The sequence below is a fragment of the Anomalospiza imberbis genome, chromosome 1 (assembly GCF_031753505.1).
Source record: "Anomalospiza imberbis isolate Cuckoo-Finch-1a 21T00152 chromosome 1, ASM3175350v1, whole genome shotgun sequence".
NCBI lineage: Eukaryota > Metazoa > Chordata > Aves > Passeriformes > Viduidae > Anomalospiza > Anomalospiza imberbis.
In genome coordinates this window covers 24774971-24847059 of record NC_089681.1, presented here as the reverse complement: position 1 = coordinate 24847059, position 72089 = coordinate 24774971, and the positions used below count along the sequence as shown (strand labels likewise).

General features: G+C 38.5%; 1 long non-coding RNA gene across 1 annotated transcript; it reads right to left on the bottom strand.

Annotated features, from left to right (window-relative positions):
- Positions 1-31124: 31124 nt before the first annotated feature.
- Positions 31125-45865, bottom strand: LOC137471094 (uncharacterized). The gene is made up of 3 exons (XR_010997403.1): positions 43344-45865; positions 33888-33947; positions 31125-31284 (listed from the first exon to the last, which is right to left on the bottom strand). It is a non-coding gene; the product is annotated as an uncharacterized lncRNA (long non-coding RNA).
- Positions 45866-72089: the final 26224 nt, after the last annotated feature.

Here is a 72089-nt window from a genome sequence, read left to right as displayed (position 1 = left end):
TAAATAAATATCCACTAAAGGAACCTGGTTCAGAAGAGTAAAATAATTAAGAAACATGGAAAACATTACTGTCCATATTCAATTAACAGCCAAAGTATTGTTAGAAAGATGGATCAATCTGGAGTGATCTGACTAAAAGCAAAAGTTTAGATAACTTGTCTGATAATGGCATGAGCATATCCCATAAATGCCCAGCAATTCCATATCATTAAGCCTTCAAGGACAAGCCTGATTGATGGCAATGTACCTGCAGGAAACAGCTCAGATGGAAAAACTCCAATGTGTGCCAGCAAAGTAATTACCTGGGATGGTGACTATGCTCTGTGGTCAGATAGGAACAGGACAGATAATGCAGTGCTCCGAGCATTGCCCTGGTTCCTTCTGCTGAGAGGCAGCTCCATGCACCAGCTACTGAGGCACAGGAGGTACCTTTCTCACTCCTTCTTTACTTATTCTACTGAGTCTTCAAGGTCACTGTGTCTGTCCCATTTCAGTATATTTGCAGTACCTTTATGTGGCAAGCAAACACTGTGCCCATCTTTATGTTTTGTGTAGCACAATATGAACTGTTCCAAATATAGGCAAATTTCAGATGGACCAGACATTTGAAGCTAAAGGGTTGCCATGTCCCATCTGTAGGAGCACATGAGTTGTTTAACAGTTAACAATCACCAGCAATGAATCTTTCATCCTTATTTTTTTAAATCTCTGTCTCCTGTTACCATTCAGCATAAGGACTAAAAATAAGTATGTCACAATCATGTAACCCAATCCAAGTAATCAAGCACTCCTATTTCAGTAATGCGCTTTATGTAAAAATATTTCAAGAATAAAGATTATTTTTGATCTCTCGAATGCTGAAATGTAATATTTACACTTACAAAAGTAATACGTGGGACAAGAATTCATCAAGTGAATCATCCTTCTCAGCTTCCTAACAAATGAAGGCAGTATCTTTGCCCTCATGAGAAGAATTCAGCTTATGGGGAGGAAGGTAAGGGTACAGAAATGTAAAAGACCAACAAATCTATGTCTTGGTGGTGTCCTGTTCCAAAGCACACAAGCTGAGCAGCCCTCACCAACAACCAACTCAGGTCAGCTTCATTTTCAATAAAGTACATAAAAACAAGGGAACAAAGTACAGAGACCTATACAGGATTTACACTGAACTTTTGACAGATTAGGGTTTTTTTCTTTAAATCTCACCTCTGTCCCTTGACTTACTAGAGTACTTCTGTATCCAAGGTTAGGTCTAAATTACACCCCAAGTCTGACAATGGGTTTGGAAATCCAGCAAGGCTTATCTAGAGGTTCCCAGTACCACTGAGACTTTTTTAGGCTAAAGAAAGAAGATACCTCTGTTACAGTCCTTTGTCAGAGGTGACTCCTGTTCCAGAAGCTTAAAAATTTGGCTTAAGTTAGTCTGAGCTTCAAGGCATAAGAAAGTCTTTTCCTATCATGTGCCTCATACATGCAGAATTTAAAATTAAAGGAAAGGGCCTGCTCTTGATCTAAACCATTTTACTTGTTTTTAATTTGACTACCTCTTAGTCTTCTCAAACACAATGTTTACATTTAAATTGTTGACAGAAGTCCCTTCCTGCTGGTTTTACTGGAAGTGGGATGTCTCCCAAGGAAGACATCAATACACCTTTACTTTATGGGCTACCTATCTGTCCCTTAAACTGTGACAGAAAGTAAAAGCTGGCCACATTCAAGATGTTGATTTTCTGTCTTGGATCCATACCTAAAAAATTAGCACACAGATTGAATAAACAAATTAAGAACCAGTAATTTTAATTGCTATTATTTACAGGATACAGAATATACTCATGTGAGTATTTTGCTTCAGAAGATTATTTTTTGGGAAGAATCAGTCATATATTTCTTAGCTATGTTCTTAGTTATGGCAAAAATAAAAAATTAGCAAAACAATTCTAAGCTTACTTAAGCAAATTCAGACAATGGTGACAATTTTGTCATGAATTCTACATTTACAGGTCACAGGTGACAATCAAGGACTGCCACACAAGGCTAACAAAAATAGCTAAGGCTCCATCTTGGACCTTGCTGATCCATGCAGTTACTACATGTGGTGACTTAACCAGAAATCTGGAATTTCAGGAATCCTTTCATGAAGAAAAAGAGAGGTAGTTACCTTTTGCTTCAAAAGCAGAGACAACACTGAAAGAGCCAGATGTCATGTGAAGAATTAGTTGGGAATGTGAAAGAGATGGTGAGTGGGGCAGAGTATTTTGAATCAGTTTTACAAAATTCAAGGTCAGTTCAACGCTCCAAGATAATTCAACAAATAAAGCATGCAGTAAAAGAAGTATAGATTATGTTCTGCCTCCTTTAAAAGCCATAGCAAAATGCCCACTGGGTTTATATGTCACTGAATTTGACATCCCTCATATTCACAGATACTTCATGTAAGACTCTTCATACAAGTACTGAGTTGATTTCTGCTATACTGTAGGTGCTGCCTGCTTCAGGAGAAGTCCAATCATTGTCTGAGTAAACATACAAAGTTTAGCCCATAACAGGCACAGTGCTTTCCACTGAGGTGTAGCAGGTTATCTTGAGCATTAATACCAGTATCTACTTAGTCACTCCAGGAAAAGTAAGCAATTGAAACACAAAGAGTGTTTTCGTGAGTGAATTTTAAGGGTAAAAATGTTGCAGAAAATTTTCATGTACCTGTTTCAATGTTTTCATCTGTCAGTGTTTGTCATCCTACTTCTTTGCCTTTCATTTTCAGTGGCAAAATAGAGTGTGTAAAAGAAAAGCCAGAATGTACTGTTCTTAAAGGTACAACATACAAATGAATTTACAGTGTTTTACTTTTCCTTTTAGAACCATCTATATTTCTCAGATTCCCCTTGATTGGCTTGCCATTTGGTAAAGCAATTATGCTACTGTTATTTATTGTTAAAAATAAAATAATTCCAACTCCAGAAGCCTTAAATTATTAGTGTACAGAGAAAGATTGAAGTTCAGTCTAGACCTCTATACAGAATTTTTGGGTTTTTTTACACTTAAAAAAAGCATGAAAACTGCTCAGAAAATCTGGAAACATGGAAAGGTGATGGTATCTTTTTTCTATGACTGAAGGGAAATTATACAGCTACATTTGATATTTTTCTGGTAAGATTTTTGATGATGACATTTGGTTCTTCATTCCTGTGAGTTTACATATTCCATGTTAAAGATCCTTAATCCTTCAAGGCAATCAAGATAATATTAAATTAAAATAATGAGTTTTTCATAATGGAAAAGAACATCCAAGGAAGCATTTCATTTGTAGTATTTGAAGGAGAGGAGCAATCTGTTTAATGCCTTGACACTGATAAAATGGGGACAAACAAATTCCATGGAACAGTTCACATGACTTGTTACTTACATCCTTAAAAGTTTTTGGGATGGGCCTCTAGAACGTGACTGGATTTCACTGCACTAAAATCATCAGGAACCATAAAATCATAAAATATTTCAGCAGTGATGTCAAGACAATGACCATTATACTGAAAGTTTTTTTCCATGTTATTCTCATTATTTTTCCTTGTGACAGATTTTTTTAAGGCTATTTATTGTTAACACATGGTTAAGTGTGAGTTATTAATATTGTGCATATATATGTATATGATTCCTGTGTTATTGCCCAACATAACTAAGATTTCAGTGGAAAGACAGACTTGGAATTTCAAATATTGAATTCCAGATGTCTTCTCAGTAGACCTTTTCTACACAAAGATGTATTATGCATTTATAGTTTACTACCTGGAGAGAAAAGAACTAATAGAGGGGTTGCACGTGTCCAGTTTCTATGTCAAGCTCAGCTGAGGAAATCAGTTCATACCACAGCTGGTCCAAAATCTATCACACTTTTACATTTTTGGCAGGATGTCACCTTAGGCACTGTAAATGGTGTATGTGTGCTATATAATTATATTGTCCATGGATTTAAGCACCTGTGTTGCATATTTCATTACATTTTCTTGGCCTGCTTATTAGGACTACATTTTACATTTCTAATAATACAATTCAAATTCTACCAAATATGAAACACTGACTTTCAAGCAGAGCTAAATGAAGCTTAAGTAATTTAACATGAACCAATGAAAGACAAAAGAATTACTTCACTCATAGGCAAGGTCATGAGGTTCCTCTTGCTGCTCTTTCACCTGCATTTTCTTTCTTTCTGTTTGTAGAAAAATTTGAAGCAGAGAGATGTAATTTCTATCCATTTATTTACTGACAATACAACAGAAAACTCATTCCTCTTTTTGGAAATAAAGTGTTAATGGGACATTTGCAGGAAATCACAATGAGCTTGGAATCTTTTGTGGAATCAAATCAGAGTTCATACAACAAATATCACGTGTATTTTGTTGTTTCTAAACATCAATTGGCCGTATAAAAAGTGTAATAGAAAAATTAAAAATTTGTGATTACAATGACACAGAGCGTGTGCCAACAACTCTGTGGATGGCTTTTTATCTCATTCCCTTAGTGAAAACAGTTAACTAGGCACTGGTGAGATATTCTGTAACTGCGCAACAAAAAGCTGGCACAACTGCCAAGTGTGGCATGCCAGATGTGTGAATACATTCTGGAGAGCAGTATCAGCAGCTCCAACAGAAAGCCATAGCCATTAATCTAGAGACCTCTGGGAGTTCAGGATCGTGCTGTAAAACCTAGACCCTGCCAAGACTGCATCAGATAAAGCCATCAATGCATTGTAAAAAAGACACAAAACCTATTTCATGGGCTGCACTGATCAAGCAATTACAATCATTGACTACATTAAGCAAAGAAACAGCGGGGTGCCCTATAAAATTGACTGCCAACTTGAATAATCAATAGACTCCATGTAGAGTAAATTAAATAACTGAAAAACTATTTGGAAAAGCTGAAGTTAAAAAGCCAATCTGTAATCCCTCATCCATGGAAAAACAATCTTGCATCCAAAAGATTCTTTTGCTTGCTTTCAATGTTGTCACTGGGAAATACAGCAACAGCAAATGAAGAAATTCTTTAACTCTCTCATTCACCAGTTAATAATTGTTCATTTAACCCAGGCATTCATAATCAATGTATGCATTAGTATCATACGTCCCACCCTGCCAGGCTTCAAACACAGTCCTAAATTGCAGGGCTAATACTCAGAACAAGGGAACCCACAGAAATTGTATGTACTCTGGGAGGCTTAAAATGATATACTTTCCCTATTACAAGGCACACTCAATTTGGGCTGACTTTCCTGATTATTTCCAATGTAAACCATTTATAGCAATAGCCATAATTTTGTAATTGATAGTAGAATAGGTTGGAAATGTTACAACAGAGATTTTTTTTTTCAAAGGTGATGATTCATCAGAAACAAAGGTCGTGGAAACAGAAAGCATTGACTCAACAGCTTTTTTCATCCAGGAGGGTGGTTAAGAGAGAACTTCCCCTCCCTTCTCACTGCAAACATGTGCAGGTGGAAATGATGTGCTCCTTCACCAAAGCTGCCCATCAAGTCAGCAGCTGGAGCCTCTGCTGGCCTTACAGCACATCTCCAGGAGAGAAATCTGAATCCAGCTGCTGAGCACTATCCTGGATTTTCTCCCTTCTGGACCTCAAATGCTTTTCTGAGAAATATTAACAGCTTTTGAGTTTTAAATGTAAAGAAGTCTAACAGATTCTGGTTTGCTTTATTTTTCCAAAATTTTTCAAAATTCTAAGAAGTTTTCAGGTTTGCCTAAATGTCTGTACAGGAGCAGCCTGCAATGGTGCTGTGGAGCAGTTCCTGTAGATCTGCAGCCCCCTGCAAACTGCTGGATAGGATCTGTCTTTTGCTGCCTGCACTGCAATGGAGCTAATCCAGGCAAGGCTTTGGACAAAGGACTGCTGACTGCAGGATCATGGGTGTTTCTTTTGAGGCTGATACTTGCACCGTAGCACTGGGACAGCCAGGGACGTATTGCAAAACCCAAATTACCATGCTCTAGCAGATACCATTCACATTGTTAGGACTTCCAGGGCACATATGCCTGCAGGGAGAGGAGCCAAATATTGGCACCTGAAGACTACCAGTATCTAAGGGTGCTCATTACTTTGTGCCTCATTACTAAGTGGAGCACCAACCTGAGCAAAAGCTGAGTGTGAGATTTTAACTGCTGTCCAAAATGGCCCAAGGACAATTTCACATGTCCACAGGTTTGATTGTATTACCTGAATTAGGTTCAACACTTGGCAAGAAATATATATTGCAGACAAGACATACCCCCAAAAGAACAGTTCAATGGTATTAGGCCACTCCATATATCAAGAAAAAGGGACACATGTAAGACCACATTTATTTGTTAGTGGCAAACAATCTGCTTTTATATCTAAGAGAAAAAGAGTACTTTTCAATTATTAAAGCAAAACAAAAAATACCTCTTTTAAAAAAATGTGCCTTTTCATGCCTATGCAAATTTTCGCAGTTTTCATTCCCTTGTTTTGAAAGAAAAGTCCCTTTCTCCAGTGAAAATATATTCTTTCTTGGGAAAAAAAAAGCCTTCTGTTTTCAGTCTACCAAACTAGGAAATATCAAAGGCAAAGCTGCAACATATTTTGCTTTTCAGAGAATCTGAAGAAATGTGATTTAGCAGTTTTTCCAGTGGTGCAAATATTTTTTACTCACCTCACACTAACATGTTTTTTTTGTATGTGGATAAATTAACACGTAAGCAAGGGTGTTAGGCTCTTTACCTATGTTAATAGAATGAGCTGGGTTCTCCACTGGCAAATGTTTTCTTATTTTTTTAGCTGAAATGTAATGTAGAATTTAGGATTCTTTCAGTCTGGTCTGCAGATTAAAGAAAAACAGAAGAAAAATTGAAATTAACTCTTCACTGTACACAGTTTGTGCATTGGTTGAAAAAGTACTAGAATTTATGCAGTACATAATCAGAATACATCTTGGAGCTGTCATCATTACTGAAAAAGAGGTTTATAAATTAAAGCACCTGGGAAATCTATAGGGCATTAATTTATTATTTGTGGGAGTTTTATACAAGCATTTTTCTTTCTTGGTACAGAATAAATGAGTTGACGATAAACAGACCGGGATAACATTACGCTCTTTTTCACCTGCTTAAAAAAGCTGGAGACAAAACCCCTGAAAATGTGCGTTATAAGTGAACTCACAGCCACTACATAGCAAACAAAATGAAATATGATGAACTAAAAGTGATCATCTGTCACAATAACATTTTCCAACTTGTCTGCTGATTAGATGGTAATGCTGCCCATAAAAGCGAAGGAGGGGGGGAACCACTGCTGAGAACCTGATAAAACATCCTACTGAACCCTATTGTATTTACTACTTATTAGATTCTGAACTCAAATAGATCTTGATTGTTGAGAGCTTGGGTATTTAAAAGCCTTAAGATCATCAATTACATTACTCATAATTTCCACATCTGCCTGTTCCTCAGCAATTCAGAAGGAGAGAGAGATAGCTGTTAAAAGAGTATTTCTGCAACTTGATTACTATGAGTCTGTTACAATGTGCACTTGAAATGCCTTTAAGGATTTGAACTGAACTGTAATTTGCAGATTTCTGGAACTCCTACGTGGATCACTTTTTGGTGATAGTGAAAATCAAATGAGTGGAGATGGTCCAAATTACCTGGAAAAAAACCAGGTTCTTATCCACTCAAAGGAACCCCTACAAGCCTGCCAAAAGCACAATAAATGCACTCTTCTTTCCTGTGTTGTCTAGAAAGGGAAAATGTATTTCAAATTAAACAGAAGCCCTGATTAGCGTGGTTATTATGAAGCTAAACAGCAAGAAGATTACGTTTGCAGAAACCATTTACAGGCTACAGGGAATGTCACTTCCCTGTTGTGGCATGCTTCTTAAAATGAATATTTTTAACAAAACTTTTGTTTTTTTTCGAAGCACTGACAATCTGATCCTACTTTCCATTAAAGTTAAAGAAGAACTGCCCATCATCTCTTGTGGGAGCTGGATTACACTAATGGAGTGTACTTTTCTCATTCACAAGCATCCAAATCCATGCCAAGCAAAGACAGTACAAGGTGTTCTTACTCTGAGATCAACCTGACTCTAGGAACAGAAATATGCTCTTGAGTAACTCTACCAGCTGCTCCTTCATGTGCTGTGGAAGGAGGCAGGCATGTGCAAAATGGATCAATCAAATAAAGCACTGCCATGGCAATAATGTGCAGGCACTCTTAGAGATTGCACAGAAATAAATACATAAAGGCATTTTCAGAAATTATTCTTTCAAAGGGCAAATGTAGAATATGCAGCTTCCTTAGCTGCCAGAGTTTCAACATAACTTGCTTCTCACAGAGAGAAAAATGCTCTCATTGCTGCTTCACAGAAGGTGTCTTTAGGGAAGTCCATAAAACTCTAGTTAATATAACTTTTTTAGAATTTACTTTGTTTATAGAACCTGGTTGTTACTAACTCCTAATGTTATCTTCTGGAAAGAGGGGAGTCTTGTTTTAAAGTTTCCCCTCCGTACTTATCCTTCATTAAACAGACTCTAGAGGATTTACATACAAAAGGCTAAATGTTGGAATTAAGGCTCCAAACATCCAGAGATGGGCAACTTGGAATCAGAAATGGGTTTCCCAAGGAAGAAAAGATGAAAAAAAGCTAAGGAGAAGGAAGGGCAAAGGAAAGAATGGGCATAATAGTGGAAGCTATAAAGTCACAAAGACAGAGTATAAAGATGATGGAAGGGGCCGTAGCAGGAGAGAGATGACAAGGAAATGCACACATTGCTAAAGTAACAGAAGATATGACCAGGAAGAACAGCAGTTCTCAGGAAACACTTTCACAGTCCTTTGATAAATGTAAGCAAGGATGTTGGGGCAAAAAGAAAGATAACCATCAGACTCTATTTTGAATTATTGTTCAAAAATCTATTTTGCAAAACCCTGAAAACAAGTATGCTGGTGACATGAAGACTTAGGACTGCCTTATCCAAGGCACCTGCAGGAATATACAATAGGGAAATGTCACTTCTGTCGAGGTGGTAGGGCAGATTCTGCTTTCACCTCATTGCAGTAGGCAGATGTACGACTTACACTGGTGGATGTGAAAGGTGAGGCAAGCTTTTCGTTCTTCCTCCTGAAGAAACATGCCAGTTCAAACAAAATGCAGCGCTGCTTGTCCTGCCCTACATCAAAGAAAGGCTTTGTGCTGCAATGCATTCTCTAAAAGTGACCCACAGAACTCTTACCCCAGAACACGGTTTTGTTATACTAATTTGGGGTTTAATTATACTCCCTTATGATTATACAAAAAGACTGAGCCCTCCAATTTCATACAGTACAAAAAGGCAGCATTTTGTATCTTTCAATGGCTTAATTGAGGTTGCTTCTTTGGGTCATCTATGTGTGTGTGATGTTCTACCTCTCAGTGATTCCCCATTGATTTGTGTACATTGGATTAAATGGTTAGTATTAGCACCAGTGCAACAACTTAGGTTTTCTCAGGCAAAGTGGAGCTGATGGTGAATGTTTTCTACTGGATACATCACTACTACAGCACTTCTGTGGATTTTTCCAAGTGCTATTTATAAATAACTGTATTTACATTCTGCTTCTTTCTGTGCACAGCTCTTGCTACAGATTTAGTTATCAACTTTCTGGGAAGCCTAAAAGCATGGAAACGTGTTTCCCTTCTAACTATAGAAATTTTGGGAAAATGGAAAATAACAGCACTGAACTGTACACTGAAGCTAAGTAATAATTTCTCATATAACTTAAAAAAACCCACTATCAAATGCATTTACTAAGTAAATATGAAATGAGTATATTGCCAAAAATACTTTGGATTAGAGGTGAAGCTGTTCTATGCATAAATGTAGCTACATTACAAAATGTAAGATATCTTAAAGTGCTGAAAATGGATGTAATTAATACTTTTCTCTTAAAAACTGAAATAGATGTAAAGAGATACTTAGAATGAGACTTACCTTTCTTCATCTCCCTACTCTAAACATTAAGACAGAAATTTAGGTTAATTGTCTGGGGTGTCTGTACTTCATAGACAAAAAGGATCCACCAGAAGCTGGATCATCTTATGCCCAAAACCCATCTCAGATCAATGAAATGAATCACCTTTCAGAGGTCTTATTCTTTCCATCAACCATAGCAAATGCCCTGGACCACGCAATCCAATGTTCCAATGCCTGCAGTTAGGTGTAGTTCTTGCTACACAGAAGGGAATTGCATTCCTCAGTCTAGAGAAAAAAAAAATTAAAATAAGCTGGATAATTCCTATATATAGCTAAGATACTATAGTTCAGTCTACTCAACATGGGATTAAAGACCAATAATAAACATGGCCTATAATGTACAGATCCACGCAGAATGAGCCCCCACAACTATTCTAAATATACCCCATCTAAAATATTTTGAAAAATACAGTTTCAGACTTTAAGATTTGTCTTCCCACTCTAAGAGAAAACACCAAATTAAAATGTTAATTTAATTATTGTATATTTATATCATTGTGTTAGAACTTAGATTTTATCTAGTGTGATTTTTGTCGTGAATTTAAAATGTATGGTGAGCTGTTTTCCTGAACTTTTTCATAAACTCATATCTTCTCAGATTCTTTATTATTTACACAAACTTTTTAACAGTTCTCTCTATTCTTGCATATTTTATGCCATTTGTTGTTGTGATTTCTTAACAATGAGGACAGAATCTTCACAGTCACTCCATTTACATACTATAAATCCTTTTGTACTGCAAAGAATATGTAGATGCATACAGACCATAGGATTTCCTTAAATCAACTCAGATTAGAAAGAAAATATATCTGCTGAACAAGTATAACAAACTTCTTGCAGATCCACAAATTCCCTATCTCTCTTGCAACAGCAGTGCAAGAAAAAGTTTCTGAGAAAGTGATTGATACAGGTCTCAACAATAAAATAAAATCAGGTTTACACAAGGAAATATAAAAGCCTTCAATCAGACATGTGTAACTGCACACTGAAAATACACTCCTAGAAAATTCAAAATATAACACCATATATCCATTGCAGATAAACCTTTGCTAATGTTATGGCAATAGGAAAATTAATTGCTCAATTAAAAATAAAATTACAAAAAAACAATGTTCACATAATCTAGAAGGCAATAACTAGTAGAAAAGTGTGTGATACAGTGCACAAAGAACTGTCCAAATGGACATTAAGGAAAGGTGGAAAGCTGGTTTTTGGAGCTAAGCTGCTGGATAGATGGATGTCAGCATGGGATGTTACGGAATCAGTAGATTTTGTCATATTTTCAATCTGTCTGATGAATCTGGCCTAAATTGTTTCAGTGATTAACAGAAGGAGTTAGTTAGGGATCCTGGGGGGTTAGTTGGCAGGGTAGATTTTGGATTAATTCACATTCATGTCCAGGTAAATGCCTGAAGATTGATTACCACAATATTGATAATGGGCAGTGATGTAGACATAGCCTAAAAGAAAGAAACAAATAACATAAAAATAAAACCCTCTTTTTATTTCATTCAGTCTCTTCAGCCTCCTTTTCAACTAGCTGCACAATAGAGTCATTATCACACTCCATGTATGATCAAAGGATGTTTTTTAAGCCTATCATTGTTTGAAAAACTTTGTTTGGAATCCATGGTTTATGTAAAGACATTAGCTTCTTGCCCTCCAAATCTCTTGAGTGACATCTCTTGAGAGATGCTGAGAAAACCCCCTTGGACCAAAGCACAGCAAATGCCATGCCCAATCCCTCTGAACATGAACCACAGCACCTAGAGTTCAGGAATGTGCAGTATTGTTATATGTTCAAAGCTGGTTAAACACCATTCATCCTAAAAGGGAAGTACATTTTGCAAAGGAGAAGATGCCTCAATATCTAAGTCTTTGTCAAAACTTTAGAAAAGAGTTATTATATATCCACCTCTATGCAGAGCTCAGATGCAGAAAAGATCATATTTCTGAGTAAATAACAGACCTATTCTGCAAAGGTGTTCAAGGCAATGACAAGTCGCGGTGCCATCCCCAGTAACTATGAAATTGCCACTGGAAGCTACTATTTCATAGCTGTTCCTCCTGTTGTAGAAACCAATATAAAGAGGGGAAAATAAGTCAATTTGCAGAAAGCCTTGTGCATTATTTTGCTTAGTAAAAGAAGCAGCAGATCTGTTTCTGTTTGAAGAAGTCAGCTGCGCTGCAGGAGCACGCGCCCCTCTGTCACCAGCCTTGGGGGCACTGTTCTAATAGGGCTAAGATACAGACCTCATAAAATCAAGTATAAACAACTTCTTTCAGTACCATCTAAATCTTATGTTGAGATCAAATAGCCAAATTAACTATTCAGAAAGGTCTCATGGTCAAAATATTAATTGAAATTTCAAGGATATTGTTTTTTAAAAAAGGAAGAGAATTAAATAGATGACGAGATACTTATACAGCAACATTCAAAAGTATGTCAATGTAAAGCAACATTAAAGAAGAATTTTTAATTGATAGGCACATAATCTCCATGCTCTGAAGGAAATCAGTGCACCCAGCATGAAACATATGAGTTTTACAAACATAATTTCAATTTTTTTTATTACCTACGAGCATTAGGATATACTTCCTTGACTCTATAATAATTGCTTGCAGTTAATTACAAATGAAACAGAAGTGCTGGTAATATTAGACTTGCACCCTGCATAAAGCTAGAAATTACTGCTATTACTCTTATTTGCTAAGAATATTGGGTCATGGATGCTAATTAGCAGTTCACAGCCCCCTACAGGAAAAAACTCATTATTATGAAAATCTGTCGTGGTAGCCAAAGCCACCACCCATGTCACTGTGAATATTTTTGTCAGAGCAATTATAGGTATAACAAAACTTAAGATTTACTTTTGTATCCAGAAAATTATGAAGGTTAAAAATACAGCAGGCTAATCTAAAAATTGATTGCCATATCAAGGAAAGTGTTTCTGAACTATTTCATCTTAGTAAAATCTGACTATATATTGGGTAGAATGACAGCAAATTTTTTTTAGTATGTACACAAGCATAATTTCTTTCAAACATACATAAAATGCAAGAAAAGCCTCTCCATTGCCAAGTAAAAAAGCAAAGTAAAATGAGACTTAAGCAGCTAACTGAAATGAATTTTGCAAGGTCATATACCTAGAGCAATGAACAAGATTTATTAATCATCAGTAATTTGGGGGGAACATTCTATTTTCCTGTAAATGAGGACCCAATTCAGGAGAGAAAAAAAAGACTTGTTTACCCAAGTCTTCTGCAGGGTTTATTTGAAAAATAGAAGCAGAAAACATTGTTTTGTGTGATTTATTGAACCTCTCTTTCCACAGCACAAAAAGACGACTTTGAATGCTTGAGGGGAAGGTGAGTAAAAGAGCAGCTAATTGTAGTGCCAGGCTGAATTCTGCTTGTTTACTAAAAAGGAAAAATGGAAATGCCACACTGGGATGAAGCAGTGGTTTAGGAGTGGTTCTAAGTCACAGAAGGGTGAGGGGGCTCTCATCCCTTCTCATTTCAGCCATGTAAAACCAGGTAGTCAGCATAAAGTGCCTGAACTCCTCATGTTGGCTAAAACAGAGGGAGGTATAACCACCAGCCCAGAGCAACCCCTCTGATGTCTACAGAGTGACCCTAAAACATAAGTACAGGAGAGAAGTTAAACATTCCACAGCTAGGAAGAAACCAATCTCAGCTGTAAATAACCTAAAAATACAAATCCATCCAGAGTTAGATACACTCAGCTACTTATTGCTATATTGAGTACAGCAAAAGGATGAAGGAAAAATGGGAATTTGAATGACACATAAATACTGTTTTAAGACAAAGAGAGGGACCACATGAATTGTGCTGTGTTTTAAGGAAAAGTGGTTTCTCAAAATCATATTTTACCTTGTCTACATTAGGCTGAATTTTGATTTCAATATCACTATCTGGATTTCTATCAGTGTAAAGGAAAATGGGACTTGACTACTAATGCAACCCCACTGCTCACCTACTAATGAAAAGGAGTTTTCCTTTCATCAGAGGGGATTACATTAGTTAAAAAGAACAATGCATAATTTGAAGACCTCTAACAGCACCTAGAAAGAGAAAAAAAATCCTGTTTTCTAACTGAGAAATGAAGTTCTCTGTGCAGAGAATTTGCAATGCATATATGCTGGCTCCTTGCTAATCCCGTGAAACTCTGGTATGAAACCTGGAACTATAAATAAAAGCAACAAAATTCCATCTTACCCAAATATTGCAGGTCTCATTTGAAAAATGGGAGATCTGTGTGAGCAGACAGAGATGGGGATTCATGTATTAGGAATGCATGAAACAGATACAAGGACTGCATTATAAAGAGTTAAAAATGTTTTTATCAGAAATTTAAGAAAATGCAACTACCCTGTGGTAGGTCTCTTTCCCTGGCCAGTTGAAGCTGCCTACTACATGTTACCCTGTTCTACCAGTGTACTTTGGCTACAACCTCTTTTGGACACACATTCGATGCTATTGCTTAGATAATGAACATGACAGTGAATTAACAAGATGAATTGAGAGGTGCAGTTTAGCAGGTTTATGGGAAACAATTGAACTCTAGAGACAAGTGGATTTTTTACATTGCTGTAATCTTCCCTTATGCAATCACCCTTCATTTGGATGAGGGGGAATTTGGTAAAATTAGGTCCTAAATTATTACTAGCAGTGGGGCTTTTGTCTGACAGCCAAGGTGAAATGTCACTCTAATTCAGGCAATGCAAAGCCAAGCTATAGGTCTAACCAGCGGCCACTGAGTGTACGACAGGGTGTGGATCACAGTGCTCAAAAATGAGAAGGCAGTGGAAATCCTGTGTATATTTAGTGATCTTATGCAAAACCAAGCTTTTTCAGGAATCATTTGGGCAGACTCAAGGTTGGGGCTGGTTGCTAACACTCTGTGATTTTGGGGAAGACCATCAGTGGCCCACCCCCGCCATCCTTGTAGACATAGACAGTGTGCAGAGAAGCACAGCTCTGCATGCACCTGGCTTGCACCAGGGATGGAGTATGAGTGTAACTCCTATTGTGTTTACAGCACACCATTCTTTGTTTTCCATATCAGAAAATGCCCTGGGCTGGCCAGCTGAAGTGGGCGATGTTAAGAAAATGTCTATTCTTTCCTACAAGTTACCAGTGTCACAGCTTGATTCCAGAAAGATGAATGTTTATGTTTCTACATTAAAATGGGAAAATTTACGCTACTTAGTATTGCATCTTAGCAAAGTATAAACTAACAGTGACATATGACACTATGACAAAGGTAGAAACAAAATATTGTCCAAAAATCTGTGACAAATTCCATCCTGATATGAATTGTTATTACTACAATATCAAATCAGAATTGCTTTCAAACCTCTGGGCTAGGCCTCCTGTATATTATTCAAAGCATCTCTCTACTGAATCCTCGAAGACATTCAGCTAAGAATCAGTACTGCTCATTGTAAAGTAGAGCTATTAACATGTCTCTTGCTTTCACCTGTAGATCTCTTTATAAAGATATGTACATGTCATTATCACCTTTTTATAAATCCCATTGCTAAAATCAAATTACATTAGTATGCATGCGACCGTTTCTCGCCTAGTGCATGCAATATGGTTCTAATACATTGGAGACTGGAGGTCTGCTGATTTACCTCCCACAAATTTCTTACCAAGATTCATTAATATTAGAATTCTTAACCCAAGTTAATTGATTTTCATGTAATTCAGGCTAGGTAAAAAGTCTGCTAAGACTAGTGTGTGTACTTCACAAATGCTTGTTGCTCCATGAATTCATGTTGTATTCTATGTAATTATCTCAGAATTTCCCTTTTTTTCTCAGATACACAGAAGAGGTCACAGTAGAGTACAGAATTTTGGATCTAAAGAATTTTGAAGGTCATCTGGAGTGAAGAAAATAAGGAGTTTGTCTTCATTTTTTCTATGTATTTGTGTTCATTATTATGACGGATACATACGAAACCCTTGAAAATTTTCCGGGGCCAAAACACATCCTTAACAAGTGAAGGAAATGGTGGGGTTTTGCCAATTGTAAAGAAATGTAATGCTAAAAATCCATGTCTTGTCTACCCTAGAGGACAGCATGTTAGCTGCAGAACTAGTCAGATAGTTATCTCCCAAGAGAATGAAGAAATCTGAGCAACTCAGAAACCAGATGTTTTTAGCTATATTCTCTAGATTCTTTACTTTTCTTGACACTCATTTAACTCCACTAACAAATGAACTCTGAAGAGAAATGATGTCTTTGTTAAAGATTCAATATCCCTCAAGAGCTCCAAATAAGCATCTGAAATTCCCCAAGAAAATTCTTCCACAAACAAAAAGTTAATTACATTTTAGTGGGTATCTCTGGGTGAAGGCTACTTTCCTGCCATGCATTGACAATGAAAGTGAATTGAAGGTTTTTGGAATTTCAGTGATTTGATTGATGTGTTCATTAGTTCACTTCTTCAAAGTGAGGAAGAATCAAGTTATAAATATTTTATTAATAGTTTGTATTTTTCCTGATGTCATTTTTCTATTGTTACTTTGTTTGATTGACTGGTACCTCATGGCTTCAGATACCAAAGTCCTTTTTTATCCTGGTTACAAATGAGGTTTGAGTGTTCACACAGTTGAGATGTGTTTCTTCCTGCTTGAAAATTTTGAACTGTTTGGCCATTTTCAATCAAAATGGGTGGAGTCATGTTTCAAAGAATTTGTTTTAAAACAGCTTCCAGAAAATTAGGTGGCCAGGTAGGAAAGAGAGTCCCTATTTATTGTCTACTGCAGGAAGGGTGGGAGGATGAGCTCTTCCTTTTTCACACAGAGAATTCACACCAAGTTCACACAGAAAACACAGACAAGGATTTGCAAAAAGCAGCACCTGATTAGACAACAGAGAAGCGTGAAGGATGCACACCTGTAGGAAACCAAGCTCTGCTAGCTCTGACACACATCAACCTGTTTTGGGAAAGAAATTCCCACATTACATGGGTAACAACATAGCAGTTTATATGCTCATCACTGACACAGCTCAGGCTTATTTAAAAGCTACTTCTCAGATAACAGCCATGTAGTTCCCACCTTAGACTTCCCACCCAGAAACTCTGGCCAGGATGAAAGAATATCAGCTGGTATTTGCACAGTGTGTGAAGTTCCCATGTGGTAACCCATGCCTATGGGTGAAGATTCCACTTAAACATGGAATAATGCCAATTACCATCCCCTCTGCCACAGCTCAGTTTAGTTTGCAACCACAAACTCACATGGTCTCTCCCTGCAACCTGGTGACAGTCTTCAGGTTAATGTATCATTAGGGTGACCTGGCAGTTCCCCTTCCAATCTCACCTGATGATTGCTGAAACATTAGCTACAAAGCAGACAGGAAGACTTCATTTACTCCCCAGGAAAGGCCCAGCTTTGGGCCATGGCAAAATGTACTGCTGCTGCCTGTGTCTATAGAGAGGACCATGTCTGCCTCATTCAATCACTGAATTTCCCTTTCCAAACATTTCCTCCCTTTTTTTTTTTTTCCCTCTCTTTCCCAGAAAGAAGTGCCTTGGCATCCAGAAGGATGAAGAGAAGAATGCTTGTGTACAGGTAGCTGCAGAAAAGGCACCCAGAAAGAGACTTCACTGTCTAGGAAGGGTGAAGGTGATGAGTTTGAGCAAAGGAACAGAAGTAAAGGGACAATGATATCCAGGAATACTGGAGCAACATTAATATCTACAGGAATCAGAGCCCTGATGTTCTAGGAATGGTACAAACTTACAGAAGGAATAATCTCTACCTTCTCTCATCTTCATGTAAATGCAAGGGATATTATTTAGATAATAGTCACCTCGTGTTCTGCACCAATTAACTGACTCTTTTAATTGGCTAGCCTAGGAATGCTTGGCATTTGACTGGAACATCTACAAGGCTAGAGCCAGAAACTCTCAACTGGGGACATTCTGGAGGGGTCTCCCCTCAGACCACTCAGCATAGATTTTCTCCCGTTTTCTGAGCAAGAGGCTTGGAGAAGGTTCCATCCTTGTGCCAGGCACTGAACAGCTTACTAAGTATCAGGAGTAGGAGATGTCAGTAAAAATCCCCTATTCTCCAGTCCAGAGTCTGACTGAGAGAAATGCTTCAATGTGTGTTTTCAGTAAAACAGAGAAAGACAATGTGCAGTGCAGGAGTGAAGTCTTGCTGTGGTGGATCTCTGTGAGGGAAGAGATGTTTCCTAAATATAACTTCTTTTTCTTGAAAAACGCAGAGAATTGAGGGGAGGAGAAGAGGGTAAAGGGGAAGAGGAGCTACTGGTTTTCCCTTTAAAGATGTTAATAAGATCATGTTTTAATGTTGCATTTTGAAATAAGAGGATTCCCTTTTAATTCTAAAAATGTGCCATGAAAATGCCACCACTATTTATTGCATAGCATTAGCAAAGACTTTACATCTCCTATTTCACAAATGAAAATATTATTTATTATCCACCACTCTTTCAATGGTGTTATGCTGAAATTGAAATCTATGACTCTTCTACCAGCTTAAGCCCACATCCTTCACTTTCTTAAGGATCATGGAAAAAAAGAAAGGCACTAGTGTAAAATACTTTATCAGATGCTGACCTTCTGGCAGGAAGTCAGAATCATCTTGTGGGAAAATGAATAACTCCTAGCTCTCAGTCTCATTTTTCCTGATGCTGTCCTACCTCCATGCTTTTGCTATGCTTTTATTTCATGCAGGACTTGCAGAGGATATCAGGCGTCCATTGCATTTATTCCCTTATGTTTTTACAGATACATGTATAAATATACATACATAAACCCTCAAATCTAATAATTAGTTCTCCTTATGGTAGCTTGAGCACTTGTTCCAACTCAGTCTGCTGAAATCATTAAAAAAGTCTCTCTGCCAAGTGAAGCCATGTTTAGTGAAAAACTTTTCCTAATATATCTAAAACAAAACATACACTGAAAGTACTTAAGCCTGAATGAAGTCTCCAAACGCTAAAAGAGAAGAATCATCCAGAAGAAAACAAGTCCTCGATTTTATTTTATCACAATGTATCGTTTTTCTCCTTGGTGTATGAAAGTCTCATCAGAGACTTAAATCAGATTTATAGGTTTCCCACAACTGTATAAGCAAGTGAGCAGCACTAAAGCAGACCCTGTCTAGCTCAGGACAGCAATTACATTGCTATGCCTCTACAACTGTAGAGGAATAGGAACTTAGTGTAAAGTCATTATCAGACACATATTACAAATTCAATGTGTTGCACATAAAATATGTATGATTTCGTCTTACTGTATATCATGTATCAAAATATAATGTGTTTTTGAGGCACAAATGAATTCAAAATGAAATATTTTATTGAAAAAACACACAGCTTTCCTGATATAGGTAAGTGGAATTTAAAATTGAAAATGTTTCACAACCATCCGTTAAAGCGCATTTTGAAACATTCTTAGAATCCAGATTTCCTGCCAGTGAAATGAAGTAGAGTTAAATATCCCAAGCAGGAAGCTTGCCTGATAGACACTATCTACCAGTAGAAATTTTTATGATATGAAAAGATGATACTTTGCAAGGAAAACACTCACAACCTCAATCTCAAAGAGAACAGATAGTCTGTAAAAACCTGCAAGGTTGTTGTTTTTTTTTAATGGAAGTACAAGTCCGTAAGAGAGGGGATGATGGGAAATGAAAAGGACACAGACTTGGAAAAGTTTGATCAATATTTTGTGTTTGTGAGGGTGTTTTTTTGTTTTTATTAAAATTAAAATATTTGGAGGGCTGATCTGTTTTTGTTTTTCTTCCCATTCTTGCAGAGTCTGGGAGGGGGGAGAGCAGTCATTCACACCATGTACAGGATTAGTGGATGCCCATTTCATGCTACACCTTCAGGCAGAAATCGCACTGGAAGCTGGGCTGCAGGGAGCTGACAGAACCATGAGTGAGCACAGGTAATGCCTCAGCTGCCGTATTTTATCCTGAGGGCTGCACTAGCACTCATTACAAACAGATACAACTGCTGAAAAGGGAGATCTGTGCCTCTTGTAAAGTTGGAATTAAAAATCTAATCCAGAGAAGACACATATGTTGCCCAAGGAAAATCCTTATCCCAAAAGCAAATGCAAATATGGTCTGAAAGATATTTCTTATGAGCGGGCTCTACCATCCATCTCTGTTGTGTAGGAGAAGCATGCAGAAGAGAAAATAATCAGAAATTAGTCTGAGACAAGTAGAAACAAGAATAATTAAAGTGGCCACAAGTGAATGGCAGAAACTAGAAATAGAAAAGTGCATTTTCGCATATCTGCCCCTTCCAGTCACTGAATCAGAGAGTATCTCAAGTAGGAAGGGACCCATGAAGATCTCAAGTCCAGCTCCCTGCTCTTCACAGGATTACCTGAAACGAAACCATATGGCTAAGAGCATCATCCAGATGCCCTTTGAATTATGAAAAAAGGTTGAACCATATGAACAATATCAAATATTTCTACCAAGTTGTTCCAAACATGAAATGTTTACCACAGCAATCCCACAGCTCTGTTCTCCCAGTCCACAGTGCAGGTGTATTTCTGGGGTTACCTGTGAGTCTGAGTCCCCCTCAGTGCTCTCATAGATGGATAAGCACACAGCCACTTGCCTGCCCCTTCTTGGAGTGAACTGCTTAATGATGGATCCATAACCCAAGCACATTTGTCCTCTATCAGTTTGGGAAAGACTTTGAGTATTATATTTTGTGAAATACACCAGTTGACTTACCAGGACCTGTGTGTGTCTGCCGAAGAAAGAGTGCTGCCTAAGTGCAAAGAAAGTTAATTTTTTACAGAATAATTAATAGCAATTTACTTAGTGTATCTATATACTTGCAAAAATAGAAACTGCATTTGAAGTGCTTCTATTGGTTTGAGAGTGCCTGCTTTAACAAGTGCTTTTCCTTTCCTGGGCAGGAAGATTTTGCAGATGGGAATCTTAGATGAAAAAACATGGCCACTGAGCAGTATTTGCCTACACTGACTTGTAGGTGAAGATTTATGAGTCAATTGTGTTTTAATGATAAACACATAGTTTTACATTGCTTGACAGAAGTAAGACAGGCTCTGCATTGCACAGAGCCCAGCCGTGTTTGCTCAGCCAAACACTGACCGAAAGTCTTCCTCGGTAAAAGTAGGAAAACCCACTTTGCCTTGCTATCTCCAGTTCAGAAGCTAATAATTTGTGTTTCTGAGCACTTTGCAACCCACACTCCAAAACTTATTCAGGAAACCTCAGATTGTCATTGTTCAGTGCCTTTGCAGGATATATCAAACCCTTTAGTATGACTACAACTCAGAAAGAACTTGAGTTACAGCATCATGTGAAGCCAGGCAGGAGTACAGCTCTCACAAGGGGCAAGAATCCTATTAGGAAGACTGTGACATGTAGCTGAAAAAAACCAAGATAAAAATGTGAGTAAACATTTTCCATGAGAAGGGACTCCCATCCTGCCAGAAATGTGTTTGAAGGGAGAAGCAAATGTACACCCATTTACAGTGTTGGCTGCTTGAGCTTCTCTGTAGATCCACCTTAAAATGCAATTTTTTTTCATTCCCTTAAAGCTGCACATCCCAGCTGGCATGTCCCAGTCCTATAAACGTCTCAATATAATACACCATCATTGTCTGATGTATGGGCTTCCATTTGGTGCACCATGTCCAAAGAATATTTCTTCATGCTTGAATGACTCATGTATGAGGAGATTAATCTCTCTGGGGGAGAAATTGGTGTCTCTCCTATGGAAGCAAGTTGCTATGTGCACATTAACTGCTGATCTCACTCATGTTCTTAATATTCAGGGTACAGCTTCTATCTGCTATAAAAATCCTTTTGTCTTTCCACAACTTGCTGTGCTTTTCCAGCTCTGCTTGCAAAACAAAAGGAAAAATTTTAAATTAATCATTAAAATAGTACAGTGAAATAACATACTATTAATTTTAACTTGTAATTCTGTTTGCCATTCATTCTAGGTGCCGGGTAGTTTTACTCACACTTTTCTTTAGCCTGTAGCTCTTAACAAGAGGATGCAAATAACTGGCTTTATTAAGTGAAGAGGGCATCTGTTTTGATTTAGATCAGCTCCCCAGATTCTCAAAGAGACAAGGTTTAAGCCTATACCATTTTGATTGCTGGCAAGAAAATATTTAACAGGCAGCTTCTGTCTTTGAGAGGAATGAAAGCACAACATGCACGTATCACTTGATGTACATTATCACTTTCTTGTTGGCTAAGAACTAAACTTTATGTTCCAAATGTTTTCATCAATATGAATACTTCTTGTGAGCTTACTTATTCCTTGCTTGTTTCAAACTCCACTTTTGCATCCAGTGAGCAATAATAGAAAGCAATAAATACATTAGCACTACAAGTAAATTTGCAAATACCTTAATTCATACTATAAACTGCAGTTTGAAAGATCAAGCAATGTGTCTCCCCAGAAAGGAGACCTTATCCAAGCAATTATATTTATATTCAGAGGCTTAGTTTGATTCAGCTTTGTCTTTTATTGAAACTTATCAAAAACCCACAGCCAGTGCCAGTAAGCAATCTAGAGCTATTAATTAGTACACCCATGTTTTTGCCACAACAAACATTTTAATTTGTCCTCTAAACAGTGTTCATGATATCAGCCCTTTACTCCTGTTTTATTTCTGTCTGTGTGATATACGTTACACATGAGAGAGTCCTACGTCCATATGTCCACAAACTGCAGCGGACATATGGCAGCACACAGAAAAGCGGTCTTTTACATTTTGCATACTATTATCATGGAGGCATTACAGCATCCCTTTATGTCATGTTGCTGTTTAGGCAAGTTTGTGTCATGTATTTGAACCTTCTCAGCTGGCTTGATTTATTCTAATTGTAGGCATTGGGTTAGTCTATTTGTAACAAGCAGTGTGCGGAAATTGCCCCAGTAATGACTCCTGCAACAAACGTAATTTATTTAGCTGATTACAAAGAAATGTTGGATATGCTTCAAGAAGAGAACAATAAAATGTTAGACATTTATTGAATGTTATTTGTCATTAGTTCTCTATCTAATGAAAGAATGTATATATGACTGAAAGGTTGCCAAAGACAATGGAAAAAACAGCCCACAGGAAGGATTTATGTTTTATTTTTAATTCTAGAAAGTGGAGTAATCTCATGAAAAATCTATTGAAAAAATTATGCCCATTAAAGAAGCCCTTGCAAAACAAACTGCAGGCATTTCATATAAACAAGGTTTATATGAAGAGATATATGCAGGTACCCACTTTCAGGCATTCAGAATATTCTCTCACTGAATTCTCTCTTCTCTCAATGAATTCTTCCCAGCCAGCTCAAACCAGACACCATTGTTTGGAATAACACTAATAGATGCTGACAGGCCAAGCTCAGAAGAGATTCTTGTATGAGCATGGGACTTATTTGATGTATATCCACAGAACCTCTTGTCCAACCCTTGTGGTCTCACTGTTAATATTTTCCATGCTTTTTTTTCCCCAATCTTTTTCTCAAAATGTTCTAAGAAAAAGTGATAAATACGAAAACCAAGAGAAGAGATTATAACTGCACTGGATGTATCTTGTAATGAGATAAGGTCTAAGAACTCGCTTCAGACCAGCTGTCCAAAAGCATGGACCATCCACTCCAGCCCACTGAATGGGCTCTCTTTCAAGCACCTTCCAAGGTCTGCTCCATTTTAAGGAATCAGTTACTGCTGGAGGTGTCTGTGTCTCTCCAATATATATGGAGAGAATATAGGTAGGAGGCAGATTAGGTAGCCACATGACTAATACTGCCATTTTACTTGGCTGATATCAGGCAAGAGTGACTACATTCTTAGGTTGAAGTTTCCTCCAGACAGAAAGTATACTGCAGAAGAAAATGGAGCCTCTCATTTGCTGTAAAGCTTTACATAAGTCTTTTCATCTAATGTTTCAAGGACCATAGGCCATACTGCCTTTCCATCCCTCTAGTAGGTTCTCCTCTGTTGTACATTCTGCACACAGAGCTGACAACAGATTCCATGTTGCTGCACAATGTACTGGCTGCCAGCATTTCCCAGAGCCAGCACCAGCTGATAGTGCTCAGGGTTCATTGTGCCTTGAGCTGGTTCTCCCACTCTCTGCCTGACATAATTTGTGCAACACAAAATTGAGCACGGTGAAAGAAAGACAACAGATTCTTTGGGCACAGAAAAGCAACGCTAGGTATAAAGTCAGCTCCTGTCAGTCTAAACCAGCTTCTTCTGACATCATGGTAGAGATCTAGCAAGAGCAGGTAGAGACTGGCAAGAGCAGACCCTTCTCTTGGTATTTGACTGATTGCTGTCAGATGCAAAAATACATTTGCAGTTTTATAAATAACAATAAGGCAATATAAAGGCTCAAACAGCACCAATAATTTCTCTATAAAGACTTGGGGGACGAAAAGCCAAAGGCTAAATCTCTTCTTCAGTTGTCCTGAGCAAAGCTAAGTCATTTTGCTGTTTCCAGTGCTGGGAGAAGTTGGATTAGCATCACCACACACCTCCTTTCCAAAAGATGGCACAGTGGAGAAAGGTCTGAGAGCCTTAATAGTGTTAGCGCCCTGTGCAGACAGACAGACTGACGACAGCTGTGTGCCTCCCACATTGTGGCTACCTACTTGTAGAAGGTATAACCAATCTGGTTTCCTCAGGGTAAGCAATAAAGGTTCTGAATATAAAGGTTAAGTAATAAACACAAAGCAGAGGGAAACTATTCCCTCAATTCTTGAATAAAACATTCCAAGAAAGTGCAGCACTAATGGATTTGAAAAAATAAGCACAAAGTAGCAATGTAGCACCATGTCTCCTCAAGTGCACAGAACATCACGCACATTGACTGGTTTAAATTTTATGCAGTTTCACCCCACATATTTCAGATGAGAGAAGTACTGCCCTTCAGTTCTACATTTCCTTGTAGCAGCAGGTACAAGGGGCTGCTCTTTTCCTTGCATTCATTAAGCACCTTCCTAAAAAATAAACTAAGTGTGTATTAAAACCACTTTTCATGTGCCCAGCTACAATAGCTACGTGCCAACAAGTATTCCTTTTCTTTCTCTCCCCAAACTGTTAGTGTAGGCAAAAATGTGAGTGCTAAACTAATTTCCAATTTAAGTATAAAATTCCTTCCAGGATGCATTTCTTGGCTGAGATGGAGAATGCAGGTCCCCCAGTTCCATTCAGTTCCAGTGACTATACTGGCCCAAAGGTTTTTACTTCTCCCAGGCTCCAAGTCTATGGTATGGGAACAAAAAAGCATGACAGCTAGAAGGTAGAAGGATAAGTGATCAGGAACAAACACAGGGCTTGTTAATTTAGAGAACCAATTCTGTATCTCTAGTCCTCAATTGAGGACAGCACATGGCTGTCTGCTACATCCCTTATTCCTAGGGGACTGGACTTTATCTTGGTGGAATGTGAACTTACAGGCCCACTGAATTTGAAAAGCACACAGCTTCACCTGTGCTATCCAAGCGATATTCAGGCCACCCAGCAAGGTCATAGCTCCAGTGGGTCTGACATGACAACACACCTACCTAAGGATCTGACCCAGACTACCTGTTTGGTTTCTCTAGGCAATCCACATGCTTTAGTTAGGAGAGATTTGAGGTTTATTTTTTAAAACCTATCATGATTTTAGCTGCCTGCTTCTAAAATGTGAGGAATACCACAGTGCAAAACAACCACAATAGCAAAAGGACTCTAAGGCTAAGAACAAAAAGGGAAGTTCTGCCTGAATCTGATATCCCTACTTTTAAAAAATAACTAAAAAATGGAAAATCCTTCCTGTAGCAGACTGAGCACAGCATATATGCCAGAAGGATCCATAATGCTTTGGGAGTATGGGACAAAACAGGCTGTTTTATCTTCTGTCACATTATAAAAGTGAATTTGTGCACAGTTGCAAGTACAGAACATACAAATATGAAGAGCAACAAACAGCACACTCTCAGGTCCAAGCTTATTCCTCTCTTTTCACAAGCCCATGGCTCCTACTTCATGTTCCAAAAGACCTGAATCAGGAGCCTGGTTTTGTTGCAGCATTCATTACCTGTACAGGTGAGGAGGGAGGCAGAGGAGAGAGGCAGACAAGGGAGATTTAGGGGAAGTAGGCTTACGGGCTTGCTCATAACCAGTCATTCCTCATTGTCAGGTTTTTAGATGACTCCTTATGAACTCCAGCTTGGACCAGTGAAAGTTTTCCTTACCTAGGTCGGTACCTGTAGCCCACACCTCTTTTAATCAAAATTATTTAAATGACTGAAGCTTCCAGTTCTCATCTCCTGCTCTGCCCACCACAAATCAGCAGAACACTCCTTGTCTTGGTCTCCTCTGGGAATTCCCATTTCTATAGTTTTGTATGTCATCTTCTCACCTCACCTTCTGCTGTCTTCTCCTGTATCTCTCCACACCTTTATCAGTGAGATTCCCTTCACTGCTGCTACCCTCATCTCATGGATGGGCACTGGTGGGAGGTATGGGCAAACCCACAGCACACAGCAGGTGAGAGCAGATTGCCAACAGGCCTCCACAACCTGGTTCTCATCCCCATCCTGACCCCCAGGAAATGCTCAACACCCTGAAGGCCAAACGCCTCCAGCATTGAAGGCAGGGCAGTGCTTTCCCAGGCTCTGCAGAGCGCAGGGGGAAAGGCAGTGCTGCAGTGTAATCAGAGGGCAACGACCTCACAGCTGCAAACTGCAACCTTTTAGAAAGTGTTTAATGCAGTCTTTATGGCAGCCATTATTTTTACAGTGTTTTCACTTTGGGAAAGAAAACAGAGTAAATGTTTACAACAGCTTAACTAAATAAGTTCAACAGGTGAGGTGTGGCCCTCACCTGGGCCAGTACAGCCCACCCAGCAGCTCATAACCCTCAGTGTCTGGAAATAAAAAGGGTTGTTGAAAATGGACCTTCACTCGGAAAGGAAAAAGTTTCTTTCCCTGCTTCAGTTTTTGTTTGTTTCTTTAAGTAACAGACTGTTTCAGAAAAATAAACACACAGAAGGGCTCAGGGCAAAGATACATTTTGTATACAGCTTTAATGAAAACATGTTTTTCTTGTTAACACCTTGTTATATCCTAAAATCACAATACAGAAAAAACTGTGAATAAGGCTGTGTGCATAGACATCTCAGATTTTTAATGAAATTCAGAAACCAACATAGCTTCCCCCACACGCTCGTCGCTACCGCCGTATCGGCAGCTCTTGGTGGGCATGACCCTGGCCGAGTGCTACCTGCGCTCTCTCCCTGCACACACTGAGCTGCAAGGGCTGCTCAAGCACAGGTCTGCGCTACTGAACTTCTCACCACGCTGAAAAGTGCAGGCATGAGATACAACTGTCAGACACAGGCCCAGAGCCACAACCACAGGCTCTAATTTTTCATTACAGCTCACTTTCGCAGTTTAACAGACAGGCTGCTGTCATATAAGCCAAAAGCAATCGTCCATAGACTGGCCAAAATATCAGAATTTCTCTGCACAGCCTCTCTGAGTTTGGGGTCGATTTTTGCCTCACCACATTATGACTAATACCTCGTCAAACACACACTATCAGAAGCTTGTATCTGAGCAGCTTCATAAGGCCCTTTAGTACTTAACATAGTGTGTTCCACCCAGGAGATAATATTTCTGTTTCAAAAGATGTTAGCTACTTCTTTCCAAAAAATTTCATAATTTAATTCCCTGCTGAAACACCTCAGCTGGAGCTGCTGGGTTGTAGAAGTTAGATGGGATTCAGGAGACAACAGCTGCCACACAGAGCTGGAGAGAATATGCCTTTTTCTTAAAAAAAAAAAAAAAAAAAAAAAAGGTAATACTTTTCTCTGATAATGACCCCAAAGTGACTCTGTTCCCTGGTAATGATCCAGAGCCCCATGTTTCTGCAGTCTGCTGGGCCACCATGAAAGAGCAGCACATTGCTGTAATGAGTGATGGCAGTGAGAGAAAAGATCTTGGGACAATGCTGATGATGGAAAGTGGGCACTGGTTGTTCTGCAGGTAATGAAATCTTACTTGTAACAAGGAGATAAGAAAAGACGGTACTGGAAATTGTCAGTGTTTGAACTCTGAAACTCAGTGGGAGGGAAAAGATACAGTTTTTGTGAAATACCTTTTTCTCAGGAGATTCAGAGAAAAATCCATGCTTTGGGGCATCTGAATGTTCACTCAGATCAACTCTTAAAGAAAAAGCTTGAATTCCCTCATATATTTAGTGGCAAGAGGGGGCCCTAAAGCAGGATTTAGACACACTTTATACCACATTATTAATACCAAGAAGTCATAAAAGACCTTTATTGTTACTGCAAATCGGACTTTGAATCCCAACCGAGTACAAAAACTGAGTCTGCACTAGAATATCAAACCCAGACTTTGGTAAAGTTCAGAAATGAATCTCCCTTTAAAACTATTACTGAGTTTAGAAAATAGATCAGTCATCTGACATGTGAGCTGCAATTCCCATTAGCTTTGGGGAAATTCTCCTATTGATCTGGACTCCTAGCATAACTTAACTTCTGCATAATAATTACTGCCCTTGGAACATCACTACTTTATTATTTGTAAGGACAAAAGAAAACTGCTGCAGATTTTATAGGAATAAAGTTTTTTTTGTTTCTCAAAAGGGTACAGGCCTATCAAACCTAGGAGAGAGAATAGCCTCCAGTACAGATGGGTAGGTATGAGATGCCCACTCACTCCTGCTACTACTTCAGTGCAGCTACAGTAGCATTATTTTTAGCAGAGCAGGTGTAGAAAAGGGTGGCTTTGAGGGAAATAAAAAAAAAACAAAACAAAAACAAACAAAAAAAGAGAATTATTTATGCAAGTTAAATCAAAATATGCCCCATATAAATGTTTAATCAGGTTTTCACCAACTTCTCTCCATATGCTCTCCTTTGCTCAACAGCAGATTTCTAATGGAATCACTAAATATAGTTTAATAGCTTTGTATTATGCAATTCAATTTCTGTTTACAGAGTTTTTTTATTCAAAGCAGCTTCAGTAAAATAAGCACTAAAATCTCTCAGAGTTAATATGTAAAGAAAAGTAGTAAAAACTATTGAAGGATTTGCCTTCTGCAGCCTATTTGTCGCAGACAAGTGTTACAGGAGGTGAAGTCACGTGATGTACACAAGTACAATCAATGCACATTGGGACAGAATAAAGCCTTTGTCACATTTGAGAAATACAAGTTGTATTTATCAGACAACTTGCTGGGACAGCCAAAAGAGAGGGCACTGGCTCTTTACTCTAGAAGATACTGAAAGAGCTTCCACTGCTCCTTTTTTTTTCTCCTTTTTTTTTTTTTTTTTCATTTTTGAAAAGCATTCAGTTGAAATGAGAGACAGTTTGGGACTTATTAACCCCAGCTTGTTCAGTTACCAGCTTTTACCCTACAGGGCCATCTTTTTAGGAGTGCCTATGAAATAAAAGCCAGTATCGTGGGTGGACTGCCAATCATCACCAGCAATAGCAGCTCCTCAGGCAAACCAAAATACCTACGGAGCTCTTCTTCCTTTTCCAGCACACCAAAAGGTTGATACACAAGTGCTCACTCTCCCTCTCCCCAAACTTAGCAATTTAATACCCCCAGCTTTCCCTCAGCACTAGCCACTCTGTTTCTTGTCTTGCTTTTTATACAAAGCAGCTGGTCCCTGCAGATTAACAGAGCCCAGCTGGTCTCCAGCCACTTAACCCCTTCTGAGCTATTTCCACAACCCCACAAAGGAAAACAGCATTGTCAGCTTTCCAGGACTCTCCCAGGGCTTGCAATAAGAGCATCCCTACCAGCAAAGACAGTATAGGCTTTAATCTGTGGAGAATAGCTTGCCATGGTCTGAAAAGACTTTTATATAGTGTAGTAAGCCTAACTTTTTATAGAGCTTAGAGACAAGGATGTGAAAGAATTGAGTAGACTTGAAAACAATAATGGCATACACAAGTGTGTTAAGGATTTATAGATATTATTTATAATTTGTTGAGTTTGGTGTGGCATGATCTCTGCCCTATAACTACCTTAATTATTTTGTAAAATACGCTACTGGTATGCTGTCACTTTTCAAGCATGTTGTGTAGTGGTTAAAAAATAATTAGACAGAGCTCTATATTCAAAAGGATTTATTCTTAGAGCTTGTAAAATCCTCAGAAACATGAGGTCAATATGATATAGGTATTTGTGATGGCTGAAGTATTTACTACCTGCTGGAGAAAATCACAAAAATTAAACATGAGTAGTTCAGTTGAAAATATCCATATATGAATTTAGCTATATTTGCAGTGAGAATTTATTTGGAAATTTTACACTGAGTATTTTTTTCACCATTCTAAACTTCTGAATAATAATTTAAAATTAGGAGTCAAGGTGTTTGAATAAAATATATTTGAGGAGAAGCCTTCCCTCTTGCAACATAAAGTGATTTTTGATATCTTTAACTGCAGAGCAACTACCAATACCTTGCAAAAATGAAAAAGGGATAATGGAGTTTAAAGAATTGAGACTATGAATTTAAGAATTTAATCTAATTATAGATCCAGTCACCTGTTGTCTCCCATTCCTTCAGGTTGGTTTCAATTAATGAAGTTACTTCTCCATCACTGTAGCCAACTCTCGCTCCCACCAAAGAATTTCCTCTTTGGAAGGCTGTTGTACCCTTTCCTGGCAATTCTGGTGTGAGACTGCAATCTGCTTAATATTAGTCATATTGTCTTCCAAATGAACCCTCTAAAGGACACTCAGGGTTCATGTAACTCCAACTAGAGCTGTTCTCCAGTTCCCTAAATAGGCACCCAGACAAGTCTGGATGCCACCACTCATCTTTCCAGACATTATGTAGTTCAACTATTGCTTTGATGGAAACACTTCTTGTTGCATCTGTATCTCCCTTCCCCAGCCATGGGAGGAACTGAGGCTGACCGCAAGAAACAAGCAACTGCTTGTAGCTCAGCCCAGCCATTAAGAATTTCTGAAAACAAAGGTGTAGAGCAATAAGCCACCCTTTTATCCCACTTCAAAGGGAGGTGCTCTTTCTCATCTTTGGTGCATTTTAGCAGCTCTTTTTCGTGGGCCTCCATCAGGCTGTCTTGTATCCTCTAGACCAGAAGGCTTCTTCTAAGCTTATATGAGCCAATATTTTTTCCACATGGGAGTCATGAAATTCATTGCTTCATGATGTGCTTCTGATCCTGGAAAGCCCCAGAGCTACAAGAGATGGAGACAGCTGTTAGTCTAGCAGAAACTGCCAGGTTCGCAAAGCCCTTGCAAGAGACCCAGAACATCAGCAGAATTAAAGGGCCCTGGGGGAAGAGCAGACCTTACATCAAGTCAGACCAAAAGCAGAGCAAAAGGGGAAACAGGAAGGGAGAACAGCTAAAAAGTCTAAATCTGAGCCAAGAAGATCAGCTGGAGAGCTGCTTGTTTATGCAAGGGTGATAGGTGAGGTGGTCTAGGGCTGGACTAAAGCAAGTGTGAGGCAGAAGAGTCAAGCTGGGAAGGAAAGGATTGAATACAGATATGTATAAAATGAGAAGGTAGTACAGAGCATAAACTTTAGAAGCTAAGATAAATATTAGAAATTGAGTATTATTTTCATTTTGAGTCCACTCCCTCTTGTGCTGCTCGTAAGTAAACTAACAGATGAATATGTGATGTTGCTCCAAGTGCAGGGACCATGTTCTTAGCATAAAAGAGCCTGGGGTTTTTTTGGTGGGGAGAGGAGCAGGATTGAGCATGAAGGACTTCAAAAATCCTAGTCTGATCATTCTGCCTCTACTTCTGAATAGAAAACCAAAATAATGTGGAGCCAGCGCAGTCTCCATTCATTGATGCCCTGAGAAACAACTGCTGCAAAGGCAGGGACAGTGTGTTTTAGTGGCTGAGAGACCCTGCCACTTGCTGGAGAGCCTAAAATCAAACTGCCCACTGCTTCCTACACCCGGTAATCAATCATCTCCTAGTCTTGGGTCATTTTTCATCCCATAATATTCAGATCAAAGCATTCTTACCATACCATCCCTTTCCAGAGTGTAATGTAAAAAGGTTAATAGTTGAAAGTCACCAGCCTCCATCTCTCAGCACCTTGCCTGTGCCCTGCCCTGTACAGTGCAGCTGGTGCGGGGCTGGGGCGCAGCCTCCCTCTCGCCCAGCGAGCAGATGCGCCGGGCCCGCTGCTGCCATCAGGGTGCACCTGTTGGGCTGCCACCATCTGCTCGCCAAAATGGGAATGAGCCACACCCAGCGCCGGCTGGCCGGCTGGGGACAGCCTAATCTCCTCCTCACAGGCTTCAGACCAGCAGCCACAGCATGGGCCACACAAAGGTCGCCTGCATAAAGGCGCCAACCGCTCGGCTCAGCCTTGGGGGGCACCTAATCCCTGGCCATGGCGGGGGGCTGCCGCCTGTGCTGACAAGAAAGGACTCTAAATTAATCCAGAGAGCTATTACCTGACAAGAAAGCGTCCTGTGAACTGCCCTTTTTTAAAAAAAGAAAGAAAGGTATTAAGTTAACATGTATACTAATATTAAGTAAATTAAGCCACAGTGGTATTTTTGAAGACTATTTAGTGATGTGTAAGTGTTGTAAAGACACCGCCAGTGCTGGTCCTTACTAATGGGGATGACTTGTAAGCTGCATAGGCTGAATGCTTGCTTTGGAAACTGGAGACTCTGTTCAGCACACGCCACAGCCGGCTCCTGTAAAGAATTACCTGACTTGCTGGTGTGAGTCCCAGCAGCCGGTGTCAGCACTTTCCAAAAAATTCACTCTATCTGGAACCTGTCACCAAAGTGCTTAAAAATGCCTTTATTATCAAATTTATAGGAAAGCAAGAAATACATGAAACATAGGCAGGATTTATGTAAAAAATAAAGGTTATTTCTGAAACTTCACATTCCAATCTCTTAGCCACAATGAAATACTGCAGAAACCAGGGCATATAATTGCATGACCTATTCAGGCTCTGTTTCAATGTTCATTTTTGACGTGTTTACCAGCATTCTATTTATCACCGAGGCAATAAAAGGGATGAAAAGACAACCTGTCAACACTAACCCTTGTCCTGAGCCCTTCTTGCAGAGCACCCTAATTTCCATTAGGCCACAGTAGCAGCAGCATCAGAAGCTGACTTCTTTATGAAGCAGATCTGAACATTTTCTGAGTGTTTTTCTCCATTTAATGAAGAAAGTTGGCACCTTACTCTTTCTTAGGGAACCCCCTGGTTCCACAGTATTCTGGGATTTCTTTCTATAACAGCTAAAACTCTCCAACATTCCATGCTGCTAATGCACCAGCTCACACTGTGCCAGGCAGGATTGCTGGTCCAGATCTGCACAGGTGATGCTGGAAACTGAGAGCAAGACTGGTTTTCACCCAACCTCCCTCCTTACAAGCAGTGAGAAGCAAGATCCCCTGTGCCTGAACCCTTAAGCGCAGATACCGTCTGTGTTCCACCAGGGCTCTGTACTGTTTGTTTGCTTTTTTGTCCACCTGTGTATTTATGCCTGAGGGCTACAGAGTGAGCTCTCAGAGACAGACTCATTTTTGTTATGGGTCACTGCACTACAATGGGACTACTTTTTTTTTTTTTTTGCACAGTTCACATCAGGTACATTAATAGAGATATAGCAAAATAAAATAATAATGACAATATTGTAAGAGCTGCTCATCGCCCTTAGGCTATGAAGCCAGAGAGAATTATGAATTATTTTGTTATAGTATATATTCCAGGAAAATATTAGACATTTCATCACTTGAAATGTTTTAATTTAGAATTGATAAAGCAGTAGAGAATAGGGTAATGATTTTACCTCTGGAGGGATTAGGACTTTTCTATCTTCAAATTTGCAGCAGCTATCTGAAGGCAAACACTGAATAGAAATATATTAAATTACTGTGAGCAATCCAAATTTTTTAAGGAAGTTAAATATTAAGATATATAAATAAATGACAAGTTTGTCCTTTAAAATATGCACAAGGTAATTCAGAGAAAATGTTAGAACAAGTCCATCTGCTAAATTAGTTGCAAGATACTGGTGGCTACTTTTCCATTTACACTAATGATGAGAAATGTAAAAGGCCAGCTTCATAATTCAGGATGTTCATTTCAAGAGGTTCCAAGAACACTTATGCTAAATGTGTCTGTCTACCTAATCAGGCAGTTTCTTCTTTCCTTTAAAGACTGAAACACAATTATAGAACCTGTAGTCCCAATTTTTAATTTCCCTGGCCCCATAGTAATATATATTTCAATGTAAGGAAAGTTGGAAGATGATAGAGTTGAATTAACACCTTTAAACTAAGCATATTGCATTCTCTTAAATCAATGGTTTCACTTGTGCCCTCAAGCAATATGTGATTTGTAAATTTGAGACATGCTACCTTTAGGCAGTAAGCAATCTCTTTAAAAACACTAAAGTAGGCAACATATGGAGGCACTGTGCAATATGAAATTGTTCTAAAGATACAAGTTTCCTGCCTCAGTGGTACAAGCCCAATTTTAAATAAAACATAGTATCATATGGTTCCTGCTCAAACACTGCAGTAAAAAAAAGCTGGCTATATGGTCATCCTCTAAACGACAGAGGGAACAGTTTACACACGCACACTTGGATACCCACTGTCTACAAACACGCTGTTACCCACTACCTTTCAATATTGTAAATACTGAAATATGACAGCTTGTGTATTTGCACAGCCTTATAAGCGCATGGATTTCTCTCTTCTTATTTTTATTTTTGGTTGAATCACACAAACAAAACCACGGGTATTTTTTGTTGTCAACTTATATGTGTGTCTCATAAAACACACATTCTATGTTCACATTTTCCTATTGCAGAGACCAGCTGGGTCACATTAGTCATGTCAAAGCATGTCAAGGACTATAACATGTAATTCAGTCCAATGTTACGGTGAAGGTGAATCTGTTCCATTACCCATGCAGAGAAGGGATAGTTGTATTTTAGCTTGGGGACACGACTTTTTACTTAAGTCTGCTCTTATTGACAAATGTACGTATAAATTCCCAAAACATAGCATAACTATTTTTTTTTCCATTGGTCACAAGGATAGGAAAGAAATCAGAAGAGGGAAACATGTTTTATTGTTAGTCATCAATTATCTGATCTAGCAGCTGAACAATTGATTTGAAAAGACATAGGACTAGACTTGGAAAAGAAATTATTACTGTGCTGGTATGTACATGGCCAGAGTCCAACTTCTCTTCCAATTTTTGGCATTACAAAAGCTGTACAATTACTTTGGTCTGTAATTTAACCTAGCATATACTGTACTTCACTCTTCCAGTCTGGAAAATGAAGAACTCTTCTTCAGGAATTATTTTCTTGTAAAATAGGGGCAAAGAAGTTTATATGAAGGCTTTGTACACTTCTGTCTTGTCTCTGTAGACATTGCACATTCTCCTTCCCACAGGTGGACTTCAAGAAGGGAAATCTGAATGTTCTGGCCACTAACTGGCTCTGATCAGTCATGAATTACACAGGCCTCTTGTCTTGATTGGGTTGTCTCTCAGGCTCAGGGTCCTACAGTGGTTTTTTATGGCAATCTATGAAAATCTATGAGCTGTATGTTGTTGGTATGAAAGCAGCAAAAGAGCCATTGTGAGCATGGATTTCTTCTACATAGGAATTCTACAGATTGTATGCCACATTATTGATGGTGCCAGATTTGTCAGTTGCCCTCAGCCATAGATACTGGAAAGGAAAGTAGTGCTGTGCACCTTTGGAAAGCATGGAATTGGATTAATCACGACCTCCTAGAGGATGTATCAGCTTATTCCTGTGGTAAACACATTCTTTACAAACAAATGACCTCTAAGCTAGTCCTTTGAAACTGTAAATTTAAAGGTGCTTAGACATTTAATATTCATTGACGTCAATGTATTTAGACAAATTCCTTTAAGATTCTGACTCTTATCCTTGTGACTATGAAAGAGTTAGGGCATAGTTTGCTTTTATCTGGTCTCCATCCCTATTTGATCACCTTCTTCAGGGATTCAACAGTGACAAATTACAGAAACAATGAAAAGTCACAGATGGACTAGAAGTGTCTAGTTAATTCAGGGAAGTTTTTTTTTTTTTTCTCCTGGTGAAAAGAAGCTCTGAATCCTGCTGCACTGGGTGTTTGTCTGTGCCCCCAGGACAGCAGAACATCACTGCACATTGGCATGCCTCTTCTGTTGCAGGGGGACTCCTCAGGGCAAACCAGTGATGTAGTGGCCTCATCTTGTCTAGACCATTGTGCCACTTAGAATATTTAGGACAATTACATCAGTTCTGTGGTGGTATTTGACCCAGAAATAATTATATTGGTTTTATTTAACCTTCTTTTCCTGGGCACCATCTACATTCAAAACACCTTGAGACATGCCTTGATGAGGACTGCAACCTCTTCCTTTCTGGATTCCAAGTCAAGTATGAAAAGCAAAACTACCTTTTCCATCACAGGTTTATATGTGGGTCATTTTGCTGTGCATCTTCCCTGTTTTGAAAATTTCCACAGGATATGAGTTAGTGTGCATTCTTACCCAATATTTTTCATCTGCTGCTTCTACTTTTGCATGTCAGTAGTTGTATTAATATGTTGTGTAATCATTGCATTTCTGACTTCTAACTGGATTTTTGGAAAGACAGATGGAGTCCTTTCACACAACAAGGTATAGCTGTGCTGAAGTGTAATGAGCTGGGAGCTGTTACAGGAGATATTGATCTTACTCCAGTTTTTTACTTGTTATGGCACTAATTGTCTCAGGGTTGTTTACCTGATAAACAGAAGAATGAGATTACACATGTGGACTGTAGTCAAAGCAATGATGCCAGGTAAATATTTTGTCACTACTATTAATAATGGCAATTATGGAGTTCACTTCAGCAAAAGCAAATGCATGTAAGACCTTACAAAAGACACATTTGCAACCTGAAAAATTCAAGAATAAGTGCAAGTTAGACCTCATATTTCAGAGAAGCCAGAAAACAACAACATGATGTGACTTTTTTCCATGATTTTGTTTCAACAGTGAAATGCTTCTCTTCATGGGATGCACTAAAATGCTGTACAGTGGAACAGACAAATACAAGGTAATTAAGAGTTACATTATGATCCTTATTGAAATGGGATAGCTTTATTGTGCTTTGACTCCTGATTTTTCTTTCTAAATAAAGATTTTTTATAGAAAAAACGCTGGTAACATAACAATGCTCAGTGATATAAGAGAGTCAAGTTTCAGTTTTAGTTTCCAGGGCCCTTTTGTCAAGAATTGAAATCCAAAATGAATTTTTGCTACCTTGCAAAACTTGGACTGTAATTCGGTTTATTTTTAAACTAATTAGAGATTCATTCCACACTGCCAATCTAGTATTTGGGTACAAGTCTTTGGAAAAGTTCCAAAAAAGTGACACTCAGTTACCACGGTTACACCCACAAGTGTATCAAGTCTACCTGGAAATGATCATCCACAAGCTTAACTGGTCCCCTGCGCATACAAATGCTGTGACCTGTGAATACAATGCATTATAATGATGTACATAAACTATGTTTGCTCTGAATAAAATGAGATGAAAGGATGCATACAGGATTGTAAAAATCCTGGTAATACTGTCAGACAAGGCACATTGTGACAACTCTCCTCTTGGTCCTGCCCCCTTCTGCTCCCACCCATCGCAACCAGGTGGAACATTTTACCTATTTGATTGTACTAGCAAGACACGTGAGATGTTTGATTAGGTTCTCAAAACTTCATAACAGGTTAGCCTGCACTTACATTTTCACAACAGGAACAGGTAATATTTGTGGTATTCCTTGGCAGCAGATAAGACCCAGGTGAAACATGGCAATTTTAAATATATATTTTTATCAGAATGCTGGGACTGCTGAAATGGGAAAATAAAAAAAAAACACAGAGATTTTTTTAATATTGCAATAGGTACACATAAAATTTGCATGCACTTTTATTCAGAAGTAGCTTTAACAGAAGTACTTTTCAGTACAGAAAATATTCCTAATCCCGTACAGAATCGGCCTAAAGATCCAAGGTATGCATATATCTGTGTGGAGACTACAGAGCAAAGACTATGTGATAGATTTGGCAAGTCTCTCTTTTTTGTCTTTGCCTAATGCAAACAGGATTCCACATGTGATCTTTTTTCCAGACCTCTCATAAATACAAAGCAGAGGAAATGTTCTCATGAACCCCTGCAAAGAGAAGCCATCAAACTTCACCTCTGAGTTGTAAAACAGTATCATATGCTTCAGGTACTATGATAAAATCCCACTTGCAAATGGCCTTGTGCTGTCTGGGTTTCATAAATCAGATTGCAGGACAATAGAAATTTAACGTAGAAGGAGCCTGATAAACCATCCTGTTCACCTCATTTCCACTGCCGCATGTTTTAGGCTGTTTTGTCAGCCTTTGTTTCAAATGGGCCAAGTGGTGAGGCTTTCATAATATCCCTTACAATTTTATTCCATACTTTAATACATCTCATTGTCTGGGAATTTCCTCCTCTCTTACAGCTTGAAGTTTGTCTGCTTTAATTTCAGCCAATCATTTCTTGCAATATCCCCTCTGTGCTAGGCATAAATATTTAATCTTTCACTTGAGGTTTGAATCGTTTCAACAACAGTCGAAAGGAATTGAGCATGTGCATGAATAACAGAAATATCTAGAATTGTTATAGCTAAAAACAATGTGGATTTTGGAAAGGAGATGAAAGCTATGTTCGAGAATGTCGACCAACTTCTTACTACCAGAAATTATAAAATTACTTTCTTGAGTGTGGAGTTCATCTTGTCTGACTGTTCTGATCTTTTGCAGGTCTCCCTGTTCCCAGCACCTGCTATTGACCATCCTTGGGGACAGAGTGCTTGGAGTATTCTGAGAATTTGGGGTTCACAAGAACTTCAAAGCCTGTGACTGTCTGGTAATTCCCTCATTCTTAAAACAGGGAAAATGTGAATTTCACAGCAATACAAAACATAGATCCTAGAAGTTTTTCGGTGATCACCAGTAACCCTTATTCATTGTGTCTGGATTCATGGGGATTAAAGGAGGGAAAAGCATTTAAAGACCATTCTGCCATTCTGTAATAATTTTCTCTGCTTAAAGCATGAACATTTTCTACTATTTGTATCTGCAAAGGTCTGCCCCTAACTTCAGTCAGTGCCAGCTGAAGCCAGAACCTTGACACATACTTGCTGACTACTCTGAGCACTAGAAACTTGTGGTGTCTTTCCGCACTTGAAATTCTTCCCCACTCTCCACAGTCCCTAATAATATCCTGGACATGTACCGTCATCTTTATTCATGAGAGTGCAGATGCAGCCAAATTAGTGGCAGCAAAGCACATTTTACACAGTAGAAAATACAATCTGTCTTCTTTTTAATTTTTTTTAATAAAAAAGTTTTATTCAAAAAAAAATCAGACAGTAAGATTTAAATTCAGCACCACCCATTGCAAGAGTCTGTTTAAAAATGCACAGCTGGCTTGATGATGAGTGACAAATCAAAAGTCAGAGTGAAACTTCCCAATCATCTGAGCCCTTGCCACCCGATTAGCAGAAGAAAAACAGGGCAGATGGAGGGAGACGCAGCAGTTCGGAGGGAACAGATGGCCACTACGAACTTGATATATGAAATTAATAACACTTTCTCAAATACAATTAGTAGCAGGAATACATTACCTGAATTTTCATAACTGTGAGCAAGCTGACATTAAATGAGGTTTTTCAGATTAACAGTCAATATAACATTGATATTTGGAGAGAAATAAAAAATTATATGGAAAGTAATAAGGACCTTTCTGATTTTTGTGCTATAACTGATTATGAGTGCCCAGCTGTACAAAGCCTGCATGATTCTATAGTTTGAAACTCCCCAGATATGTGCTTTCATGATTAACTCATTTATTTCTTAAACCAAAGACAGGCAACATGAGGTTTCACACCGACTCTCACTGTGTCTCACTGTGTCATGAGAATCCATCTTACGGTGAAGGTTTCTTCGGTCCTTACAGACAAGGGCTTATAAAAATCTGGAATAAAATTTTTGGAAGATAAGATTGGTTTTGGAAAACTAAACCAAGATGTCTTACCATGGTGTATTTCCACACCTTCTGATTTGAAACCAGGTCCATTTAATTTGTCTTTAATTGGGCATCCAACACAATTAGTCTGCTTTGAGAACACTGATTCCTTCTTTTATAGATAGTCTGTGTTGAGGGGATGGGATTCAGAACAAGAACAAGGGAAAACATGTAATGCATTTCAAAGCCTGGCTCAAGGCTTGGAAAGAAACAGCATTATAACACTGCACATAAGCCAGCTCAGTGGATTGCATGGACACATGTCTGGGTGATGGGGTGACAAGGACCTTGCTTGGTTCCCTACAGGTCCTGGCATACCTAGGAGGATGATTAAGTAGGTGTTTCTTTAATCATATGTACTAACACTTTTTCATAAACTAGAGGCAGTAGAATCAGCCGTGAGGTCATTTTCTCAGCTTAGAAGAAAGTGTCGCAAAAACAATTAATTAAAACAAATGCCGGAACTCTCCTAAGGAAACAGAAGTAAAAATTACTGTTTTCAAGTTAAAACTGTCTGTTGTTTTCAAGTTAAAACAGGCTTTTTTAGAGTATGAGCACACACGTACATACACCTACCAAAGAAAGCCTTTTATTTTTCCTAATATGCAATTTTTTACTGCAATGCAACAGCTGTCCCCAGAGAGCCTTACATTTGGTGTTGAACCCTTCTGTCATTCATACTGGCTTTCGAAACTTAAATTCAGAGATATAAAAAGGATATTCTTGAAATTCAAGAGAGTATTGGAAGTGCAAGAGTTACTGTATAAACATTTTCCTGAAATGGTCTGAAATAAAAAATGGCATTTTCAGTCTACAGGGATTAAATAGCTTTTTTCTGTATGGAACTCCCATAAAAGTCCTAAGAAACCTTTTAAGCCCTCGCTACTAGATACCTGGGATGATATGGAAATGTAGTTGAGTTTCTTCCTTTCATTGTCTCACATTTATCACTTCTTTCTCCCTTTCCTCTCTGTTGTTATTTTCTTTATTGTTGCTCCTCAGCCATAGTCGACAGATGCAAATGTAATTTGTTTATGAATCACAGCACATATTTATGTGAATATACCATATGAATATGCTTGCAGTATGATTTCAGCTGGGTGAATACTGCAAAAGATGATTTGCAAACACTGCTATGAATAAAGGGCATGATACAAAGCTCATTGCAATCCATGGGATGACTCCTGTTGGCTTCCAGGAGTCTGGCTCAAGCTCCAAGCCAAGACTTTCCATTCAAAGGAATACTTGCTTGCTGATTGTCTGTTGTTCATGTTTATCCAGGCAGAGCTTTGTTTGTGCAAATACTGGGACAAAGCTTCTACTCAGGGTAACGCACATTTCTGCACAAATACATGAATTTTCCCTATGACTACATATGGTCATATGGAAGTGTTATCAACACAAGAATCTATGAGTAATCATTTTTGATAATGATTTCAATGAACTATGGAGAGTTCAGTAGTCAGAGACACATGTATTTTATCTAGTTTTTCAAACAAAGATTTTTCTGTCCCAAACAGAGCTGTCAGTCCAAGAGTGGGACACAGTAGTACTGTGTCTGGAACAAACAGGTAGAGCTTGGACTCATGTCATGCTGCCTGAAAGCAATAGCACATTTGGCTTCAACAAAGGCAGGTTCAAGATTGTTCTTAGCACTGTAACTTAAAAAAATGCTGAAAATAGAAATGAACTTGGGCTTTAGGTTTCAGAGTTTTTAAGCATTTTCTTACTACTTTAAATTGCACTTCTGCAAGGTGTCATTTCGATGGATGTTAAGCTCACAGGACCTTATAGAATTGGGTTTGGGTCACTGCCAGAGAGCATAGCTGTTATTGTTTGGTCTTGTATTCATAGACAATGTCTATTGTCTTTACCCAGATAAGCAGGTTTTGGCCAGAAGTACCATTTCTCACACCAGACACACAACAACATGATTGGCATCTGACTCTAATGAACAGTAATGAGAAAAAGTGTTCCAACAACAGAATGAAAATGCCTTTTAGTGCAAATGTTAAAGCATCTCTCTTTTGATTTCCACTGCCAACATTTAAGTTGCAGAATTTGGTAATGTTTATTCTTCAATTCTAGAAACTCTTTGCAACTGCCTTCAGTCTTGTCTTTTTCACTTTCTTGCATGGCAGAAAATATCTTCAAATGATGATGCAAACTGGCACCAAACAAAATCTTTCTATGTATTTAAACTTTTGCTGTTCACTTGACTCAGCGACCCGATGGTATTGTCCAGAACTGCATTAACCAGTTCCAGGCAGTGGAGACAAAAATTCCTTTCATTCATCAACAGATAAGGAGTTTTGACAACTATCCCTTGGGAGCAAGAGAGGGAAAAAAAAAAAAAAAGGGAAAAAAAAACCAACCAAGAAGAGATTACAATGTAATAATGTAAAAAACAGAGTCAAAGAGCCAAAGAAAGACTGGAGGAAGCTGTAGGGCTGCCTGGGCAGACAGGGGGACTGCTATCAGAATTGAACAAGAGAAAATCCAGATCCCCCTTCCACTCCTCTACCTGTTTCTTCTCAATGTCACTATCAGTGCACACAGTGATATAAAACAGGTCCAACAAGTATTCCAGTAACTCCTCAGGACCACCAGGGCAAAACCAAAAACATTCAGGGCTTGACACTTAACCAAGGCAACATGCCAAGCTTATCACATGTGAAAAAGCCTTGTAGAGGAAAATAATCATCTTCATGTTCACAGGGTCTGGGTGTTAACTCTCCAAAGACTCTCCTGTATTTTCCACTCCTTTGACTATTGCAGATGAGGAGGTTATTTGCACGGAAATTTAAACCTCTGAATAGATTATTGTTAACTACAGAGCATGGGAATGAGCCAGAGATTTCTCTTTTGTATCTTAGTACTGATTATAAACAGGGCACTTGTTACTGCAGAGTCTTGCATAGCAAGATGGCCCAAAGGATGGTCAACTTTTTGCTGCGAACCAGAAACCACTCAAGGAGCTGAGGAGGGGACTGCAGTTCCACTTTCTCACAGCCTTCAGAGTTTCACTTTTTCCTTTTTTTTGCAGCGGAAAAATAAATTTTTCAATAACATAAAAATGGCTTGTGTCAACAAACTGTAGTGACCCCAAACCAGAAATTGGGCCTCTGCCCAGCTGACTGCCAACATTTGCTTAATGTCTTTCTTCACCTCTTACGCCTGGAGGCTATGAGTCCAATTCCAACATGTTTGGTAGTGACACCTCACTGAAAATGTTCTTTTTGGCTCCTACCTGAGAGGAGGCAGAGGACTGGTTAGCAGCAAACAAGGAAGACCTAAATTCAAGTTCCTGTTCTGCCAGATTCAGAGTATGAAATATGAGTCATTCATTACTCTACCCTCCTGAGACATTACTAGGACATCCATTTGTTCTCCTCTCCCCACATCACCCAGAGTTCTGTTGCAGCTTAGTGTTGTACCACTGGTTATTGCTCATGATGAAAGAATAAAGCTTGTTGATGAGCCTTTTTTAGGAATAAATCAGGGCATACTTTCAGTTTAGCATCTGAAATTGTTTGAAGGTAGCATGCAGTTCATTTGCACCTGAAGATGCATGATCCTGTGTGATGCTGAAGGCTTTTGATCTTCAGCCCTTAATCACAAATAAGTGTTAAGCATTAATCAATGCTAATTACAAATATCATACTCATACACATATAGCCATTCAAGAAAAATATCACTAATTTTAATTGGAGGCTCCCAAACATATTAAAATTGTGTCTTTTTTTCTTTCAGTGAACACTACTTTATTTCTCCTCATTAGATTCCTGCCACCTGTATCTTAAGTTCCCCTCCAATGTAATTCATAATTCCCCTTGCATTTACTTTCTTTTGAGCGAGGACTTGAATCTCTGAAATGCTGTATATGTGCTAAGCACTTGCTGAATACTTAGCTCTCCACAATTCAGTGATGCTCAGCTTCACAGAGTATCGAATATTATGGTATTTGGGAAATCATTATAATTAAGGAGAAAACTCAGAAATACTGTTTAAGGCACAAATTTTTACACTTCCATCTGCATTGTGGCTGGCCAAGTGGAAGAGGTGAAGGTAAAGAGGTGGAGGTAAAGACAAGCATAGTGTTTGCATAATCTGAGAAAAACTTACTGAGACTTCTTTCTGAAGGGATTATGGGAGTTGCATACATTATTTCTACCTGATGCTGGAGGGACATTGAAAGATTAATTTAATCAGCATCTAACATCAGCGGATTTGAGAGCACAAACTTTAATTTCTCACTGGAATAAAATGGAATGACACTGACAATTACAAATAAAAGAGATACAGATTCTGCCCCTGCTAAAAACATCAATTGCTTCAAAGTACTTTTTGGTATTGTCAGTTAAAAGTCAATAAATGAAAAGAGAAAGCCTAATGAGTAAGTTTATGACCAATGGGAACATCAACAAGCATCTGCTGATGAGAGCCTAGTAGAATTAGTGCTGAAGAAATATGACTTGGTTTACTACCTGTAGGATCTCTGTTACACTGGCAACATGCCTTTATGAAATGTTATTTTTCCTGCAGGTAAAGAAAACATTAGTTAGGAAATACATACTTTGACTGTTATTTTTCTTACCAATCTATTAGAGAGGCTGCAAATGCTGAGGGCATTGTGATGGCTCTGTAGAGACCATCTTGGTTTCTTACTCACATCATGTAGCCTTTAAGCTAAAGTGCCACAGCTGGAACCTGGAAATAGCTGTATTGTTCACATGTCTAATAACCATGGGTTTGCAATAGTGTATTATGTAGGTAAATAAATACTATGGTCCTAACAGGTAAGTCTGCAAAATGAATGAAACTGATGGTTCTGTAGGTCAGAAACAAAAGCATTAAATCCTCATTGTTTCCTTCTGACTGGGGTCCTTTTTACCTCATTTCTCTATCTGGGGTTTCCATCGATGGTAAGTACTCTCTATGGAGTGCTCCTTTTCCTGGAGCTAGTCTACGGATTTCTTTTCTGACCTTACGCTTTCTCTCCTTGTCTCTCCGAAGAACTTGCTTTCCTGTGTTCCACTTTTCTGGCCCATCTGCTGCCCTCCCACACATGGCAGAGGGCAACAGATGGGTGATAATCATGCGGAAAAAGGCAAATGGAGGCCATGCGGAGGGGAAATGCAGCTCTGTGGCATTGTGCCCTGGCAACACAAAGCCACCACTAGTCATCCACTGCACACACACCGTGAATCCGTCAGTGACAACTAAGGCGTGTGGCTGGCTGGAATAGGAGCAGTTTGGGACACTGCCAGTGCTGGGTGGCTGGTTTCCACTGGTAAGCATTGTCACTTATGGTACAGCACTTCTAAGGAGTAAGTTTAGCACACCTTGTCCACCTCTTCAAGAAAGGCTCATCTCCACTTTTGATATGAGGGCAAGATGATATTTCATGGTATCTCATTTAGGGCTCCTCTAGGCTGCAGACATAAAGCTAATTTGTGGTGTAAGACCAGTGAGCTCTGATGCTGGATGGAAGGAGGCATGCACATAGCAATAGCCAACACGTTTGCACAGGTCTGAATCCACAGCAGCTCATCTGCTTCCGATGACAGCTTGCTAGGACGTGTAAAGTCACTGGCAGGAGATGACAGAAGAAATGGACTTTGCAATGTCAATCAGCCATAGATGAATGTGAGCTATCAATATGACCCAGAAGAAAAACAACAACATAAAAAAAGGAAGAGGCAAATATTGTATGAGGGTATTATCATGTTTAAAACAGCAGAAAGGATATCTCTCTGGTATGTTGGTGCATGGCTACCTCAAAAAGGCAAATAAGAATAAAAAGATTTGCATATAAGGTCAATTGGTTTATTGCAGCACAAAGACCATGGACTTGATAGTCTTAAGGTTTCTTTCCAGTGCAATGTAACTCACATCTCTAGGAAATACACACAGTCCCATTAGCAAAGACTACCTTTCCTAAAGAAATGAAGTCTACCTAAGTTACAGTTCCATCAATCAGTCTTAAATATTTTAAAAAGTTTTAATTGCTTACAGAGCTGTACAACCTTACAACAGATACAGAAATACTAACAGGTTGAACCTTAATATTCTGCATCAATTTCTTTAAGAAGTGTAACTTTTCTACTATGTTATGAAATGGTATGTCATTGTCACCAGTGACAGGACTTGAGGAAATGGCCTGAAGTTGTGCCAGGGGAGGTTTAGGTAGAATATTATGGAAAGGTTCTTCACCCAGAAGGTGGTTGGGTACCCTTGGAACAGGCTCCACAGGGAAGTGATCACATCATCAGCCTGACTGAGCTCAAGAAGCATTTGGACAATGCTCTCAGACACATGGTATGACTCTTGGGTTGTCCAGGGCAGGGCCAGGATTTGGACTTGATGATCCTTGTGGGTCCCTTCCAACTCAGCTTGTTCAGTGATTGTGTGACATCCCATGTGTTAACTAGCAATATACAAATGGGGTAAATATGCCAAGCAGTTGTGCATATTGTATTACCTTATGTTTGAGAAGCCAAATGAACAGAGAAGTTCCGAACTGCTCCCTTCCAGCAGTGAAACGTTCACGGAATAATGCCAATGCTGCTAGATAGATAGGCAATATCATTGGGAAAATTGCAAATAAAAACTCTTGACTGTTCAGACGGTACACACAACCTTCAAAACCTTTCTTGTTCTTAAAAACGATATTTACTATTCTTGTTTCTGTCCTATAGAAAGTACTTGTTCATATTTCGACCATATACATATATATACACTGTATATTTGAAGAGTTCATTTTTCCATTGCTTTTTCCCCCATACTTTCTCATATTTTACCTTTCAGTTACCAACCTTTTAATAACAGTATTTGAACAGCAAAGAAGATATTTCAAGAGGATTTTAGAAAAATTACTTTAAAATTATGCTTTCCAAGGCCTTGGATCTACAACAAATAAGTAATACTATGGTTCCCAGATAGTTTCTACCTACAGTAAGATGCTCCAAAGTGAAATAAAAATGTATAAAATGAGACAGTGGAAGGAAAATACACATAGATGCTAATGACAAATGATTATGCTAAGAGATAAATAGTTTGTTAAGAGATAATTATGACCTAGTCTGAAAGTTCTGTAAGGCCATTTCATAATAAACAGTATCAATAGGATTCTACCATTGTCCTGTGCAGAATCAAGGTAAGGATGAGCAGTACCAAATCTATATTGGTTTTGGAGGGTTGGCAAGGTAAAACTAACTTAATTTTTTAATTTCCTTGCCAGCCATTTCTTGTCCAAAAAGTAAACCCTTTGCATTCCATATTATTTTCCAAGAATAAAAGCTTTGGATGTTTAGTTTGGCTAAATTAGAGAAGTTGACGACCTGTTTGTAGAAAAACAAGACATTCTTGCAGATGGAAGTCCTGAGCTATGATAAAGAATTCTAAAAGCAATTTTGTTTGGTGCAGAGAGTGAAGTAGGCAAAATACAGACACAAGAAACCTCTTTGTGGACATTTTGAGAGTAGGGTAGATGAAATGGAATAAAAATCTATAAATGTTCTCATCTCCAGTTTCATAATAAATAGCAAAAGCATCATATCTTGAATTCTGCAGAAATGTACAGAACAGCATTGATTACTGTAAAAGGAAGAGCCTTGTGCTAGCAAAGAGATGGATGAGGTTCTTTATATGCTCTTGAAGATGAGTGTCCCATAAAACCGGAAATTTGCAGTGTGTATATGGCCGTTCTTATATACAAAATGGTCTTTCAGCAAATGAATTATGATGTGTCAAAATGACTCATAGGGACTTTGCCACAGTGAAGTGTGTTTGAGAAAATTGCTGCCACAGAGTAAATATTTTTTATGTTGATTAACAGTAACACAGCTGGCCTCTGACTTTGCAAATTTAATGGAAATTTCAGGGTTAACAAATGAAACGAATCCTCCCTTACTCTCTCCTTGTTTTACTTTCTCACACATGCAAAAATGCACACCAAGTTTGCACAAAAAATCTCTTATTTTGTTGCTAATGAGAAACATCCATGCAAATCAACATAGCTGCACTACACAGATACCAAAGAAAAGTACAGAGGTTTTAGGAGACTTATTCCTTCCAAAAAACCACATTATAGTGAACTGCACTGCTGTATCACAATTAATAATCTGCCTTATCACTATTAAAATTGTGCATGATAATAAAAAAATGCAAATAAATAAAAGAGACATTGGGGGGAAGACTGATTCCCAAGAGAAAGGAAATCAATTAATCAGAAATGTTCCTGAGCTCTATAACCCAGCACTTGAGAGGAGGGAAAGGCCCTCGCTTTGGTGTATGGCCTTATCAGCTCTGCTCATAGAAAATTTCACTTTAAATCTTGCAAGGTCAAACTTCTTTTGCAGGTGTCTGGGTCCTCTTTTTATCAGCCAGACTGGAAGGTTCCTACTTTAAGTGATTATTTTGCTTGGTTTTCTTCCCTGCACTGCCCTTGTTTACACTCCTGTGCAAATGGTGGGGTTGGGCAGGGCTCCTGCAACTGCTTTGCAAATTTCCACTGTTGTAATTGCAGATTCATCACCTTTAAGTGTGCATATTCTGCCATAAAGGGGACTTAATCCCACAGAGGATCATTCTCAGGTCCTCAAGCACTTTAGTTGCAAACAGTGCTGGGAGATGAAGATGTAGGTAGTAGCTCTGCAGTTTTGAGCAGGGATATGACTTCATCCTGCTTGTCAAGGAATTCCTGGGGAGTGGGGGTGGATGGTGTGTGTGTCATTTTCAACTCTGATTCCTCTCATCCCTTAATGCTGTCCAGGTTCATTAAAACACCTGAAGAAAATTATGTATTTCCAGAGGCAATATAAAAAGGAATCTACCTGCTGAAGCCAGTGAAAAAATAGAGCAGGGGAGTGCTTACAAAAGCAAAAAGAAATCTTACAAAAGGCAAAACAAATTACAAATAAATATATGGTTAGAGAAATAAAACAGCACACCTCTTTTCTGAGACACCAGGCTAGAACACAACCCTCGCAGCATGTTTTAGCGTGGTGGGCATTAATCAAAATACTTCCTATTATTTTCTTTTCTTCCTCCTGCTCCACCTCCCCATACTTTTATTTTCCTTAGAACAGTTCTATAATAGCCACTTATTTTAACTTCTAGAAAAAAGGTTTATAGAGTGCAGGGAAATTTGATTTGAAAATTCAATCAATTCTATATCCAGGAAAAATAGATAATAGTGATTGTAGAACCAATAGATACCATTGACTTGTTGAAATTAATCCATTCTACTAATGCTGACCTCTTCCTAGATCAAAGGAAAGGTTGGATAATTACATTTTTTTTCCATTCATACAATTACATTTTGTTTGCAAGTTTCTTGAGGTTCAGTTTGCAAAGGCTTTAGAGGGAGTTCTGTGTGCCTTACTTGCCCACTCTTCCTGAGACAAAATTAAGCAAATTTTTCACATGATGAGATTATGTTGGCTTCTATGCAATTTTCATGCAGAAGTCACAGGAATGCTCTGTGCATTTGGTATACCTAAACTCTATAACACTCGTCTTTGATGGTGGAGCAGACTCAACGTCTTTCAACATTGGCACAGCAGAAATTTGAGAATGTTCAGGATACTCCCCACATGAAAAATGGTCCACAGAAGGTGATGGAGAGCAGCATCAGAGAGTTGGGCTGCCTGGTCCTTTTTGCTGATAAGATCACAGTAGGGGCAGCTGATGACGCCTCAAGGAGCCAAAACAGGAGACACCCGACTCTTCTTCCTCTGGCAACAGCAGCAAACCTGACTGTGAATTCAGCTATGAAACAGTTAAAGATAGATTGCTCTCCTGAATAGGAATGCCCTGGGTACTCTTCTGAATCCATAATATAATGAAAACTCACTGGCCAAAACCTAATTTGAAGCTCTAAGGTTTGAACTATGAATGAAAAGTTATACATGAAAGCACACAGGAAATAAATGAAAAACAAAACAAAACAAAACAAAACAGTAACATTGTCCTATAAATAGTGCTTGGCAAACAAAAAGTACAATCTATTATGATATGATAGTCTCCATTTGTCTGGAGATATGACTTCCAGTTATTATGGTTTACATGTTCTTAGAAACATCTATATTTAGGTCTATCCAAGAAAACAAGTGGCATTTGTAGCAAAGGAAGAGCATAAATAGCCTAACTGGTTTTACTGGAGTCGGATATTAGTCTAGTAGGACCACTACAGAGCAAAGCCTCGCCTTTCATATGAAGTGTAAGATCAAGTTCTGTGAATGTAACTTCATAAACCCTGTGTTTCAGTGATTTTCCTTCTGTGTCAAGCCCTTAATTATTTTCCAGATTAATTTCAAATGTGAATGAAATATCCTAGAGGCATCTTTAATCAAATATGATGGCACCTTTATGATTTTCTTAGCTGATAGAAAAAGTCTGATTTCTGTTGAATCTCAGCCCTTCCTCAATCTTGAACCCAAACCCAGTTTCTAGGTAAGTCAGACTCACACTTTTTCCTGTTTTGATAATTGTGGCACAAAGAAGCCAGGAAATCCTACTGTTAAACACAGGGGAAGATTATGAAAAATCGTAGAAGCATCTCAAACCCTTTGTCATTTATAGATTTCACTCTCGTGGAAGTGTTTCTAAGGGTGTTGGTTTGATCCATGAGAAGCACTCATGTACATCCCCACCACAGCATGGATAATTTGTACACACATCTCCCACTTGTGCTCGTAGGATAAATCCACATCACCTCCTTCAGACATACAAAAATCAAAGCAGTATGCTCCACATCTTCCCTTCCAAGAGCAGAAGACAATATTCATCTGTGTGTATGTATGCATCTGGTTATTTAGGTGCTTTTCTGCCTGTCTGGTTACAAAACCAGAGCTGATGAAGTACAGTGTACTCCAGATTTTTTTTTTCTTTTTCTTTTCAGTCCATTCCTCTTTTAAACTTACAAAATAAAAAATAATTATCCCAGGAGAATGTTATATCTGTGTAATTTTTTCCACTGTATCGATAATTACTGTATTTCACATGCTCCTTTTAATTACTTAATGTCAGAGATTAAAATTCAACAGCTTCTCTCAAAGAGAAAGTGTTTTAATATCTGAAGTGCTGCTCCTGTAAATTGGCATCTGAAAGATAGGCTAAAAAAGGGGCATAAATAGGAACATTCCCATCCTTCCTAACTGACTGCAATACCAATGAGCTCCACCGACTTTACACAGACCTCCCACATTCTTGATAGGATGTTTTCTAGCAGAGTGATCCACAAATATTATCATTCAATGACAATACAGTTTTATCAAGGTACGTCTCAATCCACAGGATACAAGCCCCACACAACAGACAGAAAATTTGGCGCAGCGATGCGCACACTGCGTGTGTTACTTACTGGTTATTGCAGTGGTCATACCGAGTCCCGTATGGCGTTACATTAACGAATGGCATGCAAGCACCTTCTGTTGAAACATCTGCGACAGGGAAATTTCAGGCATTTTTCCAGATATTTTTTTGTGCTCTCAACCAAATTTTCATTAGGGCTATAAAACCTGGCAGGCAGCATTGTTGTGTATGATTTTTTAATAAACTGGGACATGCCTTTGTTAGAGGAGTGAAGAAAAGGGCTCTTTAGAGACTTCTTCCTATTACAAAAAGTTCAGAAAACATATGACAGCTCACCAAACCATGTCTCCTAACTTTTTTTCTGTCTCCTCCAAGACTAAGATTTCCTGCTTCTTTAGATGTATACAAAGGTTTACAGGTTTTGAAATGAAACCAAAAATGTAGATTTTTTTTATCTATCAGATTAAATGATTCCAACGGTTGCATTACTAGCGAATGTGTTCAAAGAAAGAGCACATAGCTAACATAGATTTTTAGCATCTTTTTGATGCCTGCTGCCAGGAATCTCATAAAGGATTTTCACTTACTTAACAGAGAAGGTTCCTTAGAAAAAAAAAAGAAGAAAGGAAAGCAAATGCACACGTGCCAATCAGATCTCATAAACAATGCAAACCCAGAACATAGCCTTACTCCTTTTTCTTTCTCTTTTCCAGAAACATGCCATTGCCTGCTCTCCCTTCTCTGCTCCCCTGCAAGACAATAGTCACCAGGCACAAACTGAAGTTCCATTTTGCAATTCTCCCTGCCACACTATGAACACTAATGCAGAACAAACATTCTTGGCAGTAAATATGTACATTATCATTATGCAAATAGCTATGTTATCATTATAACAAAATGATGATGTTCTTTACTAAGTCTATATTCCCTTTCCAAGAATATTATGTAGTTTGAAGTATAATTTCCATTATGCCACTGGGGCTGAAAAACAATTCAGTTCAACAATAATTAGTATACTGTATATAACAAAATGTTTACCATGGAAAATGATGATGTGCAATCCTAAATCTTTTTGGACAAACAAACAAATGCAGTTTTACATATTAGTGTTCAGCCTGAGTAACCAACAGAAAGCATTTGCAGACTAATATCCATTCCCACATCCAAGGTGAGCATCATATTGACATTTTATACCAACAACACCATGAGCAATAACATTTTAAATTGTATGAGGTGAATGATCTACTGTTAGCATGAAGGTGACTTCATTTCTGAACCTTAAATGAACTAGAAATGACTGCATGTCACAGGCTGCTGACACTGTTAACAGTGTTTACATGAAGTCCATTGCTCAAACGTAGGTATGTATATCAGCATGGCAAAACCCAAATCCTTAGGTTTTAATAATTCAAAAAGTTCTTGTGATCAAAGAGCAAGGCAAAGCCAACTCTTAAGTCCAGCTGCTGTAAGCTACTTGTACATACCTACATGCTCCATGCTCTTACCTGAGAATCCAAGATATGTGTGTCCTAGACTGAGGTAAAATAAGTGCTGACTTCTTACAGAACAAACAGAATTGCTGGCATAAGTAAAATTGGATGAAAGTGTTAATATTTTCACAGCTTCTTTTGAGATGAGTAAATGCAAATACTTGTCTCTCATTTTCCCTGAAAAAGTGGATTAGTTATTTAGAAGTATGTAAATGCATTCAAAATGTCTTCAGTTTCTTCTCATTCCTTTGAATGCTGCTTTGAACTGAAAAATCAATTTTCAGAAAGGAAGATATGCCAATTAGAATTAAAAAAAAAACAAAACAGAAGAAAAGAAACTAATTTATAAATAATAAAATATATAATGGCCACTTTCCCACTGTTCTGCTGCCCACTTCTATCACATACCACATTGGAATTGTGAAAATATTGTATGAAAATATGCATGTGACTCTCAGCATTCTTCATTATGCACCAGCTCCTTTCAGAAACCTTTTCCTGGGAAAAATTAGATAAGAAGGATAGCCTTTGAGGACTCTCACGGAGACTGTGCACGTTGATTTCTCTTTTCCCAATGCCAATAATGAGATAATTGTTTTGCATCTTCAGGCAAATATTGTGGAAGCATAACAAACTACAAACTACTTTTCCCTCTCACTTCTGTTCCCTTTTTATTTCAAAGTGTCTGATATGCTTGTGTTCACCACACATATTTGTAAAGTGCTTCTGCACAGGATGCAAGCACACATTGTCACTGAGTGGTTTTCTTCTCTGACATCTGGAAGCAGCTGCAGATGGGCTGCCCAGTATCACCAGCCAGGCAGGACCAGCACATGTCCTGGCCAGTGCATTGGATCAGCAGTTCCCAGCCAGGTCCTGCCTGTGAAGCCAAACCAGTTGAGAGGAGGAAGCAGCAGGGAAGAATTTCCTTATCCCTTGGATGTTTGTTTCAATTTTGTTTCAAACTGATCAATCCATACAAAAGTCTAATTTCTTACTGATCCTCTCTAAACTTAAGCCTCCTCAGCAAAGTGTATTACAAAATGAGACTGTGGCTGCTATAGGAGAAATATTTCTCTTTTAGACCTGTTGTTTAGTAGCACCACTGGATTCCCTGTATTCTTCTATTGAGCTCCCTGTTTATATTCTCTGAAATATCCATGATTCATGCACCTCTTCCATATCATCTGAACATTTTTTTAAGCTGAAAAGTCCTCCTCTGTTCAGTCTCTTTGCACATGAAAGCCATACCATACCTACGGATATCTGCTACCCTTGCCTAGGATACCTTTCCTACTTCCTACCACACCTGCTGCACACAATGTAAGATATAATATACTACTGATTTATAAGATAATCCACTGATATTTTCAGTCATTTTCCACTACAAGTGGAAAAGAAAATTCAGTTTCACATAGGCAGCCACAGCTTGAACTGTGCAAATAATTGACTGGGAGAGTTGCTGGTCAAGTAGAAACAAGTAATCTAAATGAAAAATTCATTGCAAGTCAAGGGGAAGCAAACAACATCAAAAAATAACATATTTCTGCAAAGCAAACAAACTAGTTCCAAAAAGCCCTATCATTTCCAGATGAGATGAAAAACTTTCTTTTATTCTAAGGACTTCAACTGTTTTTAAAGAAAACTTATGGAAAAGTTACCCCAAAAAGTTACTTAAAAAAAAAAAAAAGGCAAAACAGGTGGCTGGAGTGAATCATGAAAAGAAGGAGCAATGCGAGCAAATAGATATAAGCAGGACTTTTTAAATCAGACCAGAATGCTCTAGGTTTCCCTCTCTAATCTAAGCACCACTATCAATATATTTGATATCCTTTTTGCTTTGGTATAGCCAGCTAGGACGTACCTGGAAGATTTCCACTGATATTTAGCATTAGGAGTCGAGATCATCAAAGCCAGCACTGGGCTGCTCACACAATATTCTGGTGCTGGAACTCAGACCACTTCTTATTCCTGTAAGATTTAAATATAGCGCTTGGACAAAATCATCAAAGACAGCATCAGCCACAAACACAAGAGTATCTATCTGTTGGCCAAGTGTTTCCAAGACAAAGAATGAGAAGAGGAGGTATCATGGTGGACTTGAAACAAAGCAAACAGAGTGCAAGGAGATCAGTTACTCAGACTGTTGCTGTAATGTGGACAATAACTGTCCAAGTGTTGAAGCTTCTCATTTCTTCCATGTGAAAAATGCAGCTGCTGAAAGAGATGGAGACAGCAGTTTCATGTAGGTAGATGCATCCTATAGTTGTCTAATAGAACAATGATTTAATGTAGCCCAAGCCAAAACTGAAAGCTTTAAAGAGTGGGAACAATTAATTCTCAAAAAATACATCCATGGAACAAGAGGGCACTACCATAATTCTGAAGTCTTAAACTTTCTGGAGTTAGTACTTCTGTTTCTCCAGCTGGTGATATTTTCTCAATTTTGCATCTGGCAAAGGTATCTCTCCTCTCTTCAGATAGGTCAAGAATTGTGTTGAAGAAAAGATTTAAGGGTCTGAGAAGACTTTGCAGATTTTCTGAAGAATCCAACATTTTCCAGCCAGTAGCTAGGAGGAAGATGTTCGAAGTTTTTCTGTTTTTAATGGATCTTGGTTATTTGCCCTAGGCCTAACAGAAGCTGCCTTAAGACCAACTTTCCAAAAACTGGTGACACATTATGGAGGAGGAGTGTCATGGTGGAGCTGTGCTTTGTTGAAGATCACATGTCTGGGTTACAATACATGGTTAATTTTTTAAATGAATAGCACATAAAATGTTGTGGTGCAGACAAGGGGATCTCTTGATATCTGTATTTTGCATGCCCCTTGGTGAAAAGAAGAAAATGCACATTCCTCTCCCACTGAATGCAGGCAGCCCTGCAGATTGATTTTGGTCCATGCCATGAGGTTAATGCACAGCTTGATCTGTACTGACATGAAAATACCATCTGCATAACCCCGGCTTGCATTGCTGGGAGAAGAGAAGATACAGGACTCAGCAGCTGGTCTCAGCTACTCTGGGAAAATGTTCGTCTCCAGACCAAGTTTGGATCCAGCCATATCTGGCAAAAGTATTATAACTATATCACATGCATACTCCAGAGAAATCTTAGGAAGCTTAATGGAAGTTCAGTTCATATGTTGAGGCTGTTACATGAAAAGCATCAGGAAAAGCATAAACTGTTCCTATTTCAAAATTGTTCAGGGAAATAGTATATGATCTAACTTCACAGGACTGTCATGAGTTACTCAAATATTCCTAACTTAACATACATAATTCAGAAGAAGAAATTTTCTTTCTCTTTGGTTAATATCAAAGTAATTATTTTCACCCCTGAGCTGTGCAACAGAAAGCTGACTTCCATTTTGGTGAGCAGGACACAATACTGAATCTTGCCATAAGCATGCAAGCACAATGATCTGTTTTGTGCATTACACAAAGAAGGACTACACTCAATCTCCTGAACTTTCTGACAGCAAGAGTGCAATTTTGAAACAGTGCTTGTCCCAGCAGAAAAAAACCTTTCTGTTTCAGGCCCTTTCCCAAAGGCATCCCCTCAGCTTCAGGGAGCGCCTGCTCCTCGTGGTGCCCAGTGCCTGGGCGGGCATTGGGGCACTATGCCCAGCAGGGTTGGCTCTACCTCCCACCCCTGCGCACACGCGGCTGCGGCGAGATTGCGAGGTGACATGGTCAGCCTGATGAAGTACACAAAAGCTTTTGGCACTGCATATCTGCAATATCATGGACAGTCAAGGAGGCGCCTGTTATAAAAATACACAGTGAAACACAACTGGAGGACTGCTCTTTCTCAAAGGCTAACGTAATGCATTCCTTCTGTTTAGGCTCATTTTCCAGCCTTTCACATTCTTTGTGAACAAGAGTTATAAAACAAGCCTGATGCAGTCCAATTATTTTTACTTTGAAGGCCATTAATCAAGATTGACTAAGAAAATGAAGACAGCTAAGCAAAATTTCATATGTGACTAGAGTGAGATTAAAATAAAACCAGATGGGGATGGACAGAGACGTTAAGCTGCTTTCTCTCCCCCTTCCCTCCCCTTTTTTTTACTTTTTTGACTCATGTAATAAATGTCTTTTACAAATTACAGCACTCTTATTTTCTTACAGTAAATCAAATTGGGTCATAATGTACAAGTGGTCTCATTGCTGAAATGTCAAAAATAGAACCCGCCTTGTTCTTCCAAAGCAATTCTTCAAATCTAAAACAGCAGTGTGGCCTGACAGTCTATAAACCATCTACCTGGATGCAGATCCCTTTTAAGGTAACTGTCTGTAGCTGATATAAGTATTTCACAAGCAACCAACATGAGCCATACGCCGAGATCTATAGCATGCAGTCAGTTGCAGGGGTCTGAATCAGAAGGTCTTACATACATTGCATTTCTACAATTTTCAGGGAGTTTATGGAACCAGGACTTTTTTTTCTAAAGATCAAACAACTTTGAGGTAATGCCAACCAGTAGGCCTATAAAACTTCTAAAAAAGCTTGCATTATTATACAAAACCCCTTTTTAACTGATTAGATAAAAGCCAGTGTACACACTGAGGAGCTTCTTTAGAGATTTCAGGACACAGCAAGGAAAACACAAATCACAAGGACAGGTAAAGACCCAGAACGATGGTCACATATCACGAAGATTTTTTTTTATAAAGTGACTATTTCAAATCATCTTAGGTAAGAAGATGAAACAATCACGTACACATGCCCTTTATGAAAAAAAATATTGGACGAAAAGAAGGGAAAATTTTTCAAAGCATTTTTAGACCACAATGTAAAATAACCCCTGCTTTGGAACCAGATTTTGAACATATATGTACTGGTAAGTAAGTTCATTTATAGCAGTTCTGAACTATCCAGAAGCATATTTGACTAAACACAACTATCTCACTGCCAAGGGAAAAAAACAGTCAACCCACCAAACAAAAATCCCAAACAAGTAGTTAATCAGTATCTCATACGGGGAGTCTGAGACATACTAATTTTGCAGAAAGGTTAGCTGGTACAGTCCAACAGAGAGGCTACATCCCCAAATTCTACTGTCCTTGAAATGTTGATTGGGTCAGAGATTGTCCCTTATCCCTATGAGAACATCTTGTTTTTAAGAAGGGAAGATCATGTGCACATGACTTGAAATTTTATAAGTTCTAGAGTGAATTATTTCTTTCCCAGTCTCTTTCATGCATCACCTGTCCTAATGACTATAAACGCATAGTTTCTTCTACCCATTCACTATAATGTTGCAGAACTAAGCCTGGAAGGCATCTCAAGGGATCATTTAGGCCATCCTCTCCACCAAGTCAGGATCAGCTGCTCCTAAATTATTCTTGACAGACGTTTGTCCAACCTGTTTATCAGGCCTCGTAGAGTGAAGTTTGTACAGGCTTCCTACCCAATCAATTCTGATACTATCACAGAAAAGATTTCCTCGTGTTTACCCTTAATCTCTTTTCCTGAAGCCTGCTACTTCTTTTGGACATTCACAACAGTTTATTACTTTCTTCTTTGCAGCTACCTTTTAAACATTTGAAGACTTATCATATACCCTTTCAGTTTGCCTCTTTCTAGACTAAACAACCTCACTGCCTTGAGTCTTTCCTCACAGGTCATGTCTTCCAGACCCTCAATCACTCATGCTTGTCTCCTTGGACTCTTTCCAACTGATTCACATCTTTCTTAAAATGCAATGCCCCAACTTGGACCCAGTGCTCCAGATGAGGTGAGAAAGCAGAAGGACTATTTCATGTTTCTTACATATGCCAACATTGTTTATACAACCCAGTATGATATTTGGGGGTTTGGTAACAGCCTGACCTTCCTCACTCATGTTCCTTCTGTGTTTGCTCTGGCTCCCAGCTCCTTCACTGAAGAAAAACTAATTTGTAATTCACCCCACCCCCTTGCAGCCCCTATCAAAGCCCAAGCTCACTGCCTGCTCTTCCACTCTGCATTGCATCCTCTCTGCTTTAGTCCATTGCCCCAGTTTTCCAAGGTCATTTTCATCCTCCAAAGCCTTTGCAGTCCATCCTGACTTGGTATCATGTGCAGTCTCCTACCTGGGTTTTTAACTAAAATAAATAAAAGAGCTGGGCCCAATAAAAGGTTGAAGTGTCTACCTTTCTGGTCAGATAGCAAACTGGTGGTAACTACTTTTTGTGTACAGTTTCCCACACAGTTACATTCTGACAATGTATCCTTCACTTATTTTTATTAAACATCATGTGGGACAGTGTCAAAAAATCTTAACGAAGTCAAGATGCATGACACCTACTTCTTTGCTTTATCAAGAAGTCCTATTAACCTTAATTCCTTCTGTAGTGTTATCTGGCAAGTTTTGTTTCCTTCCACCTGGTAATTTATTGCTCTGCTATCTTGTAGGAGCCTCGTTAGATGTTTGCATTTATTTTCTGCAGAGAAAATGAGTCTTACTGACTTTTAATTCTGTTAGTCCATCTTTCTTGATTTTTAAGTGAAAATTACTTTCATACACTGTTTTTGTTTCTATATTTGACTTTTTAAAAAAGAAACTTATGTTTCTAAGAGTAGCAGAATATTTTAAAGCAATAGCCTACTCCATATAGTCTTGAAGACCTTATTCTCTTTGTGCTATATCTTCCCATTCCTGCTTGGGTCTCCTGTCACAATTTATTTGTTTATCTCTTTCCTCATGGTACTTGCTCCATCCCAGCCTATTTTCTCCTTCAGTTCTTTCTTGCTGTCCCTTTTCTGACTGATAAATGGAAGCGTAGTTCAACAATATTCAAGTGCAATATAAGCTTTTGAACCCAAGGTATTTGTGGTGCTTTAATATAAAGGTTAATTCACCTAATTCCTGATTTTCACATTCAAATACCCTTATGAACAGTAGATCACACGACTATCTCTGGGGGGAGAGCTGCTTAGGAGCATAAAAAAGCTGTGCACTCTGCCTTGTCTTTTCTCAGATCAAAGAGATTTGAGTGGTGCTGATAGCAGCTTTCAAAAGATGTTACTAGTGACAAAATTCAGTAACTGTCTTCCTAGAAGCTTGTTTATCTCTCTCACATTCCCCTTCTTAATTTAGTTAAACATATACCTAGGTCAACCTTCCATTGTCTGTTGCCCTTGATAATGCCTTTACTCGCCTCATTTCCCATGTCTCACTTGCTGAGGAATAAAAATGCAGATGTATCATTATTATAGTGTACAGAGAGGAATGAAAGAAAATCAGAGACCTGTTTTGACCTCTGCAAAGCCATAGAGTTTTAGAAGGGTGGTTTTGTGGCATTGGATTTTAGATAGCATCCACCCTGAAAAAACAAAGCAAGCAAAATATAATTTTGAAATTATAAAGCAAACAATGACTTAAACTTCCCCATTTACTTGCAGGTCCTTTTGAACTAATACTATTCATCTGAGCATGTGGCTCTGTATTTCATTGTGTCCATTTTATATGGGGCTTTTTGAGAAGCTGAGACTTTCCTGAAACAATAGCATTGGAAGATGTCTGAATCAGCTGCAATGAAAGCACGCACCCTGCCATAGCTCTGCTTAGCAGCACAAGCAGAAGCCAAGATCTGCTTCTCCAGCTATGCCAGTTTCCTACCACCTTCCCAGTCTTTGCTCTCACATCTGTTTTTTCAGCTCTCTCTGATGCTTCCAGACACAAACTACCTTTTTTTTCCTCCTAAGTGCCTTGATGAATAAAGCAGCAAATACAACCTCTCACTGAAGGAAAGTGTTTATCTATTTTTGTAAATAACAGCTGTGTGGATTTGGTGAATGTTCATTTCAACACATTCTTATGGAAAGCTGCAAGTATTTATATATTAAAACAAAAAAAAAAACAAAACAAAACAAAACAAAAAAAACCACCACCTTTATTAACCTGGTCTACTTGTTATGCTGATCTGCTATGGACTTTCTTTGAAGTTAATGGAAATCCGGTAGATCCCTTCTATTTCCAGTTCTGTGGAACTGGCTCACCAGCAGAATAGAGCCAGCATCACTGGAATGCTGCCGTAGCACCTCACTGCTTTTGGAACATCAAAATGGTAAAAACTTCATTCTCCAGGTGAGTATCTTCAGCTTGAGCCCAGATATTTCAGGATTCAGCTATCACATATCTTTTTTCAAAACAGGAGAAAGATTAATCCATTTTCTTACATTCTTCACAGAAGTTCAGCATCTCTCCCCTGTTGCACCCGACCTTAGGTTATCAGAGCACTGCACAGGAGGTGCATTGCCATGCTCTGCTAAAAACATTGGTGGTCTGAGGCTTTCCAGATGCCTTACAGAATTCAACCTGTTCCCTAGACAGCAACACCTGCTTGTGAACTCTGCTTCCCTGCTCAGGTGTTTTCTTTGTCACATGTACCATTAATGATCTGCAGATGGGCTGAACTGCTGGCTAGTTCATCACTCCAAGGCTTGACTCAGGGAGGAAAGACTTAATACAGATGGGATTTAACCTGCAGTGTGTTGCACAGGCTGTCCGTTCGAAATTATTGCCCACTAGTATAGAGTGAAAAAACATTTTCCACAGTGTTTGGTGAGACACATTGACACTGCAACACACTGGTAAGCAACTGAGAAAATAAATAGTCTGTATTTGCTAGTATTCACTGAAAATTTATGACAGAACAGACAAAGCCTCCTGATCCTGCTCTTTTGCATGGTCGAGGCTAAAGATACTCTCTTGCCTACTCACCAGACACATTTTATAGCCCAAGCAGTGCAACTCAGTGAGGTGTTTCAGGCAATGCTAATGAAGTGGAATTTATGGCAAAGGTTGAAAGACGGAATAACAAAGCAGGTAATTTGCTCTAAGAAGTGCAGGGCTTGTGGTCTGTTTCCATTCCCAGAGGTAAGGTGAGGAAGGAAAACCTAATGGGTAATACATAAGAGTCTCAAGACTTGAGCTTGATTCAAAGTGGTGCTTTAAACTTCTCAAGCAAGCCACATATTTTTGCTTCCTTGTCTCAGTGAGCAGCTGTAGGTTAAGATCATGCATGGTGGAAATGAGCAGTGTGGAAAATCCTGACATGGAAAAACACCTCAAGAGGAAGCTGTGAAGTTATTTCCTGGTAGTTTGGGGCTGCATGGAACATAAGCCTGTATTTAATCTCAAGTGCTTGCATCAGACTGTTGTGTGAACTTTTCAAAGATCCTCTGTTGAGTCCACGTTACAGTGTTAATACAGTGTTTCAACAGCATCCAGGCATGTCTACTAGGACAGAAATCTGCCTTCAGACTTGTCATGCTCTGTTTCTCATCAGCCTTTCACCCCACATCCTCTCTGCGATAGCCCCATACTGTATAAAGGACTGGGCTTTGCTACCTGTGGTCTCATCTGTTCCAAAGACCACGTCATAACTATGTCTTAACTCATGTGTCCAGGGTTTCTTGCTAGCAGAGCAGGAAAGCTGGGCTATGTGGTTTCCTAGGGGGACACTTCTAGTAGTCAGGCAGTGCCATCATCAATTCCAGTCAGGAATCCAGTCACCTGCCCTTTCAGCACATGATATGATAATATCACACCATTTTGATATGGTCATAGTACAGCTTTTAAAACACTTCTAAGAAGTATATTTAAATGACATTTTATCTGCTACTCTTTTAGGCTACCTCAAACCTTCAACGACACCATCAGGCAATAGCTGTGCTCCTGAGGCAGATTTTGATGGCTGCCCATACAGAACAGTCATCTCTATTTGCTCCAGATTAGTAACAGTAAATAAAGAACAGTTTCTGGAGCCCTTCTAGTTCTGAACTCTACCTTGACTCCTTGTATTGTGTCAAACATGTATTTGCTGAACTTAGTGCCTTATTTCTTCCATCACCAGTTACTGATACCATTGTTTATGATTATGGCTATTATATTTAGTTACAATGAAGAGTTGAATTTGACTCCTTAGTGTAGTGAAGACCTTATTGTAAAGAAAAATGAGGGGTTTTTATCTGCAATCACTACCTATTTGGAATAAACTCTGAAGGAATTAATTCTGTTCTCTTCTAGATGGGTGAATTCACATAAAGAAAAAGAAAAAAGAAATATTATCTCTTGTAGGGAGGTAATGCTTCACTTTAGGATAAAGGATAAAAAGGATTATGGGATTTTAAAAATAATTTCTTTCTTCCCTCCTGGGCTACCCTTGTTTTTTCTATGGTATCATTCCTAGAATATCTAGGCTGCACGCAGTGTTGAAGTGTAATTTTATTTCATTACAGTCACACAAAGTAATATATGCATATTACAGTTCTAGTTGGGAAGGGTATGGCCAGAGCCTTACCTGGCTGCTGTAAATACTTCTGTCATATCAAACAAATCCCATACCAAAGAAATCATATCAAAATCTTTTTCATGCTGTAGAAGACAATGACCCATCCCACACTAAATTCACTATTTTCAGTAATTTGGCATAATAATGAACTCTCCAGAGCACACAGCTCATTTCTAGTGTCTTTGTGCACATTTCAGTTGTTGTTCAAATATCTGACTTCTAGCATGAACCCACAGCAAAGAAGGCACTCCAAAGACTTTGATGTCTGACACTTTTTTCTCAAATCTTACTGTTTTACTGAATGCTTTCACATATCTTGTGGGTCTGTTTAGGGCTTTTCCCCACAAATATCTAAATTACAAAAATTACAAAAATTACTTATTTGAAAGCCAAGTATCTGCAGAAGTGACAATTTGAAAAGTTTGATACAGTATGTGGCTGGAATGAGCACATTTTGCCTACCACTGTACTTGAGGCATGCCAACTTCTCTAACTAAAAGCACAGAGACAAATAGGTGGGTTTTAACATCTGATGGCCTGTGGTTCCTCAGCCTGAACCATACAGTCAAATGTTGGTTACAGCTCCACTGACAGGGAGGAAACCTCAGAACAGATCTGTAGCAAGGTGTGAATTCGTGCCTCTGGTCTAGGGTACAGTAGTTAAGGCAGTTCACTAACACCTCTACACACTGTAAGAATATTAATTAGTATTTTCAGTCTGAGGAAACAACACTTTTGAATTAGATCTACTTCTTGATCTTCACCACCCTAAGAGAACTTTTGCTCCATTGGACTGTTTTGGAGTAATTAATGTCTGAGATTAAAGTGAGAAAGTGAACTGCATATGACTATATCCAAAGAACAAGGAAAAGAGCAAGCATCTGGAAAAAATCAAGTTCACTCCTGCTTAGATTATTCCAAAACAAGATTCTTAAAAGTTTTATTGGGCACCTGAGAAATGTCTCACAGTCAGGTTTTTCACCTGGTGGAAAATGTTGGAGGTGCCAGTTCCAGAATAGCCATCAAATCTATCACACCTACTTATTTTCTTGTTCTGTAGGCAAGTACTGGACTGATATTTCTAGAGGCCTCTCCTATTTGCTACAGCTTTCATTGTGTTCTGTGCTTTGTGGCCCCACATTTTCATCAGGGCCTATTTCATCTCTGCAGTACTGACATTAGCTAAGTTGTCTATGTGAGGCAAACTATGGACCATCCAGGCACCTGAGCAGGTTAGAGATCTGTGTTCTATCTCTGTGCTTCATTGGGATTTCAAATACTAGAGAGCTCAGTAACATACACTGACTGCCTAAGAACTTCTTTCATTTTAAAATACTATGCCTCAGAAGCTACTGTGATGTTAGTTGCTAGAAGCCACTTTATTTTTGTCAGATCTGCAGATTGAGTCTGTCTGCCTTAGCTTAGAAAGTTGAACTCCCCCAACCCACTCCCCTCGTGCCCCCCAGTCCCCCACACAGCCATTTCCATCTTGGGCAGGAAAATTAGTGCCAAAATGCTCATCAACCTATCAGTTTACCACCAACCTCATCCCCTTTAGCACATACTGTCCTGACCAAAGACATCTTCACAAGTACCAGACCCTGGCTTGCAGAGTTAGTCTTCTCGTTTTATGCTAGTTTCTGTTGGGCATCGAGGTCTTTTTGTTTTACAATTCAGCTGAGACTCTTGAAGGCCGACATAAAGAACACTTTTAAGACAAGCATTCTGGCTTGGCAGCCTCTATTCCCACTGAAGCAAAAGTGAATTTTACAGGTTTTACTGAAGACACAGCTACACCAAGAACAAATATGTCCAAGCACCTCACTCCAGCTGTCTTGTCTTGTACGTGAATGTTCTTCCCTTTAAAGAATATGCTTAAGGCGACTACACATATATGTACAGGGATTATCTCCTGTGACATCTGTGACATCTAAGATGAATGAATAGTGGGTACTTAAATTGAAATTCAAGAAAGCATTGAATGAGTCAGAGCAATTAATTCAAGGTCTGCCAGACCAGTTAGCCTATGACCCCTTAAACACTCAAAGAGAAGTAGACACAACATTTGAGTTAAATAATTATAATGGCAGTCTTACTACTTCCATTGATTCTAGAGGGAGCCAGGTTCTGTTAGTCTAGGGAAGAAATCTAAATCAATCATTGTCCTCTAAAACAGAGACACTGATGTATACAATCCCAAAAGATTCCTTCATCAGTTTGAAAAGTATGTGGATCAAGTTCGCACCTCCTTTACACCCCTGGCAGACACGCTGGGTCCCATGAGATTTTACAGCTATGATAGAAAAAAATTCAAAACACTGAGTCATAAAGACCACATCTGCATCTCTTTCCTTCTGCCTTCTCCCTCTTCCACATTTTCTTTGCATTCTGTTTTGAGATGCTTTGAATATATACACATGAAAATTGCATGGGGATTGTTCTGTTCACCTAATTAATTTTAGCATTGTAAATTAAAAAAAAAAACTTTAAAATGTAAAAATTTATGTTGAACTAGGAAACTGCTTTTCATTTCTTATACATTTTCATAAAAGTTTTTTGTTTGTTAGTTTTTTGTAGCTTGGATTTTTTTTGTCTCCAGGAGAGCACGTTCTATATACAAATTGGTACAACAAACCCAAGCAGATCCACAGGCAATCATTTAAGGGAAAATGTTTGCCTTATACATATTCAATGACAAACCAAAGTGTTCCTGTATAACAGCTACATAATATATATTTCAATAAATTATTTAAGTGCATATTTATGTAGAGGATCTGAACAGCACTAAGAGCACCTTTCTGATGCATGGATGGGTATTCTAGTCTGGAGGAGAAATCAAAACTGATTTTGCTAAGTAATTTTCTGGTAGACCAGGGCTGCAAGTGTCATCACTTCACACCCTCTCCCAAGGACAGTTAGCTTCAAAGCTACTGATGGATTGAGGCTGCCCTGTGTGCTGCCAGGACACTCCTTGCAGAGCAGCCTGTATCTCCACTTCCCCTTCTCTTTGTGCCACTGTGTCTGTTTGCATCTTCTGTGCCCAGCTGCCTGTATCACCACAACCTTCTCACTGCACTTGGTGGCACACAAGGGCTCCCTTCCACCCATGTGCCCCCAGCTCTCCCCATTATCACTATGGATTATTTTTCTGAGAATTAAACCATTCTGCATGTCAACATATTCCATAGGGAGGATGGCACAGATATGATACAGATTACAGAAGAGCTATCCAAACTGAGTGCAAGATGCTGCAGCTGACAACACTTAAATAATAATTAATAAGCTATGTGTCTTTTAACTACATCCCTTCCGTGATCTGTCTCAGTCTCATGTTCTCTTGACATCAGATGAACAAGACAGGCTTTATGATTTAACTTTGCTTTTTCAACTTTTTTTTTAACATACAAATCCATGACACAGTTTTTACTTCTTTCTGCCAGTCCCTTCTCCATTATTCAACATTAGTTAGAGAGATAAGACTTGTTAACTTAAATGCGTGCAGAGTAGAATATTTAGATTGATGTATAGAGATGTTGCTCATAAAAGTATGCACAAGGCCTTGACAAAATCATGCAACCTGTTTTCTTCAGGCAGTTAAAATATTTTCCAATTTAGCCAATGACTAGACTTATCCCCTATTTTATTCATGAAAACAGTGTCAAAATGCGAAATAAGGGCATTCTGCTTCCTCCCCTAATTTGAAATATCATCTTGAATTGGAAATGAAACAGTTTTTAAAAAACCTTACATGCCTCAAACTCATGATTTTTTTTTATGCCGAGACATTTAATTCCCTCCCCTCTTTCAAACTGTGATTTTTTAGACAAGTGAGTTTTTTTCCAAATGCCCTCAACTCCCATGAAATAGTTCCAAGACATCCTCTCCAGTTATGTCAATCAGTTTCAGGCAGTCTGCAAAGAGACATGACATTTCATAACAATGACATACCAGCCTGGGAAATGAGTGGTGGGAAATAACTGGTTTGCTTAAAATAATCTCATTCATCTACACAGACTCATATATATCTATATATACATATATATATAACATATTATCTGTCTTCAACTTAACCTAGTTAAATGAAAAAAATATTAAAAAGTGAATTAAAAATTGAAAGGCTTGCTACCTGGGAAAAGATTCAGGTTTCACAAGTAATGAGTGGGAAGGAAAAAATGTCTGATTTCTCTGCTGCTCATGGGTATTTTGATTGAATTTAACACATCTCAAGCTGCCAAAAGCCAATGCTACTCATATGAAGCAGTACTGCTTCTCCAATTAAAAAGTGGAAGCACAGCTGCTTCCAGGCAAGTGGAAAGGAAAGTTGGATTGAGTGGCAGCAAAGAAGAGGAGAAAAAATAAATACATGTGCTAATTTCTTTGTAAGAAGTTTATTATTTGGTTGTTTTTGCAAGCAGCTGGCTGCTGTGGTTGTAACAAGCCAGGGCACAGGTGGAATGGTTGTTACTGTGTGTTACCTAAGGAAACACAGAAACACGAACTCCTTCCCTAACCACACCTTGTTTTCTATTCAACCCTTTTACCAGCCTTGCTCCCTCTCTCTTCTACTTTCCCGCCAGGAAAAATTTGTATATATTGGACCCTTGTAGTTCACTCCTCAAGAATGAAAAGATTAACAGAAATTTCTTTTTGCGATAATCAGGAGTAAGATCTGTATATATGAGGTGCACTCTTCCATGGTGTTTGATCAACTATAGATAGTTTAAAAGGGTAGAATCCAATCCAGTTGAAGTACCGGTGTTTTCTCATGCTTCCTATTGAACTGATGAGCAGACCAGGTCTAATACTAGAGCATCTGTCAATATTGTACTGCATATTTTACACAAGAGCTGTGAAAAGCAGTAAAACTGTCTTCCATTGCAGGATAGTGCACATACTTGCCTAACATCCAATATCCACCACATGCAAATATTATTGTTAAAACATTAACTAGCATACCAATAAAAAAAAAACAGAGAAAGTAATCAGCCATCACACTCTTGTCCATTTTTCTTCACATCTGTGGCTTTATGCAACACAAAAAATTAAAGAAATAAATACTGCAGCCTAAAACAAAAATCTGTAAACAATTAAAGACAAAAAAATTAAGACATGCTCAGATTCTATGATATGTTAGACTTTGGAAAGCACATACTACTCTAAACTTTTCCAAATATCCATAAATCATTATTGGGTCAGATTCTAGATCTGACAGCACACCTTTTGGAAGTATTTGGAAACCAGACATAAATTTGAGAGTGCATCTTAAGATGCACCTGAGAAATCCTCAGGTAAGTGTAAAATACCAAATCACTACATAACAACTAAGACAAGTTATACATGTGATTTCTTCATCAAATGTGAAACAGTTTGAAGAGGCTTAAAATAATCCCTGTAAGTTTGCACTCCTTGTGGCCTGTGTACAGAGTCCATTCACATGGAATTTATTCATCTCTCCTGACCTGTAGGTACTTGTGCTGTGATACCAACTCTGTTTTTCAAAGCTGATTTTTTTAAACTACGCATATAAATAAGAAAATAGACCAAACAACAAGATCTATACTAGATAATTTCTGGTAACGAAGATGGATCAAATATTGTCCCACCCTACATGGGTTCAAGGTCCAAGAAAGTAAGCAATATATGTACTTCCCCTAAATGAGAGCTGTCAGATGAACTAAACTTTCAAAACTGCTTAAATCACACAGGAACTTACACTGCATTTTAAAAATATAATATTACTGTCCAAGAGACAGGGTTTTCTAAGGCATTTTGGCATTTAACATTGTAGGTATATGTCCAGTTGGATTTTTAGAAATGCCCAAACACCCCTTAAATCAATGAGACTGAAGTCAGTCTCACTGAAATCAATACTCAATCAATACTCAAATGTTATTTTGCAGTGACAGGCAACCTTTCCGATGGCTAAATGCAATATGGTTGAACCCTGCACCAAGTCTCTTATGCCAATTATTGTTAAATAAAATAATACAGAGTATTTTAAAAAGTTCACTGTTCTCTGCCTTTCAGATGTACTTGGAATATTCTGCTTGTGTGCGCTGAGAATAAAATACTGGACAGCTTAGTGCCAGGCATACAGCTAAAGCAAATCATACTGCTGCCATGTTGAATAATTATTCTAAATAAATTATTTGTTATTTAAGTTAAAACCTAGACCAAATAACAATGCAGCTCTCTTATCTGGAGGAGTAAAATGGCAACTAAAGCTTTGTGGAGCTTTGCTGTAAGGAAGATCAACAACAAAAGGCCTTATAAGGCCTTATAAGAGTGAAAATGTCATTGCTATTGTCATTCTCTTTGTTAATAATATGCATACCACCATAAAAAATCCTTCATTTTAAGAAACCAACAAACAAAAACACAGCAAGCAAAAAACCTGTAGTAATATTTCTGAGTTTACTTTAATTCTGTTTTGAAAACCAGATGAAAAAAAAAAGAACTGGCTGACTGTACTGAACAAATTTATTGGTAAGTAATATACTCACCATAAGAAGAGACTGGAATTATTTCTAACTTCTAATTTAAATGTCATTCTGAAAAAGAATATGATGAAATAAATAAAATTAATTGAAATTTAAACACCCCCTCCAACTTTATGGGTTTGGTTAGTATTTTGAAATAGCTACATTTTTCAGTTCATCTCCCGTGATATATGGCAACATTATTTTATTAGTAATAAATTTTATGGATATAATTATTTTTGTTTGCTGAAATGCCTAAAGTTTTCTTTGACTTGAACTACACCAAAGTTCTGTTCCTAAATTTTCAAATCTATTATCAAAGTAAAAAAAAAAAATGCTTGAAACCCCAAAACATTATTTCTTATCCCTAGCTAGTAATTCATAGGTAAGGGCAAATTTTTCAAAAACATTTGTACACTATGAAAATCATTGTTCACAAATTTGAAGGCTTCATTCTTAAGGCATCATGTAGAAATGCTGACTTGAAAATATCTTGTCTGAAGCAAACTCTTACAAGTAAATTTTTCTAAAGTACCATAGTGGAGTGATGCCCAAACTTCTGAACAGCAGGTCTTACACATTCAGTTTATGCACAGTCATTTTCAGATAAAGAATTTTTACCAACTTGAAAGCTGACTTTTGCAGTATCTCTTGAACTGTCAGCAAGACTTCCTAGAATCCTGACAGAGCCAAATGCAAACCTGGCTTAAGACTCACTCTTAGGAAATAAAAAGATTTGCTGGTGAAGTTCCTTCTCCTTTAGAGATCCTTCCGGTACAGATGTGATGCTTATCGACAGGAATGCCTCACCCGTCCCTTGGATGAAACAAACTCTGCTGGCAGGAGGATTTGATGGTTCATCTAAGAGTATGCAAGGGAATCTGTCCCAGTAAAAGTGTCATAAAAATAAATTACACTACTAGATCACACAACCGTATTAACAAAAGTTGTTAAGAGAAGATCTGGCTTGTGCAGAGCAAAGGATCATTTGGGCAGGAGAAGCTTTTGAGATAACTTCAGGTGAAACTAAGCAGACTTCAAGAGCTGTGACCTGGTGCTGGGCAGAGCTGTGTGTTTTTTCTCTGTGAAGCAAAGAGCACTAAGGCTTCATGCAACTTCATTAGTGCTGGGATTACTATCTGACCTTGCTCACCAATGTGAAAGCAGACTCAGACCCTCACTGTTCATCATTGCGGGCAAGGTGTTACCAGATTTAAATAGGTACCCTCAAAGGAAAAGAAGATCAGTACATCAAAGCATTATCTCTAGTTTATTTAATGTGGAATGGCCAAATGGCAGGCCTTTTTCATGTTTGAGGCTAGAACTGTAAGCAATTATATCTGTACCATTGTAACTGATATAGGCAAGCCTGTATACTTAGCAGGATGTCTTTCATCCTGTTTAGTTTATATAGCATTATCACCCCTAGGAGCTTACATTGCTTTCACAGTTTTCTAATGTTTTATAGACATATTTTGTCTCTGGGGATGAAATGAGGTACAGAAAAATAATAGTCAGTCCCATCTAGATATGGGTATCTGCCTTTATCTGCTGCTTTCGCACTACTGTGAAATACAGGCTATTTTTATGGCTTAAGAAAATATCTGTATCAGAGCAACACAACAGTAAAGCAGCAAAAATACTGCATAATTCTGAATTCCTGCTAAGCCAGATCTGCGGATACACTAAAACAGAGCTAAAGAGAACACAAGTGAAGATCTTCTCTGTGGTGTCTGTGGATTTATTGCTGTCCCGTGGCTTGGGAGGCCTGTAGAAAGCTAATATTATTCAATCTCCATTCAAGCTAGCTTTGCAACCAAATCTGAGCATTTCTCTTCATTGCACTTAGCACCTGAAATGTTACTAGCATTCACTCAAAACCTCTTCAGGGGCAGCTGAGGTGCCTCCTTCCCCAGCACTGCGTCCTTCCTGCAGTGTGAAACACTGCCTCTCCTTCCAGCTGCTCTGCCCTCCAGAGACCATCCTCCTTGTGAGGAAGGCTAAATGCTTTCTCTGTAGGACTACTTCAAGGGAGTTTAGCAAACCAGGCTTGTGACATCCACAGCAGAATGGCACACAGCCCCAGGGAAGGGCACTCAGAGAGCAAGGAACTCTGGACTCTGGGGAAGAGCTCTGTTTTCCCACACAGCTTTAAATAGCATTTCAGGCATGACTGAAGCTGTCTAGCACCCAAATAATATCTTCTGGAGTAACTTCTCCTGCATGGAAAATGTTCAGGGGAGGAAAAGACAGGGGAGAAGATGAAGTGTCTGCTGTGGTGAGTGATGTGTCTCCATCAAGTAACAGCCCTGTTTCAGCTTTTATCCAACATCCTAGAGCTT